The following is a 71,607-nucleotide window of genomic DNA, read 5'->3' on the forward strand; positions in this document are numbered from 1 at the left end:
TTTTTGTACACCTATGGTTTTAAGTCATCAACCTATTGATTTTCATTTCAAGTTCCTCAGCTTTAGTGCAACTAATTCAGCTCCCACGTTCCATTGGTAATTAATATTGTAAATTGATATGTTTCAATGTTACTCCTGTTATGTCATAGCTTTTCTTCAACATGTTTGACTATCTTTTAACTTAACGCTCCAATAAATTACTTGATATTCCCTTCGGATGACGTTTTCAATTCTTAGTGTGTTCACTTATATTGAATGCGCAAGCGCCTTTGATTATTTATATCAAATGTCAAACATTTTACAACTTTTTCTCATGAAAATTTCAAATGTTTTGATGCCCGCAAGTCAAGCCGTGGTTGAGGAGATAAAATTCTTAACTATTAATTTACATGGTTTACTCCCTGTAAGGCGAGCCGCTTGCAAGTTATCAAAGGAGAAGAGTATAAACGTTATATTTCTGTAAAACATACGAATCGCTTTATAAATACGTTCATTTGCGAGAGTTCGGAATTCGTAAATTTTTCGTTCCAGTTGTAAACATAGTTTATTTTGCTATAGTTTTTATACTCCCTTGTTTGCATATTTTCCCATTGTTTATATTTTCACTGCAATCTTTTATTTTAATTCGTTACTATCGTACTTTCCCTTCTCGCTAACTTTATGAGCACTTTTAATTCAAATTGTAAATAAGAGAGATACGATTTACGCGGATACTGTTCACTAATAAACTTGAATCCTTGTGAACTTTCTCTTCCCTCACCTCACGCTACTGGCGCTCGAGCGGAACGCAATAGAGTGATGAATGATATTGCTTGCATAGTGACTTTAGTGAGCGTTTTTAAAGCTTCAGGTATTTTTTAAGCGGTATTCATGTCGAGATTATTAATAGAAAAAGATTTCTTTATGAGCGTTCGTGAAGCTTCAAGCATTTTTTAAAGCGGTATTTCCGTCGAGATTATTAATAAAATGACTTCTTTATTATCTATTATATAACGTTATATAAAACTACTCTCGGACATTGTAACTCGATCAAGGAAGTTCGATCGGAAACGCGGCTAACACGTTGCGTGCATGTTTGATTCTCATCATTTTATTCACCTGAAGATGAATGGAATTCATAATTAACAATTAATTTGATCAATTTTAATTGCGTTAGTGTCCTTAGGAATCCTTCGGGATTTCGCGTTCCGCAGCATCCAACCACAGGCCGAGTTGTAGCCAAGTGCGGGTCTGTGTTAATTGGTTAAATCGTTCGTAAATCATTGGATCATCAAAATAAAATAATATAAGTCCAGTATTTAGATGTGTGAACAGGTCGCGAAAAGTGCAAGAATCGGCAGCAGGCCTAAACAAGCCTCTTTAGCGCATTTAATCATTTATGGAAAAAAGGCGCTAATGTGCTCGTCATGTCCGTCCGTGACTTCACGTTTTCGTCGACGAGAAAATGCGCTCTCTGTCACTCACTGCAGTGAGTACTGAGTTATATTTTTTTAATATAAATGAGTTTGACGATATATATGAACGAATAAATCATTAAAATTATAATGGTATAAAAATAAATTTTTGAAGATTGCGTACGCCTTTATTTTAGATTGGATCAAACACTCTCTGTACATAGTCACAATCGAGAATTTTCGCCGCTTAGGTCCTCCTTTTCGGGCAGGAAAATATGCTGGGGCCTTAATTTAGTCGCGAGTCGTTTAATTAGTTCTATTCCGCATTAGGGTATTGGCCGAGCCGTTGAGCCCTCAACATGAGGTATCAACAGAAAACAACGAGCATCATATCGTACCCGGTGGAAGTCTAGTAGCCATTTCAAACTATCGTCAGTCTTGAAAATATCCGGTCGAATGACATGCTTTCAGATTTTCCGTGAACAAGGCACGAAAAGTAAGATTTGGCGACAGGCCACATCAGGCCTACTTTTCAGCGCCGAGATCACTATGTTATGTTATGTTTTGTTATGTACTTATGTTAAGTTAGGCAATCGTCGGGGTCAGGGAGTGTCATCGCCTGTAGAGATAGCGCGGATACTGAAGTGACCTTGAACATCTGTGATTGTTTTATAAATAGAGTTGCGTGGCTGCTGTTGAAACGAGGTTTTCAGAACTCATGTAAAAAGTATTCACGCCAAGACAAAAATGGAGTGAAACATGAAAGCAAATTAATTGTATTTTATGGTGTGCGTGTTCTTCTCTTAGTTCAAAATTGGTAGGGGTCCGGTGACCCATTAAAAGTAACTGCACAAAATGTATTTACTCAAGAACTTTAATGGTGCGTCAAGGTCGTTTGTGATATTCTAATGCTTCTACCGGTCCGGTGACAACACCGTCTCTGACATAACCTGTGAAGGGCTCTTTGTTGATAGCTGACTTTATATTCATAGGCTTAAAATGACCTGTCGGACGTGATCGTAACTGAGTGATCGTACTGCTTCGTTATTGCACCATTCGCTATTTAAACAGACGATGTTGTAAGATTAGTTGGGAGTGGTTGAAACCTATCGATGTGGACAATTTTACCGATGATGCTTGCATTTCGTTGGCAGCTGCATTTTTTAACATTTTTATTATTCAAACCTGTTTCGACATTGAGTTCACATAAATCGCATTATATAGTTGACAATTTCTAAAGTTTTTGCCATGACGCCGCATTCTAAATAAAATATTTGTCCTTATTTTAATATTACATGTTTTGTGTATTTAGAAACGTCTTGCTTCTGAGCACGGAAAATTTGCGAAAATCATCGCTTTTGATGCATTCAATAAAAAATATGAAATATTCAAAGAACAATTGTTCGTTCTGTCAAAAAAGCTCTTGACGAATTTCATATATAAGTGATTGTGTTCTCACGTGACACGACGGCAGGTCTTCATATATGTTATTTCAAATCGGAGAAAAAGTGTAGAGGTTATAAATTTTTAACAAGCAGAATTTTTCAGTAATAAAACTACCTATAATTGTATATTTTATTGAGTTAAAAAATAAAAAACAACCACTAAGCTGCATCATTGGAACTTCTATTATTATTGTTATTGTGGCGGCCATATTGCGAGTTTCTTACATCAATATATCTGGCTATAAGCCCAAAATGTAAGTTGTTAACCTTTTAAAACTCTTTAAAATTTCTATATAAGTCATATTATGCTGTGAATTATTTTCTGCAGCTTCTATGTTCGTTTAGTTCATGTATTATCCCGCAAAAGTGATAACAGGCATATCAACGTGGCAGAACATTCTCCTTATGTGATGTTTGTAGGCGTAGGTATTCTTTCGTAAAAAAAACATATTTGAATTAAAGAGCTTCTTGTAGAGCTGGTTAATTTTAGTTTCCAGTAGCTGCATTTGTCAGTTTTTAATTATTATTTGCGTGCGGGTGCGAAGGCTTCCACAATTCCAATCAGCAGCCGACCTAACTAGGAAATTATTAAACTTCTTGTCTAGCCGCTGACCGCATTTGTATCGTAATATTGCGGTAATTCTCTTTAAAAACAAGAATAAACTAATGCAAATTGCAGTTAAAGTAAGAAAAGTGAATAATATTCCATAATTAAGTTTAATTCTTGACTCTTGTCAGTATGGAACTATATTTGACTTGTCAGTGTCACTCCAAATTGGGGCTTTCACCATTTCATTAACTAGAAGCTAGAACCACAGATTACTTACATTCAAATTTATTGCAGTTAAAATAATTTTTGTAACCACATACACCACTGTGTTAGACTGTTAGTGCCTGTGAATCTGGCCAAGTTTGTCCTTTCCTATCATCCTATGGCCTTTTCACAATTACTTCAGTTACAAAATAGGAAAAATGGCCTATGTTTGCTCACCACCACTACCAGTGAAATGATTGCTTTTAACCCACAATTTTTAGGAAATTTCTGTCCAACATTCCAAATAGGGCTCCCCGGCTCAGAAAGTATATAAATTCCATGCCTGCTTGAGAGTACTGAGTACATACCTAGGTACCAGTGTGGAAATCCAGAGGGGTAATATATTAACTGGTAAACATAGCAATTTGGAAAGCAGGACCCAAAAATCTGGAACGTCCAGCACACTTCCACTTTCACTCCATCATCATCACTGATGAGTCTCTGCAAGATGCCACAGCTGTTTCTTTAAAAAAAACTGCTTGCATCATCACAGTAACAAGAATCCAATCAACGCTCGAACGCGTCCAACGTAACAGTCACAAGAATCCAATCAATGCTTGAACGCGTCCAACGTCACAGTCAAATGAATCCAATCATTGCTAGAACGTGTGCAACGCCAGTCATAAGAATCCAATTACCATCAGAACGCGTGCAACGTCACTGCCATTGTAATCCAAACAGCGTTAGAAAGCTAGAATGGACCGCCCCTAATGCACACATTGTTAACGCACTAGTGCTAATTTAATAGGTAATGCTACATTTCTTATTTCAAGCGCCTAGAACAATAATGTAGTTATGTCAATATCTGTCTCTTATACACATCTAGATGTGTATAAGAGACAGATATTTGTGTGTCTAATTCAAGTTGTGTCGGAATTAGTTTTGATGGGTCTAAATCCATCACTCAACTTAATCATCTATTAATTTATTTACGACTTGAAATCAGCGAATACAAGTATACTTAAAGGATTCCTAATATATTCACAGACGTATTTAAAAGTCTCAAACCATAATATTCTTCCTATAAAAACAGTTATTCACTATTTGGTAGAGCAAGGTCAACTGTCAAATTTGACACATTTTTCGATGATCTCACCACGTGGCATGCATTGTCTCTCTTTGGATCTCAATATTTTCCCACTAGATGGCCAAGACCTAGTGTTTTTGCAGTATTTCGACACGCAAATGTATGACGTCACCATTTCAACCATCAATGAACGCATGGAACTAAAACAAAGCTTAATATAAAGGAAAAACTAGGGAAGTGACGGAATTACCTACGATGTCGGAATATACCGCGTTTACCCTAATCATTTATATATAGGGTTTTCATGAAATTAATGGTAAAAATTAGAATAAAAATTTCTCATGCTCTCACAGTCTAACTGTCTAAAAGCTTTCCTTTTTACCTTGGCTAAAAAACTTGAATGAGAGATCTCAATATTCACTGCTTGCACAAGTACATCAGTATTTTTGTTAAAATTGCCAATAGGAATTATTTACAAAAGTTAGGTATCTTATGACATGAGCTGATTTACTCATGTCAAATGATGTAATTTGATCAATTTTTACCATGTAACTGATTATTAGCTATTGTAGTCCACATTCTTCGTTGGTACGGGTAATGTGTCATTGAAGTTTACTTCCTACTAGTTTTTTTTTCAACAGGTAAAAAAGGTAGGATAGATAGCATAGATCAATAGATAGATAGCATAGATCAATATTTTTCTGTCAAAAGTTAGGTCATTGACCTACCTTTTGTTTCTAATTCTTGTGAGCCTTATTAACCCTTTACGCCCTGGCGTGACGAATTCGTCACACAGAAAAAAACTTTGGTTTTCCAACAATTTCACATTTTCTGTCATTTTTTCGAAAAATTCACAGGAATAAAAAAAGTCTTAGATTTATTTTTTACATATGTGTACCAAGTTTCAAAGTTATCTGTCGGTAAGTAACCGAAATAAAATTTCCAATTTCCAATGGCAATGTCCAATTTCTTATGGAAATTCTATTTCGGTTAATTACTGACAGATAACTTTGAAACTTGGTACACATATGTAAAAAATAAATCTAAGACTTTTTTGTTCGTGGGAATTTTTCCAAAAAAGTGAAAGAAAACGTGAAATTCTTAGAAAACTGACAAAAAGGGGGTACTGTAGAAATCTATCACCTCCTATGATTTTTGAGCTACAACATCGAGACGCATATCATTCGATGCGTAAGGACCATATCTATCGATTGGTCCTTGCTGTTTTTCAAAATTCTAATTTTTGTGGGTGGGGTGGGCATTTTTCGAAAAAAATTGGTTTCTCCCCCCCCCCTTTTGAATTTCCCCTCCCCTTTTTTCAAAATATTTTCAAAACTATAACGAAAATGAAAAAAAGCTTCGACCAATCTCTAGATCTTTTATTTGCGAATCGAACGGTATATTACTCATTGCTGTAGCTTAAAAACTCTGGGAGGAGATAGGTTTGCAGTGACAATAAGTGTGAATGTTCAGTAGGGCGCGACAAAGTCCCGAGCCCCTCAAAATAGGCATTCAAGGTGACATAGATGCAAGACTAGACATTACTGGAGCCGAAATTCAGTCAAGGATGGTGGGAACGACTGCATGAGCACCATCCCACACGACAGCAGCCGGGTAACTAAAGAGCAGCGTCTTCAGGTTGTCTATTTATGTGCCCGACCAGTAATTTTCGCCCATATTAAATGTTAAAGAACTCCCCCACCCCTAACCCTTTCACGAACTGTCGTCAAGGCATAAATCAACGTACAGAGACGATTTTGGTACCGTTGGATAGGTCAGAATGTCAGCTTTGAAGTGAGACTTAAAACCGAAAAAGTGAATTTTACGATTTTCATCCCAGAAATTCAGGGCGTAAAGGGTTAACAAAGTAATGATGTTTTTGTGCCATCAGTAAATATTAAGACATCTCATTCAAGGTTTTTTGGCTTTATACTTTAGGCAAAAAGGGAAACATTCAGAGAAGGTGAGAGCATGGGAAAATTTTATTTTAATTTTTACTATTAATTTCATGTGCACACGAATATATGTGCATCAGAATATACCTAAATAATTGAACACTTCTGAAAAGCTCAAGGCTCATTCAGTCAAGAAATTTTCCCCTGAGTCTTGACAGTCAATTTTCCCTGCTGAGAATAAGTCAAGTTTCATCCTATTCTATAATCCCTATCCTATGTACTATAAATTATGAAAATCTATGCTAGTATATATACAAATGTATTTATTGAGCTAAAGTTCCAGCCTTTTTCCCAGTCTTCAGGACTGGGAGCTGAGTTGATTGAAGTTGTCACACACATATGTACTTTTTGGCCATAGATATGCTGTTGAACATAACACTGGTTTGCGACACAAGTACCTATATATATTGTTATATACAGTGGGGGGAAATAAATATTCGTACACTTGAAAAATTGTATTATAATGTATGTAAGTACACAAACTTAACAGGAAAAGTGATTTAAATTATGTATAGAGACATAAAATAATGCGGATTTATTGTTTTGTACGAATACTTTTTTCACCCCGAAAATTGAACATGTTGCATTGTTTTTTGTTGCATTGAGATTTAATTTCTTTTGATATTATTTTTGAATACTATGCGTCTCTATACATAATTTAAATCACTTTTCCTGTTAAGTTTGTGTACTTACATACATTAAAATACGATTTTTTAAGTGTACGAATATTTATTTCCCCCCACTGTATATATATTGTTAGGAAACAGATGGTTCACTGACTATAATTATTTGTTCTGTTTACTTCTCCTGAGTTACGATTAATTTTTTCTGTTGTATAATTTTCCTCATGTGATAATTTTTCAGCTTTGGTGTTGCACTTAGTGCATCATCAAGTGAGCCATGCAACCTCGTGACACTGGAGGTGGAGCTGAAGAAGCTGCTGATGGAGCAGCTGTTGAAGCAGCTTTAGATAAGGTATTGTTGAAATCCGCATTCAGTTAGTACTGCGGTAATGTTTGTTGCATCATAATTGGTTTGTGTTCATGATTAAATGAATGTTTTCATTTTAATGTGACTATCCAATGTTAAATTTATAATATATATAATGATCCCTCTAACCAGGATCATGACTAGTTATCCCTCTGATAGAAAATAACAAATATTATACAGTATTATATCAAAACTTAGATATTTTTTAGTGTGTAATCATTTTAAGACTTCAAATTTATTTCTTGCAGGTGATTCAGCTTCGTGAGACTGAATGCCAGTTTGAGAATGGGGCCACACCACCTGTGCCCTTTGTAGAGATAGCTGGTGAGGAAGTACAATATGTCACGACCCTGCCTGAACGAGGTCTTCTCGCGCTGTCCAACTACCGAGCTGCCGTGCAGCAGCGCAGCAAACAGTTCCATGTACCTCTGGGCAACCTCGACTCCATTTCCACTGTGAATGACACATCTCTTGTGCTCATGTGCAAAGATGGCAAGAGCTATGGGTAAGAGAACTTGAAATGCATCAAATAAATGAACTATTTTCCTACTGCAGGAGTTGGTAGTCAAGAAATTCAGTGTTTGTTGTATAACTGTGTTAAAATTATTTGGAAGAAAAATTGTTCCAGAGAAATTTAGAACCTAAATCGTACCATCTTTAATTAATGTGGTGCTGTTTAACTAGGAAGTTATGGCATCTGTAAAATGAATTAACATATGTATTGTTTATGATCCTAGTTCAATAATTGTAATTAAAGTGGAGTAATTGTAATTTGAAATTCAAATGGTTTAATGCTAGATTCTTATGATAATAAGGGTAACTAATTTTTTACTTAACTTCTATGTTGGTTATTCGTTTCTTGCAGATATCTAGTTTAATAGCATGTAACCTAGTACATTATTCAACTTAGGACAACACACAAATTAACTAATTAAAATTTTATTCGTGTACAGGATCCGTTTCCTGTCGGCAGAACACAGCGCTGTGTGGCTAGAGCGTCTCCAAGAAGCCATAATTCCTCCAGCATCTTTAGATAAACATTTTGCCTTCAAGTTCTACTCTCACACTAAAGAGTTTCATCATGACTTGCACAGCATCTTTTCCAGCACCAATATCACTGGACTGCCATCATATGAAGACTCCTATGAAGAGCGTGTGGACAAACTTTTTGACATGGAGGTATTCTGTTTGATAGTTCAAATGATCTTATAAATATGCCTTCAGCTATTGAATGATAAAACGCAGTTATCAGTTGTCTATAAGTATGTGCATTTAACTTGCCTATTTTCACTATTTGTTTAATTTATTAAGGAGAGATCAACTCATATCCATGCAAAAATTCATGCATTTAATTTGAGCCTCAAGTCTAGGCTGTTCATCTACAATAATCCCTCAGCTGTCACGGCCTCACGGGTGTTACATTCTATAGGACAAAGAATGATATGCATGAGTACTACCACAGGTATGATAGGCAGAATCTGCGATGGGAAATGATTAACTGATAAAACACTCATTTCAGTGTTTGTTGCAATTGTTTGGCAAGTTTTAATTGTTTTAAGTGTTCACAAAACCCTTCCCACACTCTTACCGCCAATCGAGTTCTGGGGCTGTTTTAATTGGCCTATTGATTTCCTCAGAAATCAGCAAACTGGATTTCTGCTAATAGTTCTTCCATGCTATTGAGATAATCTGCGAATAATTCTTCTCATTGATACTTTTTGAAAACAGGATCAGTGTATTACTAAATTATTTATGTGGCTCCCATCTAAGACTGCTCCCTAAGACCAATATGAAAGCCAATTGTCAACTTTACTGAGTACGTCATATTGTTATTCGTGCAACTTGAAAAATACATTCATAATAACCCCCCTATGTATTGTATCTTTTTAATTTTCCTAATGCTTTCTCTCATTTTTCATCCCATGACAGAACTGAAATCATTACATTTTTTTCAATGTCACTTAATAATGATTCCTAGCATGACACAGAAATATTCTCAAATGATTACATTCGAAATATTTGTTCTGCCTGATGTTTCATTTGCAAAGCCGTTTTAACAATTGTAATTCAAAGAATCTTGATTTTTTTTTTTCAGTTGAGTCGTCAAAAGTTTGATGTGTCAGGAGCATGGCGCGTGACTGATGTTTCATTTGCCAAGCCATTGTAACAATCGTAATTCAAATAATCTTGATTTTTTTTTCAGTTGAGTCGTCAAAAGTTTGACGTGTCAGGAGCATGGCGCGTGACCAGCATCAACTCCGACTACAGTTTGTGTTCGTCATATCCCCGAAGGCTGATCATTCCTTCATGTATCAACGAGGCTAGCCTGCAGGCTGTCTCACAACACAGAACTTCAAAGCGCATCCCTGCTGTCGTCTACAGGTATATACTCCACTTTTGATCTATTTTTATTTTTGACTAGGTGTTAATATATATTTACTAGTGTTCACACACATCTGTTTAATTTGAGGCTTCTGTGGGACTTAACATAGATCATGTGTTTCTCAAAGTGGTATTTTAATGTAGAATAAGCTGTAGAATTTCATGCACTTTCTTACTTTTTGCACAAAATCTTAATTTATCTACTGATTATGTTCTTCAGGCACGCGAGCACAGGTGCGGTGCTTGTACGTTGCTCGCAACCTACGGTGGGCATCTGGTACTGGCGCAGTAGCCAAGATGAAGATTTCCTAAAGGCTATTGCTGAGGCTTGTGCGTACGACGTACCAATTAAAAATAACAAAAGCGGCGAGAAAACAAGGTTAGTTAAAAATTGATTTAGTAAAGTTTTTTTTGTGCTTGCTGAGTTTTATACCCATGACATTTTGGTCATGAACGGCAAAAAAGAAGCATAATTTAAGTTTGATACGTAGTAAATCTGCGCTAATATGGACAACTAGTTTCTACTCTAATGAAGGATGATGATTTATCTGCATTAGACACTGATAAAGTAATTTAAAATTAGCATGATTTATTATTAAATCCATTAAATATCATTAGGATGATAGTTTATCTGCATTTCAAATAATTAAAATGCTTGAATTAATTCAAAATTATTCTTTTGATCCCCAGGCTTGAAGTACCAACTGACTCTGAAACCATCGATCCTGGCATTAAGACTCAGGTGCAAGTTGAAGAACCGGAGGAAGTTCAGAAGATCCTTGAGGACTCAATACCTCATCCTCTGTACAATGGTAATCAAGAAGATGATGACATTGACGACAGCCAGCACTTTGAAGGAAAGCCGCCATATTCCATTAGTCGATCAATTGACATTGCTACAGGCGAAGGGTGCAAGATACCCTCAGCTCCCAACATTCGGCATGCATCAGACAGCTTCAGTAGCGATTCAACGTCTCTTGCTAGCCGTTCTTTTGATGTATCCGAGTTTGAAATTCATGCTGCGGGTTACAGTTCTGAAAGCAGTGGGCCATTGTCATCACGCTCAGGTGAACTCGGCTTTGACGCTCCTGACCCTGGTACTAGAACGCCTACATCTGATATCCAGTCACTCTACCATCTTCCAGACGCCAGGAAACAAACAGACATCAAGAAAGTGCTTGTTGTGGATGCACGGTCCTACACGAACGCTGTTGCCAACAGAGCACGTGGAGGAGGCTTCGAGTATCCCGAATATTACAGCAGATCTGATATTCAATTCATGAACTTGGACAACATCCATACTGTCCGAAAAATGCATCAGACTCTTTCAAACATCGTGGCTAATGTTCCTGACACCACAAGCTGGCTGTCAGCAGTTGAAGGATCACGCTGGCTCTGCTATTTGTCTCAGCTCCTCAAATCGGCTATAATTGTTAGTAATGCAATCGCTGTAGAAGGAAGACCAGTCGTTGTTCACTGTAGTGATGGCTGGGATAGGACTCCTCAAATCACTGCTTTGGCTCAAATTATATTGGATCCATATTACAGGACTCTTCAGGGCTTCGAGGTGTTGGTAGAGCGAGAGTGGGTCGAGTTTGGCCATAAGTTTACGGACAGATGCGGTTACAGTGGTGGAAGCAACGGCAGTGAACGTTGTCCTGTGTTTCTGCAGTGGCTTGACGCCGTACATCAGCTACTCCATCAATTCCCCCAAGCATTCCAATTTAACCAAGCATACCTTGTGAAACTTAGTCAACACATCTATAGTAACTTATTTGGAACTTTTCTCTGCAATACTTCTCAGGAACGTGTTGTGAATGAGCTGCAGCAACGCACATACCTTGTGTGGTCCATCTTCAACTTCAACACCGAACGATACATTAATTACTTCTATAACCCTACGAAGCAGGTGCTTTCTCCTGCCTATCACACCAAGGATTTGAGACTTTGGGCTGCCGTCTACAGATCCTCTCCTCTTGCACACGCTGACGACCTCAACACCTCTGCTTCTTTCGGCAACCAGCCATCCACTCTCGACCTGTGTCCGGAGCCTACCAGTGACCACGATACAACATTGCCTGGGGATCTTGTGAAGACCCGTTCATGTGATGACCTGACACAGCAGCCACAGCTGTCTCTCGTCCGTCACTCGTCAGATAGCAACCTCAAAGACAGCTCGACGAATCTTGCGATGCTCAGCTCAGCCATCGGCAATGAAATTTTCCATACAGATGAAAACGAAGAGACTATAGAAATGTCAAACCTTGACACTCGACTGCTTCGGATTGGTGATGGTGCCTCGATGCGGCCACGTCTGTACAGCAATCATTTTGATGTTGACACAGATGTTGACCAGCACGTGATGAACGGGAAAATGTGCGATGGAGAGGCTGATGTTACTCTTGAAAAGCTTATCCCCGTGTGCAGGTGTATTGAAAAAGAAGAACGAAAGCGAAACTTGTGTGACTGTGCGGACGATTGCAACGCGTCTCAGTGTAGCGTTAACATGTCCTTCAAAAACCTCATGATGCTTTCAAACCCATCTGACAACTTTTCAGCCTTGCCTAGGGAAGTTTATGGCATTCCGGAAGCCAGCAAGCGTTGTTCTGAAGTTGCTTCTGAAATTTCCAACGGAAGTATTGAGAAAGCCATTGAAGCTGACGAGAATGGAGTGGTCACTTCGGATGAGGAGCTAGACCAGAATCTGGCTGCCATCACCAATGGTTTTAGTAAGCTCAAGATAGACACAAGAATGCACAAGAGTGACTCAGACGTTGGAGATACGATGAAGTGTGAATTTTCAGTACAAGGCCGAGAGCCTGGCGCTAAAAGAGGAAGCACCGACACTCTGATCTGTGAAGGAAATATCTGTGATGACTGTAATGGCGTTGAGCTCAGCAACTGCAGCCTTCATCTTCACTGCTGTGGCTCCAGCAAATTTACACCAAAAAGCACTGGAAATTCCAACAGTGCTTATGGACTTGACGAGGAAATCGTTGAAAACCTCATGAGAAAAAAGCTCCAGCATACACAAGCGCTGTCCAATGGAGCATTCCAACACCAAGCAGGTTGCCGGCACCAAACTAGTGGTTGTCGTAAAGAACCTCAAGTTTATCACCATCACATTCACGGTGCTGATGAACAGAACTCAGGATCCAGTTGTTCGGTGTGCGTGAATAGTTCAAGGATATTAGCAGACGTGGAGCTTGTAATGCAAAGTGGCAGCTTACAAGCAACGCGACGTAACAGCGCCAGTGAAGCTTGCTCATCGTCTGCCATGGCAAGGTCCGGCACCGAGAATAGCAAGACTTACAACTTCGCTAACAACAATAACGTTGAGGGTGGCAGTGGTTGCCACAGTGTGCCGAGTGGCTCAATAAATGGTGGCAGTGCGAGTGGCAGCAGAGTTGCCTCGAGCAAATCCACTCCTGGACATTCTAGGAGTCCGTCTTCAGGCTGCCCCTCGCACGGAGTTCCTATCCAGCCTCCTGTGTTGCCTCCTGGCGAGGATGAGAGGCAAGTGTACTACTGAGGTGTCTCTCGTGTCTCCTCTGGTAGCTCATGTAATAATTTTAGTTGAAAAATTTATTACCTCAGTGGAATTATACATTGTAATGTCCTGTAAAGTATATGAAGTGATGATGATTGTTACTTTCTCGAGCTTCGTTGAGTGTTTTTTCAGGCATATATAGTAACTATTTTCCAAGTTATGAATCCTCACGATTGCCATAAAACTGCGTAATACAGATATGAATACATGAGTAGTAATTTGCTTGTATTTCATTGACTGTCGATGGCAATGATGTAAACAGGTTTGATATGAGCTTGTAATCATCAGATATTGCATGCTAGTGTTTACTCCTTATTTTCGAAACGCCCCACGTTCATTTTAAATGCAGATAACATCAGAATGCCCACCATGTATTCTACTTAATTACTTTCCTTTGAAAAGAGGGGCGTAGTTTATAGTTGATACTATCTTTCATGCTGGACATCCATTAGAATCGTGAAAATAATGTGTATAACTAGCGTAGGACTATTAACATTTAAATTTTACATTTTTAAACGTTTTATTAACATAGCGTAACATTTACAGAGGAGTATTCTCGCGCAGCAGTAGCAGCAGCAGTGGTGGAGGAGGAGGGGGGTGGGGAGGGGGTGTTGACGGGGTGGCGGAGGTACGAGATGACGTGCAAGCGATGGTGCATCAGCTCCTCACGAGGCATCAGGTATATTGATAAATACTCTTTTTTTTTTATATAGGCTAACATTGGACCAGATAACACCCACGTCCTACGATGACTCGGTTTTATAAATTTTATCGCATTTCGTGATATTCTCCGGCATCGACATCACCAATACAATGCGTAGGAACGTAGATGAAATAGAATTGTTTAAAACAATGCTATTATGTTTGACAAACGTTAATGGTTTCATTGTAGATTCAGTTGAGCTTACAACTCAGGGATGATGCATACGTTAGAACTAATGATCAAAAGTATTGATCAATTAATACAAATGTCTCTGAATATTGTGATTGTTTTATGCTCGGCAGGCTGAAGTATCGAATCTGCGCGACCAACTGGCGGTGACGCAGAGAGCACTGCAACAGCAGCTGCAGCACACGGCACATTGCAGCACCGCGCGCCAGCTCACTGCTGCCGCGCACGACCTCGACCTTGTGAGTCAAGCCTCACCAAATGGTTCAAGCGCCAGCCAATGACAACGCTTATAACTGAGTTAGCATTGAGTTGTATTGTATTCAAACATATTTATATCAAAATGATTGAATTGGAGTTTAAAGTTTGTAATAAATATCCCTAGAACGCCTCTGTAATCGATTTTTAAGCTGTGCGTTTGAAAAAATCGTTTCTTGAAATTACCTAACTAATGCCCAGCATATTAATCACTTTTAAAGGATATGAAAATAGATTGACTGGAAGCATAGAAGCATGATACCTACATTGGTAGCCCTAAGCCCAACCTAGGCTTGCCTAGAATACATTAATAAATTATTTTAAGGATGAAGTTTTATCAACGCTCCCCTTCCAGTTTCAAGGAAATTATAATTTTTAATCATTTCAATCATTGATTATCACTCTACCGCCTGACATTAGTAACCGGATCATTACGGCGGAGATTGACATACTGCGGTGGAGGGTTAGAGCGGTAATTTTCAATCGTCCATCCACAGTTTCGTAGTGGCTCATGATGCCAGAGTTAAGAACAAAATGGTAGAATCACTTTATGTCCGAAGCGATAGGTGGCGTAGAGCCATGTTAGATGATCCTTCTTGTGGCAGTCAACGACCGCACCTGTAAATAAACGTCAACAAATTATAGCTTTTGTTTCACACATTTTCGTTCACCATTTGCAATAGTAAAATATATGACCTATGTTAATCGTTAATTATACCAAATGCCTCGTCAATAGTCATAATCTAAACATATTCATGATTTTATCACGAATAGAATTCAGTGGGCGAATCTGCGAACTCGTTAAGTTCTTGCGGTGGTGGTAGCGTCGAATCTGGTGGCATATCGGACGCGTCGTGGGAGAACCTCGTTCCTGACGACCCCCCAACGACACACGGCTCTCGTGATTGTGAAAACAACGGCACCGTGCCCCCGGGGGTCACCATTATGGGCCGAGTGCCCACCCTCTGGGTCCCTGATCACACCGCTAACTTCTGTCATTCTTGTCACGCCAAGTTCTGGGTTGGACTTCGAAAGCATCATTGCAGGTTAATTGTCGCATCTGTGAAATTTGGTAATACGCGACTGAGTTAGAATAAATATGAGAAATCATGAAGATACAAGTAGTGGCATTGCAGTAGTCAGTGAGAGTACTAGTTAGGATTTCATTTCTTGGAATACCTGCATTTCCTTCACTTTTATTTCAGCTATTTATTAGCTTTGTACCAGGGCAACATGCAATTATTTATCGATAAGTTCTACACGTAATAACGCGTAATTATGTTGTGCAGGAGCTGTGGCGGGGTATTCTGTAGCAATTGTTCTGGCCAGTCAGCGGCGGTGCCCCGGGAACATTTCTACCAACCAGTGAGAGTGTGCCGCTCCTGCTACTCTACGCTGCATCAACATGTGGCTCCAGCACCGAGCACCATCTCTTGTATTGATGGCGGATCAACTACTGACGCGTTCGCGTCAGAATTATCTGGTGAAAATACAACTCGGAACTCCACATCTCAGTCAAGCTCTGCATCGGGATCAGCTACTATAACACCGGTGAATACTCCCAGAAACGGTTCTATTTGCAGTAGAAATGGTGACAACGCAGCCTTGAGCTTCACAGGTGCAAGTGTTTATATGAGAAGATCTGGTTTGACCGAGCAGTTCTCGCCATTGTCGAAGTGTAGTCGCGTCGCTGGCCCTGTGTCATCAAGCCCTAATGGAAGCACGGGCTGTAGAGGCAGCTGCAGTAGAGTTAACTGACAGAGGGTACTCCAGAAGACCAGGTCTTGTGACGATGCAAAACTTGCCATTTCTATTCATCATAAATCTGCAATGAAACATTTATGCGAGTTTGATTCCAACACGTGCTTGTGTAAAGTAGGAAGCAGGAAAGTCAGTACCAAAATGTGTTCAAATTTAAGTAAAATAAGCGTGAAACAACGTAACTTGTGTACGCCGAAGGTTTCGTTGTGTCCCGTAGTAACAGGAGAAAAGTTAAAGCATTGCATTTTTGCTGTACCTGATTCAAAGCATGGCTTTGGGCTTACAAGTTCGAGTTATAGAATATATCCATCACAACATCGAAAACAAAAGAAGCCATTAGAATTATCTGCTAAAATTACCGCACGATATCTACACGGGAAAGGCTGTAACAGTACCTTAAACCTGATTGAAGCTCCTCTCCGCTGTCCTATAGTCGGCTGTGATTCGCCAGGTGAATGTCATGTCATCGTTGACAAACCAAGCCATTCCAGAAAATATGACGGAAAATTTTTAGATGAAATTTATTGTAATTCACACCAAATTCGTTATTCGTTCTCTAATCAGAGGCCTGGGCTAGGTTCTTCATGTACTGTAAAGTCCATCCATCATGAAAACTTGAAGGGAACTGCAACTAAATGCATAGGTAAAGTGAGTTGCGTTCTGTGCGGACTCGCCGCAACTACCACGAATTCTAATCTCAATGAAGACTTTCGCTGGCAAGACAGGATTCAACCTCACCACTGCGACACGTCATCCATCATCCAGAGAAATGACGCGGAAGTATGTAGAAATTATGACGTAAATAACGAGAAACCTCAAATGAAGTTACCATCGTCCATTAATCCGACGCAACCGACAGCTACACTAAAACCAGTAGCTCTTCTAGCTAAGATAGTGCCGGTGATGTCCGATGAATTAAATTTATCCAATGCAAATGGCGAAAATGGTGACTCGTCTGCGGCCAGTGATGTGCCTGGTTATGACAGCACCGAGAGTGATCCGCAGTTGAGGCTTCATGATACGTCGTCCGACTGTGAGAAGCACGAGGCTAACAAAAAAATCACCACCAGTTGCACACTTCTCCCTATGATGGACAGTATATCTGACGAAATTGATCAAGCTAGTACGAAAGATAACACGAATGATGCACATATTGAAGTCAGTAATGTGAATGATCATGCATTGTTTGACGTTAACCCTGTGAACGCAAAGCCTCGTTCCGGGGAGTCCATCGTAATTGTATCAAGTAGTGAACCCATTTGTAGCATCAAGAGCCCCTCCAGCAGTGTAATTACCTCGTCAGCCACCACAATTTGCCCCAGCAGTGGCAAGTCGTTCCTCATGAGATTACTGAGTTCGAACAGATTTACAGCTTCAGTGGCCTCGCTGAACACAGAACCTGCTCCTGTTACTGCTGCAGATCCCTCGCCAGTCGCTGCACCTGCTCAATTAACGGGACACGACGTCGTTGAGAATACACAAAGGACAGACGAAGATGCGCATAAATATGAACAAGGATTTTCAGCAGTGGCTCAGGAAAATGATGAAAGTGAATCCAGGGAAGTTTATGTTAATGATTCAAAATGCAAACGCGTCTCTGCTTGTAGCGGTAACACTGTGCTGTGCAAGTACGCGGTCAGTCGCAAGTGCGGAATGGAAGAAACAAGGTTCAGTACCACCAAAGAGCACAAGAGTAATGCGCGTTTGAATATCAATGCCCCAGCTAACTAAACATCACTACAGGACAAACTCCAGACATTAGGCGGTATTTTCATCGTTTATCTCTGTATTTGAAAATTGTGTTATAGCTTTATAAAGAATTCAAGCGCTCTACGTTTAAATAATGGATTTACTCCCAAGCTTAAGCGTCCTAAAATTTTGTTCAGCAGGCAGATGCCTATTGCAGCTGATAATATTTGCTTCGTAATTTGTCATAAGCCTTAGCTCCATCAGAAGCACCAAAAATGATTCAGTTCATGCTTTATCAAAAAAAAAATAATTGAAAATGAATGTATTCCGCGAATGAGGAACTTCAATCTTTATTTTGCTCAGTAAATCCGTAGTTAATTTTAATGGTGCATGAGACTGGACTAGTTAATATTTTATTTATGTTCATTCGCTTTAAGCTCTATCTGCTAAGAAAATTAATTGTTAACTTAAGAACGTTTCTTTAATTATTTTAGTGACCTAATTCCATTATGCTTAACCATAACCAGCATGCCAATACCTTCACTAAACCCTACAACATACATCGGAACTCGCAGACATCAAGTGAATCACTATCACTGGACACTAGGATTTGATTAAGTGCTGTCGGGACAAGAGATCAAAAGAATAACCTTATTTTCTCGAGTTCTTTACTCAGAGGTAAATTTAAATGTCATATGATTTATGCATCATCTTTGGCATAGCAATTTCAGGCCTTTCAGTCATACCATTTTTATGAAAAAAAAAAACTCACTTATACGTACAGCAAATCAGAGATTACCTTTCTATGTCTAGTGTTGAGAACACGGCGTGTTAACTGTGATGAATAGTTTCTCGAGATGGCGAGCGTAGCCGCCATAACGGCAGTACCGCAGTGAGAGTGGTATGCTGGTGATATCTATACATAGACTTCTAACGGGCTGTGTTGTTTACCGACCGTCAGAGTAGAATTGTTGATAATCTTATTCGTGTAGCTGTAATTAATGATGAGATGTTAGCGTCGGGCTAGCGAAGAAATAGTTCTAGTTTGTTGGACGGTCAACCTGACAAAAAAGCCAAGATTTTTTTATTTCCTTTAGTGTACTTAATGAGACTTTTAATTCATCTCTCAATCATTCACTTGAATACATAAATCCGACTGATATTTCGAAATATTGTCTTCTGAATTGACCTTCCCTAATTATTTTATTCAGACTTTACGAAACGAAATTTTCCTCTGGAAAAGAACAACTGTTCATTTTTAGATCGAAGTGTAGCGCAAGATTTTGAGAAGCAAGGCCTTGTCACATCCTACTTGTGTATTCTAATCGTGTACAAACTCAAGTTTTTGTTGCGTGTGGGAATATCCCTGAGATTTCTATCATGACGTTTAAGCCTATTTGGTTTAAGTATTCAATGCATGTATTTACTGTCTGTCGCCTCTTGTTGAGTTAGAAGAATTATCTAGTTACATTAATATTACCTTTCTTCTGCAGATGTTTGTGTACACTAAACTAGGTTTGTGTGTGCGCGATTGATGCTTTTCATATTAATAGCTTTATACTGAGGGAGTTAGTACCGTAGTTATATATAATTATAATGTGGGAGACATTGTTAATTTTTTTAGAATATTTTTCTATGCTTGCTAATTTTCAACACTCCTCGACGTCGTAATAGATATTATTATTGAGGTTACATTGATGCTTGTTGCTTACGTATCCGCGTGCCCTGAATGAGGTGCTATTACCATGCGTGGGGTACCCGCATCGTCCTAACGCTGTCGTGTGCGCACACTAGTTTCATCATGGAAATTATGAAGTGTACGTACGTACAAGATTGTGGTCCGATAATTATCGGAAATTAAGATGATGCATGATGCAAAATCTGTGTGTCTATGTACCACCTCATTCTACCTCTCACCTGTGTTTACTCATACCCATGACTGGCAAATGTTGTGAATCTTAATTTCAGGTATTGGGTGGAGCCATTGCCATACCAGGTTATAGTTGATGCAATTGTCCTACGTAGCAAATTAAAACCCGTTCGTCTTGGAGTCGTCTGAGAAATTTTTTCGAAAAAGGTGCACCATGTGATTGTGACTGCATTCACTGAAATGACATTGCAATGGTAAAATTTGCCCTTTGCATGCTCCTAGGAATTTTTAGTCAACTTGCTCTTGGTGTTTGAATGTAGGTGGTGTTTCGGATTTTAAACTGTGGCCCATGCATGAAATTTCATTGGTTTGCGTTTGTTGTTTGATAAAGATTTCAACTTGATCTTCTTGAGAAAAAGCCTCAGACTTTCCTAGAGTAAATAGAAATTGGTGTCACTTGATAGAAGTGCGGACGTGAGTTCCTAGACGTGTATCATCTTGCTGATTTCATTTCAGTGACAGATTATAGTTTAAAATTTCCTCGTGATCATGATCATAGTTTTGTGCTCTAGAAAGTCTATTCAAATGGAGCCAGTCTGTCGTAATTACCCTATAGATCGGAGTTACTCAGGGATTACACCAGCGGGTTCTTACACAAGCACTTATTTTTTCCAAAGTTTCGTACCGCGAGTTTTTCCGCGGAATGGGAAATAGGATATATATTTTATATATCCTATACGGATATATTTTATAGTCAATCTTTCATTTGCAATGAAAATTCTGGAGTAACTCATAATGACTTAAAATGAAATGTATTCTAGTTGGTAATCAACAATGGTTTTCTAAACATTTAAAGGTGAGCGGTCTAAATTATTCTATACACGCTACGTTTATCGTCAGTATGGTTCTCATTGTAAGTGCGAAATATGTCCACAAAATCTGTTCGGCCTGCTTGTAAGCCTGTTCGTGACGTTTGTTGTAAAACAGAGTGAGTCTATTGTTACTCAATGATTTTGCACCAATTGGTACACCATAAAGCAATGAACGCAAATTAATCTTTTTGCCTGTATCTACAAACAAGATTAAAATAGTTCTCACATTATCCCGAAAAGCCTCTTACGTCAACCATAATGTAAACTGCCCGAATAAAACGAGGGACGGACGCTTTCCAGAAAAAAACCTTGCTTATTTACCGCACGTTTTCACATAACTAAATATAAGCTGAGCTTGGTTTTAGATATACTCTAGTCCGTAGACGCTGTACTCCTGATTAGTAAACTTGTGCTGAATGAACTCTGTTTAACCCTTCTACACAAGACCTTAATTGATTTGCGAAGATGACCTTCTAATACTCTAAGAAAACCAATTTCCCCAAAATGCGCAGTTATGACAAACCCGATGCCTTCCTTCGAAGAGTGTACGCTTGGTGTATTTCTCAGCTCCGCTTTGGACTGGAACATCGCATGCGTTTCCGAAGGTTACTGTTTCGCTAATGTCTTGGAAAATTTGTTTGTTTCTTTTTGTTGGGCAGCTTCATTAACATGAGAAACGCACACGACTCAACTGAACCACTCAATTCGTCAGGATACCCATCACTTTCTGACAGACATCGCATATCAACCATCTCGACTTCACCAATCTATCAGTAAACGCGAATATTCCTCGAAAAATACCTGCCTTTTTGAACTAACGCGCACATATACAGATAAATACGAAGAGCATCAAGCTTACCTCATTGATGGCAATGCCTGCAAATAGTCGAACTTGTTTCAGCGCCAGGGTGCCAAGGTTAGCCCGAAAGAAGCCACGAGTTGATCCCGACGGACCTGGTGAGAAAAAGAAAATATGGAGAAAATGGTGTAAAACGTGGCGCTTTCATGCTGTTTTGTGCAGTCTTACAAAATCAATAAGAACATAAATATATCCAATGTTGAAAATCTTTACTGGATTGTAAACGAAATGAGATTTCCAGGTTCATTCGATGAATAATGGATCAACTCGACTGAAAAAGCCGACAGCATATATTCTCACCGAGTAAATATTGAATGTTTGCCACAGCAACACAGTTTTAGAATAAACATCCTGCGCCTGGTTATGCATCAATTAAGAATAAATTAACAATTTTGATCATATCCGATAACGGTTGATTACTGCTAGACTTACCGGACAGTCCGTATTCCTCCTAATCAATAAATTTACGACCCGGATTTTTTTACAAGTTCACATCAAAGCCAGTAAAATGAAATTATAAATGGGCAAATTTAAGAACGATGCAAAATCGAGAATTGCATTAGAAATCCACTGAAAATCCCCGTACTTCTTACCGTAGTTCGTAAACACCGGAAAGAGTCCATGTGGCGATAAGGGTAATAGCAACAGCTGGTAAACATGCTACGATTCTGCTCAGGTCAACAGAAAATCATTTTACTGGTGGTGCCAACTAGGACAAGGAAAAGTAGGTAAACATGAAAAAAATAAGTCGAGAAATTATTGAAACCAACTAAAAATTAATATAAAATAGTTAAGCATAGAAGCCTCATGCTGTAAAATATAGGAAAGTATTAACGGCTGAAGGCAAAAAGCTAAGCTTACCGAAGACCGCCCTCGTCAGAAGCCATAAGCGTCGTAAAGAAGTGCGATCTTCATAATATCGTGTTGACTAAATATTTCAAGATTCAGATCACGTTGCACTAAGAAGGCCATATTTTAGATTTCTGAAAGCCGCTACTTCACTTTAAATATTGACACAAAATAGCAGTCACTGAATATTTGAATAGATGTTATTACTATTATTATATTATATTTGAAATTATTTTATTTGAGTAATATTTGAAAGATGCGAGATAAAGCTATCTCTATGCAGCAGAACTGTTAACAACTGCAATGGAAGAAAATTTCCCGTAAATAAATATTAGAACTTTTTACCGCAGCGCAGACGAAAACGATACAAAGAATTGCAAACTTTGCATCCCATGAAAATACTACTTTGATCGTTTTGTAGCCCTCTTTCAAATGAAAACTTTAGAGCAGACACTGCAGAATGTTTTCCGCATCAAATTCACATTGCTTATTAGAATGCGTCATTTAAAAGCTGATCAACACCAAACCAGAGGCCCAACGAACTTGCAGGCACCACCACAATTCAATCCAATCCAATGGGTTCAACCCCTGATGGGTTCAAGCTAGGCAAGCTTTCCATAAAATTGACAAATATTAATCTAATTTTCATTCAGAGGTGAAGCAGCAGGCGGATGCTTCTCTCTGGGCTCACCATAAAGACTACGGCCTGCCGCTGCCGCTCTCACAATAGCAGTTGGCGCACGCTTGTGTGGTTATAGTCATATGCGGTGGTAATTAATAAATAATTATATAGGTTAAAATTTGAATTTAAAAGGGGACAAACTGATGGGAGGAAATTATGCCATGTGTTCAAGAAAAAATATACCTTTTCAACCTACCATATAGCACGTTGATATACACTGCGAAGGAACTATTGATTAGAATGATAGAGTTATAGTTGAAGCAAGTCATCTCTAAAATATTTTTTATATTATATAATTTTAGATTGGTGAATTAAAATATTTGTATGCAAAATAATAATATTCGGTAGAATTAAAAATCGCACAATAGATAAGAAAGTGCTGCCATTGGATAAAATGATAAATATCTGAAAATAATGCCATGATAATCAATTTATTTTTCAGAAGGAAAAGACGACAATATGATGATAGTAAATTGTAGCTTGATTTTACTGATGGCAGTTCTGATACAAGGACAGTTCCAGTCCTCCATTCGACCTCGGCAGTGCGATGGGGTCGTCTACATGAAGGTAATATTCGTTTTCTTCCTCTTAATATTATGCTCAATGGAGTTCAATAAAATATAACTTTAATCCGTTATAAACGAAATCATTGTGTGATTTAGATTACCTATTAGACCAGTGTTTCCCAAACTTTTTCAGGCTGGCCCCCCTTTGGCTCCCTAGTGAATTTCTAGCGCCCCCCACAGACATACGCCTCTTTTTTGAAATTTAGTACGCTGCAATTTTAAAAGATAAAGTTTAAACACAAAGTGTATTTCACAAATATAACCCAATTTAGTGAACCAATATGTTTTTCAGCTGTTTTAATTGTTTCAGCACTAGAAACCTAGGACGTCGCGGGCGAATTTACGGCCGGACTCGTGGCCGGTCTCACGATCTCCAAATTCAATTAGCAAGTAATATCTCCCAAACTAATGAACGCAGCTCTATGAAATTTGGAACACGTATTCACCAAAACCTAACGGAGATGTTTAGCTCGTAAATTTTTTTCTAATTTCACCTTCATTGCTGAGTTACACGCGTATATTGCGAAACAGGCCGAAATTCGCAGTGATCAAAGAATTTCTTCCAAACTATTGGACAGATTTGAACGAAATTTTGAATATACATTCCTAACTACCGAACGGTGATTTTTTAGCTTTAATTTTTTTCGGTTTTACCTTCGTTTGCGAGTTTTTTTTCCATTTCACTGTCATTCTTGATTTCACACTTCCTTATATTCGGCCCGTATGGCCGGGTAATTTGTCACTCAAATTCGCGGCGATCAAGAAATTTCATCTAAACTACAAAACAGATTTCAACGAAACTTTGAATATAAATATGCAACCTCTTAACGGTGATGTTTAGCTCGTGACAATTTTTCTATTTTGCTTTCGTTCGCGAGCTATAAAGATTTAGGAGGAACGACCGGCTTTTCTGCCGGCCGGTTTAACCAAGAGCCTTATACGTATAGCCGTATAACTCGCATACGAAGGCAAAACGAAAAAATTGTAAACATAACCATTGCTGAGGTTAGGTATTTAAATACTCAATTTCGTTCAAACCTATTGAGTAGTTTGAAAAAATTTCTTGATTACTGCGAATTTAAGCACGTACTGCTGTTTAAATCACGAATGTAAGTGAAATAAAAAAAATCGCGAACGAAGGCACAATAGAAAAATTTTTCACGAGCTAAACATTAACGTTCGGTAGTAAGGACTGTAAATTCAAAATTTCGTTGGAATCTGTTCAGTAATTTGAAAGAAATTACTTGATCACTGTGAATTTTGGCCCGTATTGTCATATAACTATGGCAAAAACAAACGTACGATGGCAAAATTCAAACAAGTTTCACGAGCAAAACATTATAGTTAGGTCCTAATGAATACGTGTACTAAGTTTCAGCGAGTTAAGTTAATTAGTTTTGGAGATATTCCTTGATCATTGAATTTGGAAATTGGCCGCGAGTTAATTGGCCGTGAGACGAGCCGTTAATTTGTCCGAGACGTACACCCAAGAGAAGTTAAAAAGACAGATCTGGTGAAAAAACCATGGCTGGGAGTCGTGTGCTGCATGTGTTGTGTACAAATAATCGTCAAACAAACGTTCGAACTTCTGACATTGACTTCGGACTACCGCCCCCTACCACCCTCTTCTTCCTTACCGCCCCCCAAATTCTTTCCACTGCACCTAGGGGGGCGATATCGCCCACTTTGGGAACCGCTGTATTAGACCATGCATTTTATTACATATTACCAATGCTAAATACCTATTACCAATGAGATCATATTATTATTACATATTATATTAGATAATAGATTATTATTATAAAACCAACGATTGCGCATTAATAACTTGCTTGCTCCATACAGAATTAACAGAAATGTACCACTTTAGCGAGGTTTCTATTGATCTACTTTGAAAATTACACAGGAAAATGTTGCAAGAAAGTATATATAAAAAATTAGGAAAGCGCGCCATTTTTAGTATCTGAGGCGTAACTTTTATATATATATATATATATATATATATATATATATATATATATATATATATATATATATGCTCATGTTGTAATTCTTTGGAATGACCAGAGTCGGTGTTATTTTGGAACGGTTGGCTGATGATTGCTGATGGACAGTGAAAGAGTAATATATATCTCTTCTGGAAGAGATTTCAATTCACTAAATATCAGCTTTAGGGGCAGGGCAGCCCAGTGGTTACAGTTTAGAGTACCGTACTAAGATTGAAGCAGTGAGTTGTGGGTTCAATCCAAGCTACCTGCAACAGTTCTGGTCAGACGGCGAGGTGACCGGGCGGTTGAGCACAGCAAAATTTGACTAATGAGGTGCATGTTCCAGACCCGCAACAAGCTGTGCAAATTCTGCGATGTTAAGAATAGGCGGCAGGTCTGATAGCCTAACACTGACCCCGCTATTACCATTACGGTAAGGGTCCTGTTAACATACCTTGCTCTCCTAAACATTCTATGGTTGACTCGTACAAACATCTCTGCGCAGATGACCCCTCACCAGAGGATGTACGTACAGTACGAACAGTTCGCAACGAATGTTTCCCAGCTGGACGAGATCTCAACTTGCTTCTGGATGATGGTTGACAATCCTCTTAGGCCAGCTACCATGCTCAACTATGCCTGTGAGTTGTTTACCAGCTACCATGCACAACTATGCCTGTAAGTCGTTTACTAGCAACCATGCACAACTATGCTTGGGAGTCGATTACCTGGTGCTATGTTTATACCAAGTCATCTCCGCTGGTGCTATAGACTACTTTGCTCATGAGTAACTTTCTAGCTGAAAAGGCCATGTATGGATTCATTCTACTTAGGGGCATGAACTTTAAATATCCCAATTGTTTGAATAAGACTGTTCTAATGAAGTTTTGTAAAGGCAACAAGGTACACTAACTTTTTTCACAAAGGCTGCTAACAACCTAAGCTGCATTTCCACTTATTAATTGTCTAACATCAACTCGTGCAGTGGACGAAGAGGTCAACACCGACAACATTACGTTGCAGTATCGCGGCTCAGAGTCGCTTTGGACCCTGGACATTAACGGTCAAAATGTGTACAGAAGTAAAGCCCGTCGTCTCCAGGCTCGTATGTGGTCACATTTCTGCCACTCCTGGAGTGGAGAAACGGGCGAGTGGTCGGTATGGCAGAGTGGTCAGCTCGTCGAGTCTGGAATCAACAAGGCAGTGAGTTGGACTATCGAGGAGTAAACCATCTGTGAATTCTATGATTAGGACCTCGTCAAAAGAACTTAGTTTCGTGGTATACAGGTGCGTCGTGCATGGTGCAGCATTTGTTCGAATAATGTGGACTCGAGACTTGACGACTCGACTTTTGAACCTAATAGGGGGATGTTGTAATAGCTTTGGAGACTGGAGAGCTCAGTTCATTACTCGGTGTCGTTGTAGGGCGGCGCGTGGCAGGCATCGAAGGTGATAGCTTGGGCGGTGTCCAAAGAAAACTCCGGGTATGTGTTTCCTGGAGAGATGCTAGTAGAAAAGTGGCTAATAATTTGCATGTATGTAAAAACCCCTTATAAACAGCAACAATAAATGAACGATCCCACTTCACAAGAAAATTCACAAACTCAAAAAATACAAGTCAGGGTGAACTCGAGACAGCTTGACGGGACAATCATATGTTCAATAAAAGTGCACATAGAAGCTGAAATTGACTATCATTATTATTTCTCTTTATTATTGAGGTCACAGGAAGAAAATGGGACCAAATAGTTTAGAGACCCTTGGCAGGATTTTCACATCGGTAGAAGCTAGTAGTTTTCATCTGAAACCAAAATACTTTCACTCCTGAATGGATAGATTATCATGGAGACCCATGGTTTCCCTCATGCAAAATATGAATCTTTATTGGCTAGACACTCTGACAAATCTTTGGGTTTTGCCCTTCGTACGGATTATATTATGAACCAACCATTTTAGATGAGTTAATCTCACAGAATCGTAAAGTAAAATTTGGTTGCCAGAGCCGCGGTTGGAAGATACCTGCAGGCGGCGTGCTGGTAACAGGCCAGCACCAAAATACCATCGTGAACAACAGGGGCATGGACAACGGCGAAGGCTTGGAGGGCAGTCTTACTCTCATGAGCGTCTCAGACGAACATCTCTCCACTGACCCCAGTGAGTCGATACATAAATATTTATTTAATAAAGAACAGACTCAAAATTAAATTTCAGTTTAAGCTGATTTCTGAAGAAAATCATAATATCACCTAAAATAACCTCGCACACCCTCCCCTTCCATGGCACATCTTTAAACTCTCTATGAACCACCGTCTTCTTAACGTATCGAAAATGTTACTGTAACGGCTGATCGCACGCAATTATTCTTTTTGCAAAACGAGGTCTTATAGTTGCTAAACTGTGAGCATTGCGAAGCCACGGCGTAGCCGAGACGTGTCGTGCATCGTCGTGAGAGTAGTTCAGACTTCAGAGTCTTCTCCTCGTTCAAATTGCGGTACAACATCAAATTCTTATAAATTAAGCGATCTCAAACCTTTTTCAAATTTAAGCTTTGCTACTAATTATCGTCCATCCTGTTACATTACAAGAAAATTGTGGTTTGCTGCTACAATATTGGAATCCAATTCAGTGGATTCGGCACACGTCGTTCTCTACAATTCTGTTAAATAATAAGAAAAAGACAATTTGCTGATAGAATAATGGAATCCAATTCAGTGGGTTCGGCATGCGTCGTTCTCTACACTGATAATCAAATTCCTGCAGAATCAAGACGGTACGTGGATCAAGTTTCAAAAGATTGCTCGCCGCGCGCTCGTGGAGAGATCGCCGACTGGCTGAACACTCCCAGGCTGGGGTACGGCGGAGTGAGGTCCTCTCGCGCACAGCCAGTCTGTGGCAACTTCTGAGTTGACCGCGAATTTAAACATACGTCTAAACACTTCTGGAAATATTTTAATTTTGGAAATTTTAATATTTCTATGCAATAGAAATATTCAAATTTCATATATAAAAATATTCAAATTTCATATATAGAAATATTCAAATCAAATAGAAATATTCAAATATTTCTATGCAATTGAAATATTCAAGTTGTTTTCAGAGAACCAAAAATTTTATGATAGATTGGAAATACCTTTAGCGTTTTAACCTGTTCAAATATTATTGATTGTGCGAGTATGTAGGGAATAATACTTTCAAATGTAGCTCAATAAAATTATAACACGGAATAATTTTTTCATGAAATCCTGTGCATATCGCGCAATGTGAAGGCCTTGACAGTGTACATTACCTGGATGTTTCTACCGTTGTATGACTGGGTGGATAGCTAGAGGTCAGCATAGCCCAAGTCCACAGTGCGATTCATATACCTTCCCGAGCGTAACGCAGCCGAGCATCTTCACGGCTTTTGACACAAAGCGCCCACCACAACATCGCCGTTCAGTCACAGGCACTGGTTCACAGCGCCGGAGCACAACTGGCCGGAGCGCAACAGGCCCTACCGTAACATGCTACTCCTAACGTAACCTAACCTAACCTGCGCCTGTTGCGGTAGGGCCTGTTGCGCTCCGGCGCTTTGAAGCAGTGGCTGTGTTGTGCAAAGCGGATTTACTGTTAGCCGGAGTTACCCACAGCTCATTGATCTGAGGCTATGTGTAGATATTGCATGCTGATGGTTGGCGTTGGGCCCAGGGCCTGTTTACGAGTCAATTTTGTTACTCACGGCTACGCTCCCTGTATGACTTAGGGTACTAATTTTTTTTGTAGGATTCGCTCCTCATACAATTTATAGACCCTACAATAATTATAATTCATCATGCCACTAATTTTTTAATGCATGTATATTTTACCACAAAAAAAAGTTACGAAGCCCTAGTATATGACCAAATTTTTTTATCTGGGAAGGAACTCTATAAAAGAATGATAATTTTCGCAATTACGACCCGGCAGCATGAAATGAAACAATTACAGCGAGATACAGAAAATAATTAATTCTACGCAAATTAAAATTAGTAGCAGCGAAATCGAAAATATAAAGCTTGAAAACTCTGAAAATATTCATCGTATACCCCAATACATTCCAAGCCCTCAACTTCGTATCAAGTTTACCAAAGAATTGAGCAAGCTTACCTACGACAAAAGTGTGGAACTCCACACTCTTCCGAATCTAAATAGCCTCTATAGAGGATAAATCTGCCGACCACACTCTACCAATGGTTTCATAAACCTATCTTCTCAAACTCTAAGCAAGTAGCAAGCCGAACTCCTAAACCTTGACTGAATTGTCACAAGTGATCAAAATTCAGCATGACGAAGAATCGAATTGAACTCGTGTTATTGTAAGAATAGCTACTAAAACTTGAGAATGATAAAAATTGAAATCAGCCCAAACTCTAAAGATCAATTGCTAGCTGGAGCCAACAAAAAACTCGAGTGTTACTCAATGCACAGATCAAGCCTGAGTTTTACTGCAGATACGTAAATGACATTTTCGTTGCCATTCGAGACGAAGAGCACTTGAATGAACTGCGAAGAGCTTTGGAACATGTTTCAGATTTAAAGTTTACCCATGAAATTTGACAGAATCATAAACTGCCACTCCTGGATATATTAGTGCGAATTGAAGATGATTCATTTGTCTCTAATGTTTACCGAAAATCTAGCGTTGTCGGAAAAGTGCTAAATGAAGAAAATGAATGAATGCCCTCAACGCTATAAAACCAGCACTGTGCGAGCTCTCATACAGAGAGCATTCAAGACCTGCTCATCCTAAAGGAATTTAAAAACTGAACTCAAAACTTTTAAACTAATTTTAGTAAGTAATTAGTTTTCAAATAAAACTATTGACACTGAAATATCAAGTTTTCGATCGAAAGAAAACCTTACCAACAAAGAAGCAATATCTAAGGGAACCGTCATAACAATCTATCACCAAAAAAGATGAACATAGGCCACAAAGTAGATGAACGAGTGTTACAGTCAATCATCCATAATAATATCAAGAGAACAACGGATAACGAAAAAATAACACTTCTGATCTACTACAAAAATAAGAAAATTAAAAACCTTGTCATGCATGAATAATAATCAATTTTAAAATTTCTGGACTGCTTCAAGAAACTAATGTCGTTTGTAAATTTTCATGTTAATGCAGAAGGTTGTAGACTTCTTCAAAATATAAACGACATTGGTCTTATTATCAAGACCTTAAGCCTACGATTCACATGCCATCTACACTCTGAAGGACCTAAGAACCACATGCGGAAGGCTCATAATGAGGCCATGACCCTAGCGACAGTGGAGGCCGGCACCAGCATAGTTATGCGGTGCCCCGACCCATCGCGACTGGCGATAGCTGAGGCCCTCATTATCAAGAACGAGTCTCCAGCTATCAACCTCCAAACTACAGAACTCGTCCGGACGCTGAAATTATTATCAGAGTAATTTTAAGCTTAGACTTCAAACTATATCCACAATACCCTTGATTTGAACTACTGTCATTTCCAAAAGTTCAATTTCAAGAGTTGCAAAACCCTTCACCTGCTTGATAATGAATATTGTCTTTCGAAACGTCACATTCCATTAAAATGTCATTTGGAAACCTGCTTTTTGATCTCCCGGCGCCAGCAAGAAATTTTGTTCGACTCATTGAAAAAACAAATAAGATTGGTAATAACTGTTGTTGTAATTGTTTGATTGTGGGCAGGGTGACCCAGTGGTTACAGTTCAGAGTACCAGGAGTGGAACAGAGCTGCGCGGGTTCAATCCCAGCTCTGTGCGCGTGTTTCTGGTCAGAATCGGCGAGGAGGCCGGGCAGTTAAGCACAGCAGAATTGGAGCTGTGAGTTGCGTGTTCGAGACCGCAACAAGCTGTGAATATTCTACGCTGTTAAGAATCGGCGTCAGGTCTACGACCTAATGAACGCTTAAACTGCTGTTATTATTAATGTTAATATTATTATTAATAAAAAGCATGCTGCGGGTTCAATCAAACTTGCATAAAAGAAAGGTTTCTGTCGAATTACACCATATAAAGGCTATTTATTCCAATATCGGATAGTAATACATTTCTATTAGTCTCGAGTCGTCTTCCTCTTTTCTGGTTTGGCAGAACATCAATTAAATATATTTAAACTTTTCTGAAATTCTGATAATTATTACGAATGATAGAACAGAAACAACATTGCAACACAGTGTAAAGCTGTAATTAAGCTTTGCTATTGCTATTCAATATAAGAATATTGAATAGCAATTCCCCCAGAAAATTCCCGTATTTCCTTTAGTGGTTCATAAACACCGGAAAGTCCTCACGCGGTGATAAGAACAAGAACCTGTAAACATGCTACGAAAAATACATAGAATGTCTCGATAAGCAAACCTATTGTGCATTGTGGAACGTACTTCAATGAGGGAAAAATTAGGTTAAGGCATTTTCGAAAACAGTAACAACTTTGAACCAATGAGTGAAAACGAAAATGGCTGCATCTGAGATTGCCGACGGTTTTCTTCGTAACAGAGGCCGCACTATCAAATCGCGCTTATATGCTCAGAGTTGCCGCTATTGTTATCGGGCGGTTGTAAGTACACGTAGCGGCCGAGATCGTCTGTGATTGGCAGGCTTCGCTTGAAAATCCGTCTGTTATTCGTTGACCGAATAACGAACTCTTAACTACTTATGGAGAACGGCCCGCAGGTCAGTACCGTCTGAGGAAGATCGAGGATCAGAGAATGATGTAGAGGTTTATACTTCAAATTCTTCTCATGCAATCCGAAGGATTAATCATTAATAGATCTTTAAGAAACTTCAGAAAATGTTTCTAATATATTCCTATTATATGTAAAAAATAGTCAGTAATCCAAAAAATTTCCCAACGTTTGATCAAAATTGCCTTCAATTTTACGACAAAAAGCAATCTTCATGCAAGAGATCGAATTCTGATTAAAAGAAACTCCCCGTTTTACGAAAGGTCATGAAAAACCATAGAACTTTGAATGACGGTGCAAAGAAAATGATTTAAATATTTTTATCCTTCATTTATTTACTTTGATGATTTTCAAGTTCATAATACATTTTGAGCAACCATTACAGAAACATCGAGCAAACGTGGTACATGATAAAAACTATATACCAATAATAACTGGCAGCCATGTTCTACTAAACCTGCCTCTGCTGTACATTATCCATACTTCCATCAGAAAAATCGCCTTCATAAAGTTCTCAAACTAGATCATTTCTCAATGTGTCGTGTCGACATTTGAGTCAGTTGATAAAGCAATTTGTTAACTTTATTACAAGTTTTGATTTTTAGACGAAAACCTAGGCAAAAATAGTTCAAGGAATCATCCATTATTATACAAATACATATCCCATTCGAATTCAGATTGTAGCGTGTGCCGTTGAAAATATTTAAAATCATTAACACCGAACCATAAGCCTAGGGAACTTGTAGAAACCTTAACAAATTCATACAATCGGTTTCCAATCTATGACCGGGTCAAGCGAGGCAGACTTTCCATAAAATTGACAAATATTAATCTAATTTTCATTCAGAGGTGAAGCAGCAGGCGGATGCTTCTCTCTGGGCTCGCCATAAAGACTACGGCCTGCCGCTGCCGCTCTCACAATAGCAGTTGGCGCACGCTTGTGTGGTTATTGTCTTATGCGGTGCTAATTAACAGAATGTAAAGGGATTGGTCCAAACAGCCATTTTAATAGGCGAAGAACTATAGGTATTGCGACGAGGAAATGGCATTTACAGTTCAATTTTTGAACTAAATTCTGTAAGAAAGTGTTGAGAAAAATATATATATTTGGTACTACAAATAACAAAATAATTCTTACAAGCGTCAGTTGAGACACAATTGACCTGCATCACAATGTGAAATAACAATAAACAGTATTACCAACGATACATAATATGCTGAGCATTATCTTAATTACATAATAATGCATTATCTTACTAGAATAACTTAATGAAAGCTTTGGTGCGACTTGACGATTGTAATGTATTACGGCCTTTTATTGGGAACAAGACGAACTAAAAAAGTGAAATATTATCGGTATTTCGTTAAGAAATGATGGGAAAATTTCAATGATTCGTAAATACTTGCGCGCAAATCTAAAATGGATGAAAAAATTACAAAAACAGAAGCTAGGTCATTGAACACTTATATGTAAGTTTCTATGACTAACTCAATCCTTTCCCAGCATCAGAGTAGGAAAGAATGTTGCTTGTAAATTGTAGTTTGATTCTACTGGTGGCAGTTCTGGTACAAGGACAGATCCAGTTTCCTGACTATGGAGGCCAGGGCAACAGACAACGGCAGTGCGACGGGATCCCCTACATGAAGGTAAGATTCATTTTCCTACCGCAGATTGTTTTTGTTTTGTACGAGGTCAATACGATCGAATTTCAAACCAGTTGAAATAAAATTTAACGTTGACGACACTAAATGAGCGGCGATGAGAATGTGAATAACATTAATGAATAACATCTTCATTTAGCAGGCACTCTCTGAGTTGACTGATAAATAACGTGCGTTCCTTGCGTGAGGAGCGCAGTTTGAAGTAGCTTATGTACTGTAAGCGACAGCATGCAGTTTGCACGTACATCTGTTGCATGGATTTACTGTTATCCTTCACCTTTCGCGGGTGTTACGTCGCAGATCTAAATCGCGATAAGTGAAATCCTCGACAAGCAATTGATCGACTGATAGTACTTATTTAGGTATTTATATCGTTGTTGTTTGATAATCTTTCATTGCATCGAGTGTTTATACAAACCCTTCCACTAATACAAACCCTTCCACACTGCCGATTGAGTTCCGCGGACGGTTTTAATCAACCGATCTACTTCCCCAGAAACCAACGAACCAGCGATGATCCAGGAAGTTTTGTCTCACTAATATTTTTTGTGAACCCGCGATTCAGTGAAGCTGCGGCAGGTGAAGCGCAAGATAGCGAGGGATTACTGTATTAATAACTGGCTTTATACTGAGTGAAAGCGTGTGCTAATATAAGAAATCAGTTTTCGGTGATGGAGAATCCTGCATTTTTAGAAGTTAAAAGAGAACTTCGTGATGAGAAAAGTGGGTTATCTACGAATAAGAAGCTCGGGGCAGTAAAATGGTAAAAATCAGATTGAACTTGCGAGTTATATAGAAATTAAAATTCCAAAACTAGTTGTGAAGTTTCTGGTTGAAATCAGCAAGGTCGCCGAGTGCTCAAGCATAGGCGACAGACCACCACCGTCATTTCAGAGCTGACAATTATATTATATACTATATTATTACATTGAAGAGGCTCCAATGGAATTAGGCCTGTAGCTTTAGGCTTTTCGTTTTGAAGCATTCGTTTTTTTTTGTGGTAGGTCATTATTGCGAGTGAATTGGTGCGACGAGAAAATATTCACAACTTAAGTGGTTGCAAGTACTTATTTGGCGGTGGATCAAGTTTTTAGGAAGAGGGGTTTGTGTATAGGGTTGTGATACCAGTGATAAACGGTACAAGACTTAAATGAACAATTTACATGCAGATAACTCCACACCAGAGGACAAGCCCGTTCGTGCAGTACGAACAGTTCGCAACGAACGTTTCCCAACTGGACGAGATCTCAACTTGCTTCTGGATGATGGTTGACGATCCTCTTAGGCCAGCTACCATGCTCAACTATGCCAGTAAGTGATCGTTTTATGATAAACTATGCATGGTAGTAACCAACATGAAAATATGTTCATGTATGATAGTATTCTACAGATTAACGGAGCCTCAAATATCCAAACTGTTAGGATAACTCTTTTCGTTAGGATAACTAACGTGGCAACACAAAAGGTACAGTGGCAACACATTCCACTACCTTTTATCAAGGTCATGAAGATAGTTGTATTTCGGAGGTGTTCGAATTCGCAAGTCTTAATTTACCATTTTAATTAATCCCAAAATAGTCAATAGCGTCGAAAGTTTCGTGTACAAAATTATACATTTTTAGGATTGAAAAATAGAGAGCGTTGAATGACTGTGTTTATGTTTCCATGAGGATGTTGAATACTAATAGTTTCCATAAGAAGTTTGTAAGTTGGAGTACTAGCTATTATGGGGTCGCCTGCCGAAGACCACAACTGCCCTGGATGTAATGGACCATCATGATTCCTGCCTTCCGGAACGTAGCCTTCAACACTTCAAGCCGTCCGTATCTAGGCCGTGGGTCGAACCAGCCCTCGGTCGAACGGCCACTTGTCGAAGGACAATAAATTTTGGAACAGAACTATGCTATCTGAAACCTAACCCCAGATGCGGTGAACGGAAAATTACGTAATTTAACGATGCCCGGAAGTCAGATTCGATCTGCGACTTGGTGGTGCACGGCAGGCGGTGGTCAAGGCCGGAGGAGGACAAAGCCGAGTGGTGCACGGCTGATTGGTGGATATCCGGAGAGATCCAAGGCGTTCTATTCAGGGCTTATTGGTGCATAAAATTGGTGGTGCACGGCTGCGCTCCCGCTATTATGCAGGGGAGAATTAATGCGGTCAATTTACTTAATTTATAAGGCTAATTGGCAATCTTTGACTCGTGCAGTGGACGAAAGGGTCAACAACGACAACATTACGTTGCAGTATCGCGGGTCAGAGTCGCTTTGGACCCTGGTCATTAACGGTCAAAATGTGTACAGAAGTAAAGCTCGTCGTCTCCAGGCTCGTAAGTGGACACATTTTTGCCACTCATGGAGCGGAAAAACGGGCGAGTGGTCGGTGTGGCAAAATGGCAATCTCATCGAGTCTGACGTCAATCAACAAGTGAGTGGTCGAGAAATTACTCATTAAAATCAAGGAGTTCGAAGATCGAGACTTAGTTATATAGAAGCTAACGTATTTTCGCGGTACGGAGATGCTTAGTGCATCGTTTAGTGTTCGGGAAATAAATGGGAGAAGCCTTTAGACGATTGGACGTTCGCATTCAATATAATCTTAATGGTTATCACATAATTAAATATCGAGTTTTAGACTCATTTTGCACTATCTGCTCATGTGCACAAAAATCATTAGCTCGGAAACAATCGAAGAGCCACCAACCGATTGAACAATAGATTTCTGAAAAATAAAATTTTCTTATGATATATGAATTCATAAACTGAAAGAAAATGAGTCGGGAGTGATATCGAGAGTGATAGATGAAGAAATCATGAGGTCAATATTTAGCAAGAGATGCCGAAAATTCGCTGTCACATTATAATAAGCATTTTTTTGCATAACTGATTAAAATCTCTCCGAAAATGACAATGGAATCTAATTTAAACCCGGCAATCGATTGTCAGAGCCGCGGTTGGAAGATCCCGGCAGGCGGGGTGCTGGTAACATGCCAGCACCAGAATACCATCCAGAACAACGGCGGCAGGGACAACGGTGAGGGCTTAGAGGGCAGCCTCACCCTCATGAGCGTCTCGGACAAACATCTCTCCACTGACTCAAGTGAGTAAATCAAACCACTGATTCAGCTTATATACTTTAGAAGCAATCAGCTCTTTTTCTGTGATGTCAGAGTGAGTACACAATCTTCTGCTCAAACAATAACAGTCACCCATCTCCCAAGTGACATCAGTCTTAGTCATGTACCCTAAGTGGGAATGTCGTGACTTCACACGCGCATTTCTCTCTCAAAAAATTCGTTCTCAGTTCTCTCTGCAAAATATATTCTTATGCATAATAAAAACCTTAAATTCTCGTCAAATAAGTTATCCTTTACACGAAGGGGATTCGATCCAAAGCATATTTCGTTCTTAATATCGTGTTTTTGCAGTATCAAGACGGTACGTGGACCATGTTTCAAAGGATTGCTCGCCGCGCGCTCGTGGAGAGATCGCCGACTGGCTGAACACTCCCAGGCTGCGCTTTGGGGGAGTGCGGTCTTCTCGCGCGCAGGCTGTCTGTGGCAACTTTTAAGTCGACCGCAACACAAACTATTTAATTAAATAAGGAGATTTCAAGACCGAGAACTTCTAATTTCTTAAAAATATACTGCGAACTTCTCAATTTTTTCATATTGTAGAAATTTGTGTGTCCAAAATTTGTTTACAAGTTAACCGGAACAGTATCGAAAAATTTGTAAATACCTAAAATCTCGTTATGGATCAGGGAGTATCAATCGCCTTTAACTACGTCAAACATTGTTACGGCATGTGTGGAGTTCGAGTTCATTTTCTTGTTCAACAAAAATTTAGGGCAGAAGCATTTTGACCGATATTTATTTTGGTAACAAAAGAGTTCGGCAGAAGCTTTCATTTTATGCAAGTTTGATTGAAGACCAGAGCATGCTTTTTATTGTGAAATGTGTACACTTTCCATGTGCACGTCTACCCAAATTTGAGTTGATATATTTTTTCGTTTGATTCGTTCCTTTCACAATTTACTGTTAACCTATACTAATCAAAAATCGGTAGATAACAAACATTAATCGTACCACAAATGATTTTGACGAACTACATTAAAGTCAATCATGTTCAAGTGTAAATTGATTTCAACCAAATGAAAACCAGATATATTTTACCCAATTAATAAACAACAATATTAAAAAATAATCGAAAACACTAAAAAGCTTCCCAGAATGAGAATAAAACTGAAAAAATAATAATTGGAGAAAATTTAGCATCATTTATCAAGGTGCCTACACCGATAAACACGAAAAAGACTGAACATCAAGCATCAAGTTCGTAATTATCACGACTGCAGAAAACTCCAGTGGAAAAATTTATAAGTAAAATAACATTTGAAAATTTCTGTGAAAATAATAGTCACCTTCGGTAGCACGAGTTAAACCTAGCTTGAGTATTGTTCTGGAACAAATACAAAAAGAATAATGTTTTCAGTAGAATGCGTTTGTTCTGCTTAAGCCTTAAATTTGCTCAGGAAAGAATATTGCGAGTATACCATAGGCCTTAAAGGACAACTTGTGAACACGCAATATTTTTTCGACATACTTTTCAATATGGGCAGGGTGGCCCAGTGGTTAAAGTTCAGAGTACCATAATAGACGCAGAGAGGCGCGGGTTCGATCCCAGCTCTTAATATGATATATTATTAAGCGATGTTCAATGCATTGTTACTGACTACTTTTTCTCCTTGGAAAAATTTTTATAGGAATGGAATGACATGAAAATAAGAACATTTTTTAGCCGTTTTTAATAAATTGCTGACATGGAAAATTTCTACATCGACTGAAATACACCAATGATTACATAGAATCCTGCACGTATAGATTTTAATATGCTATATTCTAACTCATTTAATTCACAGATGTGCATTAAAATAATCGTTCATGTGGTAGCATATGGAAAACTTTATACAAAATTGTGTTGTTTTTTGCATTCATTCTCTTCATATTTAAAAACATAATTACGCTCATATATGTACGACCATGACGCTCATAGACCAGACTGCGAAGTGGGCTGTGAAAGAAGAGTGCATGTTTACCTTGAAGACAAAATTTATTGCCGGCGCCTGCAGGAGAGTATGACAACCAAAGGTCTGGTCGTGCTTTAATCTACGGAAGTTTCACCTACCCTTGGGCTTCAAGTGCTTATATATAATACTATAATAATAATTCAGAAATGTTTGAGGTAGCGATCAATGAAGAATAAATAGTTGAACCGACGTATATCGAGAAATTGCTAGAAAAGTCACACGCTTTACGATTATCGGGGTGCAAGATTTCATCCTCCCTGATAACAGTTGAAATAAAAAGTTTACATAATTTATCTTAATGTCTACACATTGAAAATAATTAGCCAGGATAGCATTCCAAATTTCAGACTTATATCTTATTTATGAGGGGAGTTATTGGACCTAGTAATAGTTATAAAATTACATTAGCGACTAACGCGGCTGAGCCGGCTGAACGGGCCTCTTAAGCAAAGCGGTAAATTGGAGCAGTGAGTTGCGCGTTCGAGACTGCAAAATGCTGTGAATGTTCTGCGATGTTAAGAATAGGCGACAGGCCTACGGCCTGCTAAACGCTGAAACTGCTATTATTATTATAATAACAATTGCGCGTCTTTAAGCCGTAAATAGCAATATTACAGTAATAAGGTTAGTATAAGTTGAAGCTTCCGGTTTAGGAACACGTGAATATAGACCAACAAAACCATTGCTCGTATTAAAGGACAACAGATTCAAAATATAACTTTAATTCCATTTCATATTTAGACAGTAATAGAACGATTGGCGACAACAACAACTGTTGTCAATGTCATTCAATTGTCCAATCGTAAAGTTTGAATTAATTGTTTTCAAGCTACAAAGTAGCGACTATTTCACTTTTTAGGTACGTGTGCCAAGATAAGGCGCGGGTCAAAATACGAATCCGAGTCATTCATGTTTTGAAACAAAATACTGGTAATAATAATAATAATAATAATAATAATAATAAATGAATAATGCATACAGTACCACGCCATCTTAATTGACGATTAGTTTCCTCACAAGTCTGCCGCAAAGTGAGTGAAAATAATATGCATTCAAAAATTACTTTTTAAAGACAACACTTCTAATGAGACCAGTGTCTTCGACGTTACACATGTACAATGAATTTCTAATTGTATTTTTAAATATTTTAAAAGAATTATTTTTTCGGTTTTCCTGTCATATTAAAAAAAATTAAATTATTTATTCTATCAATTGATTCAAGCATTGTCTCCGACTTTGTGTGCAAAAATTTCAGATCGATTGGACAGGTAGAACTTTAGAACCATGATTGAACTAGTATAGTTCAGCCATGGGCAGAAGTTTGTTATATAACAATTATAAGTTTTGTAGCAGACAAATTTAACAAACAAAAAGGGAAGTTAAAGAGAAGTGTTGTAAAATTGTAAATCATCGAAGATAATTAACTTAACATATATGACTACATGATGGTCATAATTTGTGTACATGCCTTTCAAATTTCATAGTTGGTGGAAAAAGCACAAAAATAAGTTTCTTCGAGTTCGAGGTGCAAATAAAGTGGCGTTTCATAATTCGTGCGCGAGCGTACAGCGTAGCTATGATCCAATTTGAATAAAATGCCACGCCAGTCTGCATGCTTACTGGAATAATTGTAAACGTTGAAATAATGACTTTTCACTAAACTGTTCTCCCATGATATACAAAGTTTTTTGGTTTTGAACTGGCTAACGCTTTTTTTTTTTTGACAAGGGAAATGTTATGTATCGATTTGCCACTTGAAAGGTAAAATCTTCGTAAATTTTGATTTTAGATAAACCTTGATAGAAACGAAAAGCGTAGCTATTTTAGCTTTCGTCTCATTCCATTGATAAATATTTTTTTCATACAGTAATAGTGGCAAATTTTATAATTCTTTGAAAAATAATAATTCCCATAGCAAGAGCATCGATTTCGCAGAACAAATGATGGAGGCCTCAAAGAACTAAGTCTTCAGAAGAAGAGATTATATTCTTAGTTTTCTTTCAAAAGTATAATTTACGTTTAATTGGGATTCAATAGTTTCTGTTTACCAGCATAAATCAGTATTTGAAGAAATTATGAACGGAGAACCTGCGGAAATATGAAGCTTGCTCAAATAAGGACGCAGGTTCACAGGTTGCCGTTATTTTTATGGTTAATTCCCGCCTTTCCTTCCGTTGTCCATAACACCGGAAAGAGAATGCACGTGGTGATAAGAGTAACATATGCAGCGGGAAAACATAACATCTATAGAAAATATCACCATTTACTGACCTTTTTGACGTGTACAAGAAGCCGGGAAAAGATAACGTTGTGAAACAAAGATTAATATGAAAGGACGTTAGCATCTAAATGCACATTGTCATCGTATCCCAGAAATACATATTTAACCAGTTCACAAGTAAATAAGAACACGGAACGTCAGCTAAAGCCTAAAAAATTTCATGCATTCGGTATCCAAAACGTCAGAGGTTAAGAGCAGCCATGCAAATGGCAGGATGTTTCGGATAGTGAAACAGATTTTAAAAAATATAACTCAGTACTCACTGCAGTGAGTGACAGAGAGCGCATTTTCTCGTCGACGAAAACGTGAAATCACGGACGGACAGACTGACAGACGGACGGACAGACTGACATGACCAGCAAAATAGCGCCGTTTTCCATAAATGTGAAAATGCGCTAAAAAGGGAGATTTTTCTTGCGCGTTTAGCGACAGTTCCGGTAGCAGGCGGACGCTTCTCTCTGGGCTCACCATAAAGACTACGGCCTGAGGCTGCCGCTCTCACAATAGCAGTAGACGCGTCCTTGAGTGGTTATGGTAAGATGCGGTGGTAATTATTTAAAGCCGCATTTTTATTTTTAATTTCCTTTATAAGAGGAAAGTGTTGAAGCCGTCACTACGATACGAGGGCAAATGGATTATTCAAGCGGGTTCGCCTTGTGACAGAATTTTTATCGCACTAAAAGCTTAATATTACTGGAATTATTTACGATGAACTTGCATCATAATGCTGAAATGGACGGATCTAAATAAAATTGGTTAAAGTAGTAGTGAGAATAAGTGAAAAAGAGTAAATCATTTGCCGATGTGGATTAAAGTTACAAAGAATGTAAGATCCCATCAACAGAGCACACAAATAACGAGAAACGAACCTGACACCGTCCAAATAAGAACAATTTTACCGTGATTTTTCAGACTCTTGTATGACATGTTTAACCATTTTTTCACCGACTGCAACTGTTACTACGTGGCACGTAGATAGGAAGAGTCCGGTAGAAAATTAGAATGTGATAGATGAGTAAAACTGAATTATTCTTCAGGCAAATAGTACCTACTTGGTATCAATTTTAGAAGAAATAAAAAACTGCTATGGCGGGATAAGATTGAGTCATAGTGATTATAAATTTCTTCAGAAATTCAACACACGGCTCGGCTAAATAAATATTTCTCCCTTCAGGAAGAGACAACAAAATGTTGTTCGTACACGTTACTTTGATTCTACTAGCATCAGGGCTGGTTAATGGACAGTATTTCGGCTCGAACGACGGGACCAGTGCAAATCAAGTCATTCATTTCCCTTCCATTGACCAGAGCCGCAGACCTGGGCAATGTGACGGGGTCGTTTACATGAAGGTAATATTTTATTTATCGCATACCATCTCTTTTTGCTTTTTACTGATTTCATTTTATTTCAACGTTTTAAATCACAGAAAAAAAAGGCTGGCAGATAAACATGCATTACTGTTAGATACCTTCGTTTCTCATATATTTGTGATAGTTCATATTATAACGTGTGACGATCAACTATCGAACATTAATTGCGACCTGAATTCAATGCATTAATTAAACCGTTTATTTCACACGAGTCAGATTTATAGAAGATTATTACTAACCGGAAAATGGAGGTAAGAAGATATACATTGATCTTAATTTTCGAAGGGTGACTCGAACAATCATCTCTGCGCAGATGACCCCTCACCAGAGGATGTACGTGCAGTACGAACAGTTCGCTACGAACGTTTCCCAGCTGAATGAGATCTCAACTTGCTTCTGGATGATGGTTGACAATCCTCTTAGGCCTGCGACCATGCTCAACTATGCCTGTGAGTTGTTTACCAGCTACCATGCACAACTATACCTGTTAGTTGTTTACCAGCTACCCTGATTAACGATGTCTGTGCGTTGTTTACCAGCTACCATGCACAACTATAATGCTTGGGGATCGATTACCTGTCGTTTACCTAGTGTCATGCTTAACGATGTCTGTGAGTCATATACCTGGTGCTAGGCTGTGCTAAACTTAATCGGATTATGTCGGGTTGTGCAGTGGACGAAGAGGTCAACACCGACAACATTACGTTGCAGTATCGCGGGTCAGAGTCTCTTTGGACCCTGGACATTAACGGTCAAAATGTGTACAGAAGTAAAGCTCGTCGTCTCCAGGCTCGTATGTGGTCACATTTCTGCCACTCCTGGAGTGGAGAAACGGGCGAGTGGTCGGTATGGCAGAGTGGTCAGCTCGTCGAGTCTGGCATTAATCAACAAGTGAGTGCTTGAAAGACAAACGGGGTCAATGATCTGAGAATTCAAACAATGAAGAATTGGTCATCAGGAAACTAAACGTGATCTCAAGATAGAAAGAAGGTTGGTCAGGACTTAGTGTCCGGTAAGCAAAAGTTGAAGACCATGGTGTCGAAGCAAATGTTTTGACTTTGCTGTCGGTTTGGTTCTTGGTGTCAATTTTGTCATAGGATTCGCCTGAAATCACTTGCTCGAACACCTTATGTGCTATTAAATTTCTATAGGCACATGCAGTATCTACTATCATCATTGCTTAAAAGGGTAACTACTGTTATCATTATTATTACTCTATACACAAGATTAATAAAGTTCGGTAGAGCTCACCGAATTTGAGAGTAAATATTGAACAATGCTTTTTAATCTGAACCATACGCTCATTACTCGTGCAGAATAGGTACGACGCAGATAGTTCATGGGAAGAAAACACACCTTGTAAAATACAGTTTTATAGCTGGCTTTCCGATTGTAGTGTACTTAAATCTAATATTCGACTTGAAATGTAATATTTTTCGATTCACTTTCCGTGTAGAATCGTAAAATAAAATTTGGTTGACAGAGCCGCGGATGGAAAATACCGGCCGGCGGGGTGCTGGTAACAGGCCAGCACCAAAATACCATCGTGAACAACATGGGCATGGACAACGGCGAAGGCTTGGAGGGCAGTGTTACTCTTATGAGCGTCTCAGACAAACATCTCTCCACTGACCCCAGTGAGTAATTTTACTCATAATTTAATATTAATTCGACATAAAGGAAACTAATCCTCTTCCATGAGCCCATAACCTCTGACTGTGAACAACATTCCTCCGATCAACACACAACTGTCGTCTCCAAACTTACTTCATTCATTAGTACGAGTCACCATAGTGAACATTACAACTAGGCGAATACATCAATTTTCTGCATACTTTAAGGCATAATCCCGTTTTAAAATCTATTCATGAATGGCAACATCATGAACAAAATTTACATTAGAAAACTACTCGGCAGGTCACACTCGTTTTGTAAAGCCCGAATATTTCCAAGTTTATGAAAGAAAGTTTAACCCTCTAGCTGTTGTTATCATTTCCAATTTAAGCCCTCTATGTATAGGGTCGTGTTGCGTGTAATTTTGACCCGAAGACAAAATGAGTGTTAAATCCAGTGCATAATGCTATTCTCATTTTTGTCAGCTTCGAGACGGTACGTGGATCAAGTTTCAAAAGATTGCTCGCCGCGCGCTCGTGGAGAGATCGCCGACTGGCTGAACACTCCCAGGCTGGGGTACGGCGGAGTGAGGTCCTCTCGCGCACAGCCAGTCTGTGGCAACTTCTGAGTCGCTTATGACGCATATACCTTGCCGTGACGCTTTTAAATCAATAACGGAAACTTTTGAGCTCATAATGAAAAGCGTCTTGAAATTTTCATTGAATTTCTGAGAATATGTACTCCACAGTAGTAAAACAAGCGTACGTCAGATAGGAAGTTTGGTAAGTCAATTCCATTAATGGTCGTGAGATGTTCTCAAAAAGAGAAATGAATTACAACTACATTGCATTTTGTCCTTACCAAATTGTGTTCGGACCGGTGTTGCTGAACTGATAATCAAGATGGTCTCAAAAAACGTTAAAATTAAATTGTATTTACATTTTATTTGCTACTGAATTCTGTAATAGTTTTAATTAGTGCGAAGTTTACACATTAAGACGCATGTGCTAAGCTAAGATTGAGTTTTTCACTCAGATTCATTTTGTTTTGCAGTGCAATTTTAGCGTCTCAATTTAGGATTTAGCCAAATACAATTTTTCGTCATACCATAAAACTTTTCAACAGCATTTTTGAAGCATGGAGTGCACTTTTAAAGCGCCTGTATGATCGTGTTATTTTGGGTATGGAGTAAATACCATCCTTTTTCAAATCACCGAGCACAAAATTTGCACACAGGACGAAACAGTAAAAAAAACTTTCAATACAAAAACAAATTGAAGACAAATAAAAAGTCGAGTTATAGGCAATAGCTCGCAATTTAAAAGAATCCATACTCAAAAAAGTATTAAAAAAATGAAATTTTGGAGAAACTTGAAGAAAGTAAACACAAAATCTGAAATACCATCTCTGAATCCAACAGGACTCAAGTTATAATAGGAAAACTATAGCAAAACGATTGTTGAATCTTCAGAAACTGGGGCCTCTGACCTATTTGTAATGCTAATTTACGATAGGAAATGAAAACTCAACAGCCAACAATATTATTGCTAAAACACATTAAATGCACTCCACATGACTGGTATGAATATAGAAATATATCAATATACACACGCTAATAAGAAACTCTATATGTATCAAGAAAAGAGTTTTTTAGACTCCAATAACAAATACAAACACAGCTTTTTGAGTAAATATTCACACATGCGAACAATCTAAGAATAATAGAATCTAGATGGCTAATCCTTTCCTGCTTTTGTCAATGCCTTCAAAATTACTTTGATGTTAATACATGTTATATCAAAGTTAACATATATCGATCAAAGAACAAGAATTTTGTTAATGCCATTAAGTGGAATGCTATGAAATAATACATTTTTGACATGCAAGCGTAACGACCCAAGATTGGCACTTGAAGTGAAGCTTCCAACGTGGAGTAGAAAACGGCTTATACAATATAAAAAAATTTTAAACAAATAAAGAATTTACTTAACCACAATTTTTTGGTATACAAATTGTACTCAATAAAATTACTTGCCTCACATTGATTATGCAAATATCATTACTTAAATACCATTACAACGAAGTCCAAATTACAGTTGCCAAAGTGTTAGAGAATCGTGCATGATGCTAAGTACCCAGACTGCTAATAAATTCCTCGCCTCCAACGGAAATTTCAGCCGTGAGCGACTGGTCTGGTGGCGGCGCATCTGAAGCCAAGATTGCTGGCGGTGCTGTCCGGTGTGTTCTGACTCCTGGCAGCACATCGGTATCTGAAAATATCATCAGCTTAAAAACAAAATGAACTAGCGCAAATAAATCACAAGGTGGAAATATCAAACCATTATATAATCACAGTTTATTGACCATTGTGTAAAACAACCAAATGAATGATTTCTAATATGGAAAGCGCGTATATGGTACCTAGCGATTCAAAATCGCACATCGGTATCTGAAAATATCATCAGCTTAAAAACAAACTGAACTAGCGCAGCTAAATCACAAGGTGGAAATGTGAAAGCATTACATAATCACAGTTTATTGATCATTGAGTAAAACAACCAAATGAATGACCCCTAATATGGAAAGCGCGTACATGGTACCTAGCGATTCGAAATCGAGTGTGTTATTTTCCAGCTATTGCCTGGATTCAAATTAGGAGAGGAATTTTCTTTAGGCTGATTGCATGAGTAATTTGCACAAATATCAAGCGCAACCAAGAGGAAGATTTTTATTGCAGAAAAGTGCGATCATGAGATCTGGCCCTCAGTAGTGCGGCATCAGCTGCAGTACACGTTAGTGGTCGAATTCATAGGCTGCGTTCGGAAAAGGGGAAGAATTTCTTCCGAAAATCTGTTTGCATAGGGAAGTGTTAGGACCAAGAAGCATTCAACACAGGAAGTAAAAATACAGTGATATTCTAGTTGTTCTCTGAGGTCTCTTTATTTTGTTATGTGAGCTCAGCTAGCGGCTTAGTCCAGACCAGAAAAAGTACTTCTCAGTGCATCTGAATAAACCCCCTTTAAGTTAAACAGAGCTCAGCTCACTGCTCAGACCACACATTTACCTGTAACAATACTGCGCGGTGCACCTGAATAATCCCCCTTTAAGTTAAACAGAGCTTATCTCACTTCTCAGACCAGACATTTACCTGTAACAGTACTGCTCGGTGCACATGAATGATCCGCCTTTCTTGACTTTATCAGTGCCAAAGCTTGGAGGAGACTGAAATGATTAAAACGTCACCTCAATTTTTGAGAAGTGGATAATTACAGATAAGAATCATCAATATAAGAGCTTCAGTTTAAATACCGAACATTTGAATTAACTTCTGTAAAGATCAGATAAAGGTATTCTAAGAAATGCCTTTAGCAAATACGGCAAAGCAGAAGAAATGACATAAGTAAATCTAAATGCAATATATAAAGGTAGGGCCAACTAGGGATGATGTATGAACAATTAATTTAAAAGACTAAGAAATGTACCTAGTGATGTAATTGATACCTCACTAATGATTCACGAATTTAAATAAGCCTTATAAAAATCATATGAAAATAATCAGTCTGAACAACAGAAAAAAAATTATACAACACATGGTCAAGATGAAACTGAAGGCCATCAGATTAATTAGCTAACAGGAAAATTTTATTCATTAAAAATTTTATTCATTAAAAATTTTAATCATTCTATGAACTCTAGAGTGAATATAATTTTCATAAATGGTATCCAACATCCTACTAAAATACTAATGTAGATTAATTAGACTTTGCTAATGCCAATTTATACCGTACACGCCAATAATATTCAGTGCAGTCAGATTCAAAGGATTGAATTACAAATATTACAAGGTACTGCAAAAAATAAAACAAATCATTCAGACCTTGCCATTGACGTGATCCACAGTCCACCAGTCTTCCACCCACTCCCAAACGTTGCCTATGATGTTGTGAAGACCATAAGCGTTGGGTGGGAAGCGGCTGACATCGCAGCGCCCTGCACACCCATCACTACCATTGTCAGCAGTTGGGAACTGGCCTTGCCACGTGTTGGCCCTGCCAGAAATGAATTTATGAATAAAAATTGTCTGAAACTGTACAACACAAGAATTGAATTACCCGAAGTAAAAGAAAAAATATCTTCTTGTCTTGTCCATATCCCATGTTCATCTACCAGAGTCACCACCAACTGAAATGAATCGTCAGGATCTTCTATCTTAAATGAGACCACAAGTTGTAACTAGATCACGGTAGAGAATTATAAATTACAAAGATCACAAACCTATGAACATTAGCAGGAGTAAAATTGTTGCCCCAAGGGAAAAGCCTGTTTTCTTTGCCTCCTCGGCATGCCCGTTCCCATTCTGCTTCCGTGGGAAGTCGCTTGTTAAGGTGCTTGCAATAAGCCACCGCATCATTCCACGATACATGAACCACTGGTTCATGCCATGCATCTGAAATTTTTGTAGTGATTTATTCTTATAAACGTACAGGAAAAAAGTTAAAAATCGATAAAACAGGTACATACTACCAGTCAAACAAGTTAGTCAATTACAGTAGTATTACATTACAAGTGTCAACATGATTCATGAGACTAGTTGGAAAGTTGTTGAAAAATTTAGTATCAGGTGAATAAATAAAACAGAAAGTTACTGGAAGCAAGATGTCTGAGGTGGATCAGACCAGTTATTTTGGTAAATAAGAAATATATATAACTTGTATAATCTCTGCTTCACATACCTTTTAGGCTAGAGTCAGGTCCTGTGGGATGCCTCCAGTCAGTCCCTTTAACAGGAAGCCACCAAGGAGCAGCAGCAACTGCTTGTGTTATGGTTGACTTGACTGCATGTGTCAGCTCTAGTTCCATGACAAATGAATCACCAAACTTCTCAGCCTGCAAATAAATTTAGCTAATCAACTAATTACACTCAACTAGTGCATGAAAAATTACTGAAACCCAATGTAAACAATGTATAGTCAGAATACCTGAAAATACTGAAAAAGTTTTGAAATTGTATTGTATTAAAAGGAACTAGTTGGAAGGCTTTCACAAATAATCAATGTAGAAATTACTTTTACTTTTTAAATTTGCAAAAAAATGACAATTTTGAATCTGGACAAGACATATTATATAGGTACTATAATTATTTAAACAACATGGCTGTCAGGCTCAGTAACAGTATTTCAGAAATAACCATGTATGCGCAAGTCTGAAATGAAAATCTCACCTCAGTCACATAATTTGTTTCCTTAACAAACTTGGCAAATTTAGCATTGCTCACTTCATATTTATCAAGATAGAAAGGTTTCACCTCAATTAATCTGGCAGGACCTTCACCATCAGCAATAAATATTGGTGAATCAGTTCCCATTGTGAATTTTCCACCAGGAATGAGTACCATATCTTCAACAAGGTCTTCAGAAAAACAATTGTGTTCACACTTGGGTGTCTTTCCATTATCCATTGAATAATTCTCATCAGAGTTAGATTTTTCTTGATAATTTTGTAGTGATGGCACACCAGCTTCAACAACCAAGTCATTAAGATGCGATGCATAAGCCTTTGTGTTGACATTTGCTTTGTCAGCATCAAACTCATCAACATTCACTCTTGATTCAGGTGACAGAGAAGCATGCTGTCTGTTAGTCTGGCATCCACAAGTTTGTGTATCTTCTTTAGAAAGTGCTGAGCAGGATTGGTCATCAGATGTAGCAAGCAGGACAAAACTGGCAATGATGATTGATGTAACAAGATAATATTCTTTAGAATCCATAATTAAAACAAGGGTATGCAGCAGTCTCAGATGAATCTATGAGCTCTTCAATAAAGAAGATACTTAGCATAGCTCAGAATTTTCTAGCTTTTAAGCTGAAATTATCTATTAACAACAAAAATTTTATACAAAATATTATTTTAAATATAATAGAAATAACCTTCATTAGATCATTAGCATTGAAAAGATCTTGAAATGAAATAAACAACAATGCAATATGATAAGTAGTTGGAACAGGTTTCAAGTTTTTTCAGTAGCAGCAGTGTTTTCACTGGACCCAACCCAAATGTCCACCAGATTGCAAACACCAGACCGATGCGCACACCATGCATGTGCATAATTATACATAGCTTCTTCATGCCTGGGCATGTGCCAGTGCTTAGAGCCTCATGTGCACTGAATTAATCCATAGAAAAAAGCACCATCCAAACTGTGGCCATCATCTTTAAATAAAAAATTACAGTGAGATTTGTTTTTTTCATGTCTATTGATACTTTTATGTTGATACTAAATTTCAACATTTTTGTGCCTGCTAAGTAGGTACCATAGTATAGATTTATTAGTTATCTTGAAAAATGGATAATTTTTGCGCATGCTTAAACAGAATGGTTCCCATTTATATATATATATTAGTAGTATTGTGATTTTGCAAGAACAACATTATTCACAATTTATTGAAAAGATGTCACTTTGCAGCTGCAAGATTTTTATTAATAGGTAAGTAGGAATATTTCAATCATGTCATTAGATTAATTATTTTCCATCTAATTGTTAACAATAGTTAACTAACTATAAACCTTAGTCACATTATTCAAAAATCATGGGAAAATACCTATGTAACTTGAGGAGTTGGGAGCCATGAAATTTTAGTAATAAGTACCTATCAATACCTCTAAATGCTATTATGAATTTCTACTGCTGAATAAAATTTAAATTTGTAAACTCAATGATGTCTAATGCTCATAAAAATCTCACAGTTGAGTGAAAATATAAATTTATATACTTACACCAAAAGTCAAAATATGCAATTTTGAACTTCAAAGTCACACACTTTTAAAATCTCTTTCACCCAATCTACCATTCCACAAATCAAGCACCATAGTGTCCAACCAGAGATTTATTAGAATCAATTATTTTTAACACATTTTCTCATTCATGGAAAAAAGGTGCTGCTATTATTATACTTGTCATGTCTGTCCATCTGTCTGTGACTTCTTCTTTTTGTAAATTTTGAGAAAATTTGCTTTCTGGCTCTGCCACTCACTGCAGTGAGTACTGAGTTAGAGTGAGCTACATTTTCTAATTTCCACTTCTACTCAAAATTCAAGGCAGTATCTTATAGATGACAATGCTGGTATCCACAATGCTTTACTGGTCCTACTTATTGTAGGCAAGTGGACAAAAATATTTTTTTTTTCCTCTGATCTTTATGAAAATCTTAGAGCTGAAAAGAGAATTTTTTTAGAAAAATAACATATAAATATATGTGGAATACAAATAAAAGTGAAAAAGCTACATTTTTTTCCTTTCTTTATCAAAAAAGGTCTCAAAAATGGACCAATTTCTGGCATTTTTATTGGAAAAAACTATCATTTCTAGTTTTCCCATTAGCCAATTTCAAAGATTTTAGTACTATTTGAAAGCTCTTGTTGTAGGCTATCCATTCTAACTAAAATAAAACATCTTGGTTGAGACTTTGACTGCAGGTAGCCTGAGGTGGGTAGGAGAAATGGCTGTGACTGATATATTTGACTGGAATAAATTAACCAAAAGGATGAATTACACAGAATAAACTCCAGTTCGATAAGTACCATCAACCGGGGCTACTCAGGACAGTTTTGAGCATTTTTTCGTTAATAACTGTTAATAACTTCTTACGATGAAACATTTCATAAACAAGTTTAGGCTCATTTTATAGCTCTTTGCGAGGGCTATCAAATGGCATTGTAAAAAAAATTCCATATGCTATTCCAAAGGTGCCAGAAGCAAAAAAAAAGAGTGTCCCGAGTAGCCCCATCGAATGGGGCTACTCAGGACACTTGCAATAAAACTTCATTTTAAAATATTTGAAGCATGTAGAGTGTACTCATCCATTACTAACAGTACTCTGAAGTCCTCCTCTTTCATTGTAGATGGTGTAGAGGTAGAATAAATGACATTTTCAGTGCTTTTTACTTGTTTTTCCTTTATTGATGATATTACCATAAACATTAATTACCCTCAACTGGGGTGACTGCAAACAAAAAACAAAAACGGGGTCGTAAACGCCAGGGTCGTAAACGCCAGGGTCGTAAACAAGGTCATAAACGCCAGAGTGACTTTGGCCATCGTTTATGACCCTGCTTTTGTTTGCAAAACAAAATCAAAAACATGGCCCAAGTCACCCCAGTTAAGTTGACAGTAGGTACCTTATTATTGATGTGATATTACTGTATTATTGATGTGATATTACCATATCCATGAACATGCCATTAAGCATTTACAACAACCTTGTCCACTGCAAGCTTCATATCAGCAGCCTTATAGCATTTTAACATGTTTTTCTTAGCTTAGCTTCCCGTTTGTTTGTTTGTTTGTCTGTTGTTAACATTGACAACGAAAATTAGCCCACTTCTGATTGTTCTAGAGATCTGAAATTCGGCATGCAGGCTATTTTCGCCTAACAATTTCAGATACAATCATAAAAACTAGTAATTAGAGACCTAAATTAGTTTAATTGAGTAAAGTATATATATAGTATATATATAATATGACGTGCGGGCGCTCACGTTATAGACGAGCAGGCGCTGACGCTGTGTATCATCGATACGTACGTCAAGTCATACTTAATCAAGTCTTAATCGTTTTTCTTGTGGACTAAAAAGTAGAAAATAAAATACTTAAAAAAACTTTTTAAAAAACCACGTTTTTCTTGTGGACTAAAAAGTAGAAAATAAATTATGGTTCGCCCCAAAAAAACGTGGGTCGGGCTGTACGTTTACCATCAAATTTCCAAAATTTAAGTGTTGTATGCTTTTTGCTTTACTCATAAATCTGCCCCACACACGTTTTTTTGGGGCGAACCATAATTTATTTTCTACTTTTTAGTCCACAAGAAAAACGTGGTTTTTTACAAAGTTTTTTTAAGTATTTTATTTTCTGTATCTGTAAGCTCACAGGATGACTTGTAATTTCCAGGGTTGGTGATTTTTTTGATTTTTAAAAAAAAATAAAAAAAATTAAAAATCAATGATTTTTTTTTACTTTTTCATGATTTTTTTTATTTTTTTTGATTTTTTTTAATTTTTTCAGCTTTTTTGTATTTTTGAGGTGTTATTTTTTATGTTGCAATTAGCCTACTAACAATAACAGTATATGGATCATAATGGATGGCTAAAAAGGGCACTTATTGCCTTCAATAATGGCCAACAGGCCAAGGTAGTGTTCACTACTTAGGGATTTTTGGGTGAACAATTATTGATAAGTCTATTCATTAGCTTTGTAAAGTTTGTATGGAGCAAGGTAATGAGCTAAATATAGACCATTTAACTAGCTTCAATATACAAAAACACTTCAGGAATGCAGATCTCCTAAACATTGAAGAGTAACATAACAGATAGGTAGCTGATAGCACAGTGCACAGCACTATCAATAGATCTACTAGTTTTATGTCCTATAAATCTACCAGACTCTATCCTCTATACACACCGACTAGTAGTGACCGAGTGACTGACTGCGCTGTTCCCATTTAATTCAGACCAATAAACCAATACTAAACATAAACTGAACGATAACCAAACAAACCTCATACGACTTGAAATGAGACTTAAGTTATGAGAAAAGCTAACACTATTTGAAATAAACATGTGCACAATTCAAATATTTTGTATCCATTTGCTGCATTTAATTATTTTATATATAGTCTTATAATTGTAATTGTTTTGTTTCTAGTTTCAAATTCACATATTTAAAGATTGAAATTAAATATTTTAATCAGAATACTCGTATTAGGGTGGAAAATCTTTCTAATTGCCTAAAAGGTCAATACAATGTCAACCTCTCAATATACAGGGTGGAGCAGAACCAATTGAGCAGTTTTGAGGTTAAATAATAGAGTAATAGAGGTACATAAAGAAGAAAGTTTATTTTCCTAGAGGTTAGCATAACATACCATTTTGAATACTTATGTTTTGAAAACAATATCTGGAAGATGGGGGCTGTTAGCTGCAACATACTGTTGGAGTCGTTCTCAGAGGAGGGAGTAACCGTAACAGTTAATTCCGATCACTATGCTGCAATGTTGCAAAATTTCTTGCAGCCCAGGATGGAAAACATTGTTGAAAATGAAGCATTGAGAGACATGTGGTTCCAGCAGGATGGGGCTACAGCTCACACAGCCCGAATGTCACTCAATGTTTTGAAATGCATGTTTATTCTTTGGGGACATCTAAAAGAAAGGGGTTCAGAAGTCACCCTCACACCCTACCACAGCTAAGGGAACAGATTATTGCAGCAGAGGTTATGGCCATACCTCGCCATATGTGTGAACATGCTGTAGGAAACTTCTGAGAACAACTCCAACAGTGTGATGCAGCTAACAAACCCCATCTTCCTGATATTGTTTTCAAAACATAAGTATTTTAAATGCTATGTTATGCTAATCATGAGGAATATAAACTTCCTTCTTTATGTACCTCCATTACTCTTTTATTTTGCCTTAAAACTGTTCAATCAGTTTTGCCCCACCCTGTATAAGCTAGCTAACATATTTAAATTGTATATTGTAATCAATATATAACAAATAGTCAAATAGTTAGACTACTTATAGCCTTATAAGAATTAGCTAAGCTGCTAGCTACGTACAATTTATTGCACTCTTGATGCCTCTGTACCAAAAACATTCCATTTATTGGAACCTAATACACACTAAAGGCAACAAGTTTATACCAATTTGTCATTCATAGTACATTTATACTAAAGCATGAATAACAATACCTCAATATAAATTAAAGACTGTCACTCAATATTTTTATATATATGAAAAAATCAAAAAATCGAAAAAATAAAAAAAATCATGATTTTTTTAGAAAAAAATCAAGTGATTTAATCACATGATTTAATCATTGCCACCCTGGTAATTTCACACCATTTTAATTGGGTTGAGTGAATTTATTATAAATAAAATACTTAAAAAAAACTTAAAAAAAAAACACGTTTTTCTTGTGGACTAAAAAGTAGAAAATAAATTATGGCTTGCCCCAAAAAACGTGTGTCGGGCAGATTTATGATTAAAGCGAAAAGCACACAACACACGAATTTTGGAAATTTGATTTTGAACATACAGCCCAACCCACGTTTTTTGGGGCAAGCCATAATTTATTTTCTACTTTTTAGTCCACAAGAAAAACGTGTTTTTTTTAAAGTTTTTTCAGGTATTTTATTTTCTCCATTTTAGTCTGTTGCTACACATGAAAAACGTTGTTGCGAGCCAATTTACTTGCCTTGACGTACGTATCGATGATACGCAGCGTCAACGCCTGCTCGTCTATAACGTCAGCGCCCGCACGTCATAATAGATATATATATATATATATATACTTTACTCAATTACGCTAATTCAGATCTTTAATTGCTAGTTTTTATGATTGTATATGTAAATGTTAGGCGAAAATAGCCTGCATGCCGAATTTTAGATCTCTAGAGCAATTAGAAGTGGGCTAATTTTTGTTGTCAATGTTAACAACAAACAAACAAACAAACGCGAAGCTGAGTTAAGAAAAACGTGTTAAAAAATATAACTCAGTACTCACTGCAGTGAGTGACAGAGAGCTCATTTTCTCATCGACAAAAACTTGAGGTCACAGACAAACGGACAGACGGACGGCGAGACAGACAAACGGACAGACGGACGGCGAGACAGACACACGGACATGGCAAGCACAATAGTGCTCGTTTATGCGCCATGCGCTTGTTTATGCGCCATTTTAATTGGGTTAAGTGAATTTACTATAAAAAAAAAGATTGTGAAAAACATACCTGAAACAGAAATGAATGTTTTAGTGACAACCATCATATATTTTGGAGAAATAAATCATAGTTTAGGTCAATTACTTTTCATTCTATGATGCCCGGTGCACAATTGTATATATAGCATTCTATGTACAATTTTGTGGCGACTGATGATGCACTAATTTTTCGATAAGTGAAATTTTTTTTGCCAAGCGAGGTACCGGTAAATGTAATCAATATTTTTTGTTTTTAATCCATTTTTTTCTTAACTAGACCCTTTGCTTACTGAGGTTCTACTGTAAATGCGTTTTTTGGGGTGTCCCGAATAGCCCCGGACGGGTGTCCCGGGTAGCCCCGCCGTGCGGAAATGGCCGCCATTTTTTTTAATGAGATAGGACAATTCCGTCAATTACGTTTTCAAGCCAACACCTGGGTGCATCTTTTATGTAAGTAAAATTTTTTATTACGGCAAATATTTTTTTTTTTTGCTACAGACCTTAGCAGAAGTAACTTTTTAAAATGTTTTTCACCATTTTTTTCTGGAATTTATCAAAGCTAGTAAATGTAGTATTTTTCGACTTCCTTTATACTACATAGATAGGAAAAATGTTGACGTTTATGCCACTATATTTAGTTTTGTAATATTCTAATTAGTTTTGCTCCTATAACAGTTTTACGCCGCATCAGAGGACTGTCCCGAGTAGCCCCGCCAGTCCCGAGTAGCCCCGGTTGACAGTAAGTGATAAATGAATTATATAAAAATGATAAGGAAATGATAAACAAATGATAAATAAATGTTAAATACATGATGTATGAATGATGAATAAATGATAAATGAATGAGCAGATGGGTTTGTTGAAGCATTTGTATGCATTCATTAAATGATAGGTAAATGATAGATAATAGAAAAATTATAAGTAAATGATAGGCAAATGTGAAATGATAGATAAATGATAGATAAGTGATAGGTAAATGATAAGTAAATGATACTGCATCACCAAACCTACCACATCACCAAACCAACTGCATCACTGAATGCCTTTACCGCTGATATGCATCTGCCATTGCTAGCCTAGGCTGACTAGCACTTAGGATTTGAGAAGTTGAGGAGTTTCCCTAGTAAGTAGACCAGGAGCCAGGAGGTAGGACATAGGCATAGTGGCAGAGCAGAGAGTTTTTTAGTCTCTCCCTCAAGTTCATTTTTGAGTCCTATAAGTAGACCAGTAAAGTAAAGTATCCTGGATACCAGCATCATCATACATAAAAAATTAGTTTAAATCTTGGGTAAATGAGGAAATTAAAACTGAACTGATTCTAAAAAATCTCTGGTTTGTCACTATGGACATAGGAGCAAGTAAACAACTTCATGTAATGATGTCTTTGTAACAGTAAAATTGTCTTGGTCAGTCACTTATATGCAATAAACTCCAAAACGTAGAAATATGAACCAAACGGAAAGGCACTGTCACATCACATTCACACATGATCACTGAAGCACTACCAGCTTCCAGCTACCGCAATAACTGAACTTAAACTATGGTACCGCCATTGCAATAAACTACAATTCATTTATTCATGCCAATTAATTGACTACATGATAGTGACTGACAATACAATAGCATGGTAAATACCAAGGTTTATTTTTAGCTGTCAAATGGTATTTGGTACTGTCCAATGGTTTAATAAGCCACTGTGCAGACTGCAGAGAGTGAACGAAGATTTAAAGACCTACGGCGACGCATTATCGGCAAAATTTTTGCCTTCAGAAGATCTTGCCGACACATTTAGATTGAAATTCTTGCATTTAATATATTTCTCAGTCTTCAGCCAACTATTTAGAAAAAAAAGTAAGGTTTCCGGTACGTTGGATGGATTACGATCAAGCGAANGGGGCAATTCGGGACACTCTTTTTTTGCTTCTGGCACCTTAGGAATAGCATATGGAATTTTTTTGACAATGCCATTCGATAGCCCTCGCAAAGAGCTATAAAATGAGCCTAAACTTGTTTATGAAATGTTTCATCGTAAGAAGTTATTAACAAAAAACGCTCAAAATCGTCCCGAATTACCCCGGTTGATGGTAGTTCGTCATTACTCAGCGTAAATGGCTTTTCATTAAAAATTACCCGGCGACGCATCTTTAAAATGGCCGGCGACGCTTTGGGCTTAAAAATCCATATATTGGCGATGCTGCATCCACCCTCTGCATAGTGGTTAATAAGGGACAAATTTGAGCATTTTTCATTAATAACTTCTTTACATGAAACATTTCGTAAATGAGTTGGGGGCTCATTTTGAAGGTCATTGTCAAACAGGGTAATAAGGGACAGCCAGGGTAATAAGGGACAGCCTGGGTAATAAGGGACAGTTTTAAGCTTTTTTTGTTATATACATATAAAGAGTCTAAAAAAGTCTTTGCTTTGACACAATCATCCTGCAGCCCTAAGTGGAAAAAATGCGACATCAGAGGGATTAGTCCACCTGTTAATGAATTCCGCAGGGGGCTTTGGCTACAAAAAATTGGCAGTAATTCTGCAGGATGCACAAAATTAATAATGAATTCAAGTCGAATTCCGCAGCACAATCAGAAAAGTGGATCCGCGCGAAGTTCGAAGCCAAGAAGAAAATACGGAAGCCAGACGCGCGATCGAACAGAAGCTACTGGACCAGGAGCAACGTTCAAGTTCATCGAACCACTCAACCGTCGTATTGCTCGAGAAGCAAATATGATGTGAACGCAATGTACGAATACCTCCCTTTGGCTCACCAACACCAAGTACGAGAGTAATGAGACAACTAAGCAAGTCAGCAACCTTGCAGTTAACATCCTTCTGCCAATGTGCGGGTTGGCAGTGTACTCTAATACTGTTGTGGGGTTGCCTTCATGATGTAACACATCTCTGAATTGTTCGAGCACCGTAACCAATGGTGAGTTGAACTGGTTTTCATTCCTTTGCAACTAAGTAATGTATGTTTGATATAATGTATTTTTCTATAGTAAATAGGAGTGGGAACTTTGGTGAGGCTCTCAATTCAAGACATGGAACGTTACTCATTACTGCGCTGTCACGTGTCGGCTGTCGGTGTCTTCCAAAGCTCATTTAAATTTTCGAACATTGCTTCATAAAAAACCAAGGACTAATCCATCTTCTTCATTATAAATTTCTTAGTTTTTAAGTATTCTGCGCAGTGTAATATATCTCAATTTTCTTGCATTTACCACGAGAAACGCGAATGTTTGCTAGCCCTTTACGCCCTGGCGTGACGAATTCGTCACACAGAAAAAAACATCGGGTTTCCAACAATTTCATGTTTTCTGTAATTTTTTTTGAAAAATTCACAAGAATAAAAAAAGGCTTAGATTTATTTTTTACATATGTGTACCAAGTTTCAAAAGTTATCTGTCGGTAAGTAACCAAAATAAAATTTCCAATTTCCAATGGCAATGTCCAATTTCTTATGGAAATTCTATTTCGGTTAATTACTGACAGATAACTTTGAAACTTGGTACACATATGTAAAAGATAAGTGTAATCATATTAATTTGTGGAAATTGCATTTGTGCATATTTTACATAATAAATCCTTTAAAAAATGCATATAATATTTGAATAGCTATAATCAACAATAACAGTAGGAAGTTTCTCTATCCAAAACTCAGTATGGACTATGGACGTACATTTAAACCTTAAAACGCGAGTTTTTGTTTGCGTGATCCGTGGGTGATGTTTTAGACAATTTGAATGCTGAAATTATATAGCTTTTAAATGTTGTTCACATTATGTGGATCGGACACTTTAATCAGCCTGTCTTTATCTCATGATTTTTTATTAGAGCCTTTATTATCGAATGAAAAAACATCAATAGATGCCTGAACAATTTTAAAATCCGACTGCCAATAAATATTGTTTGCACGCATTTCATTAGTATTTATATCTTTTGAACAAAACTATATTATAGTATATAGTATACTGGTTTTGGCGTTCGTTAGACTATTACACTTGTCCCCAAATCTTAATTTTGCAGATTTTTTTCAGCTAATTGCAGTTTCAAACATGCAAATCACTCAGCACGCTCCAGTTTTGATGTGCTTAACCGTTTGGTCACCTCGCCTATTTGACCAGATCTGTTGCAGGTAACTGGGATCGAACCCACAACTCACTGCTCGAATCATGGTACTCTGAAACGTACTCACAGAGGCACCCTGCCACTAGCATGCCATCATCCATTGGTACGAAAAAATTATTTTCAAATGTGTGCAAAATCAATGGCATCGCTTGTTGACTTAAAGTGATAAATTTACGTAATATGTTAGAGAATAAAATATTCATGCACATCGAAATTTGCAAGCATCAGGAATGGCATGATCCAGTATATATGACAGCATAGCTGTTTACGTAATATTGTACCATTTATAAACGAAGTTTATGAAACATATCAATGATGAGAACAACATGTTGTATATATGTGCCGGTTTTCTGGAAAAAATGTTTAAATTAATGTTCTGATTGAATATTTATGAGGAAATTATGCTAATAAAGTGCTATTTTATGCTATTAGAAAACACAATATCATTAGAAAAGATTTTTGAAATCTTATCAGTTATTTGATTTATTAGAATGATGTAATTGAATAATGAAAATGAACTGCAAATAAGTTCAACTGTATGCCGAGTAAATAAGAAAAATCAAGTTTTAATATGAACTAATAACGTGCTGAAAATCATTGATTCCAGAAGCACAGAAACTGTAGTAATTATCTCAGGATTCAGGGCTTTCAAAATGCTTGGCTCTGCAAATCTCTTCCACAGGTAATGAGACGCCGGGCGCAAGTCCGGACGTAGATTTGTCCGAGAGGATAATGAGCACTTGCTGTGGCCCACTATGCAGATGGTGGATGCAGCGTCGCCAATATATGGATTTTTAAGCCCAAAGCGTCGTCGGCCATTTTAAAGATGCGTGGCCGGGTAATTTTTAATGAAAAGCCATTTACGCTGAGTAATGACGAACTATTTACAAGCCACGAACTTATTTAGAAGGTTGCATACACGTGTTGCCCCAAATAACTAATTTTACCCTAAAAACAGTCTGATTGTACAGCAAGTGTCAACTGAACATGTAATAAAGCAGTCTGACCGCTCTAATCAGTCTAATGTGACCGAAACTACGCAATCGAAAAAACGTTGTTTACATTTTTTGCGGGAACTCATCGCAACTGATTTCAGGACAAGCTTCGCTGCATCGTAATCCATCCAATGTACCGGAAACTTTACTTTTTTTCTAAATAGTTGGCCGAAGACTGAGAAATATATTAAATGCAAGAATTTCAATCTAAATGTGTCGGCAAGATCTTCTGAAGGCAAAAATTTGGCTACTGAAGCGTCGCCAAAGATCTTGCAATATTCATCCACTCTCTGCACAGTGGGCTGCTAGTCTGGAAAAGTCCTATTTTTGTCTGAAATATCACGGCTCTAATATCATATAATTTCAGTAGGTATGAAATCTCGCGGCTTGAATGTCATAAATTTCATAAATTTTTGTTTGATTAAAAAATCGCGGTTTGCACTTCGCAAACATGTCATTTCATAAAATTTTCAACTTCCGCAATCCGCATTGCTTTACCGTTTCCATTCAATGGAGGCTGGTAGCAGAGCTGCAATCTTGATACTCTATTGTGATTCGTGCTATGATAACCTACGTAACAATTTTCATATGATAGTTATAATTTTTGCACATTCAAAGTACACATGACATAACATAACGCACCCAGATTTAGAAACCATTATTGCTCAAATGAAGCAAAAATAAACGACAGACCATTGACATTGGCATTGACTTATCTTGCAAATATATATATTCATATTTTGTATCACATAGTTTAATTACGCTCTGTAGTCTGTAATTATGCCGTATTGACCTAATTTGTATAGTCCATTTATGCGCATTGTTATTAGGTATTGATCGTGTCAATTTGCCGGCCGGGAGGATTTCGGGACTCGGGAATGTAGGTTCGTACTGTTGACATACAGGTTCATACCTTACTTGCCGCAACCACTCCAGCCATTCATTAGAAGGCACCGATGGGCGATGGCACATCTAAAGCCATGTTGCCTTCTTTAGTTTTGCAATTCATGTCTGATTGAATTGTGATCTATGAATGAATATTCATAACTGTGCTGACACTTAGAAACTGAGTTGCAACCCAAGCAATCTACTTAACTCATATCCAACCACAACACAATGCGGATACACATTTGTGTGTACAGTGTACGGTCAGTGTGATTGCGTCGCGCGTCCATATTTAATCTATTTTAGCTTTCTAAAAGTACGGCGCACGGCGCATTTTTTTACCGGCATAGTACGGCGCACCGCGCAGGTCGTTAAAATGACAATATAAATTCCCACGCACCTGGCACATCTTCCTGACCATGGGCTGCCGCCTGCCGGCACACCTGACACCTGGCGCTGCTCCCTTCCCTTATAATATATAGCTTCCGTCTGCCTCGTACAGTGTGAACCGACTTGCTTGGCAGTTGGCTTCAACATAGCATCGTTGATTCATCAGTCATCACTCCCAAATCCCAATTAATGAATTGTGCGACTCATCAGTTCCGATTGCATACGACGAATTGGGCAGCCCAGTAGGGAGGTTGCCGCTGGCAACCTAGGAAGACCTGTTGAATCCGCACACACAGAAATTAAAATCTTCTACTCACACTCCATTATGTTGCAAACAAGTAAATCCCCACCGAAACTAGGCTTTCTACGCCTTTCCATCTATTGTCAGGTTATCACTATTTGAAACGGTTTACTATTACTTATCAATGTAAATATCTCAAACTACGTTCTCATTTGTAATATTTTGTGTTACATTATCTCTTTACATGTAATCAATGCAGGCTTACCACCTGCCACTGGTTTTCTACGGAATCATACGCAAAGTACTTAGCAATAAAATTTGTCAATGAAAAAACTGGCTAATTCGCAAAATTTGCATAGCTCTGCTCATTTCGCTCTTCCAGACATAACCTGGTGGCGGATGATGGCGGCAGGCCACATCACTCATCAGGCCTACTCTTCAGCGTCGACATCATTATGTTAAGAATCCAAAATCTACTAATTGCTCTTTAGCATTTATTAAAAAAAAGCTGTTGACAAGTTTGCCCACCCTTCGCTCGAGGCTGGACCTCACACAGATGCCCTTTACCGTCCTGTTGACATTAGATAGCTCGTCTCACAATAATTCCGTAGCATTTGTATAAAGAGCATGGAGTGTGAAACCAAAAAACTTGCGTCTCTCCGGCCGATTTTGGGCCCACTAGCTCATCATTCTCCATTTCGTCCTCACCAAGACACACTAGGATTATGTCTCACATCACCTCAAGCTTTCTCCATTCCTGTGCTTAACATGTCCATGCCGGCTCACGCATGATCCTCTCTTCATCTTCTACTCTTCGCTGTCCTCTCACCGCAACCAGCAACATTTGAGTGCAACGGCCTCTCAAGCTCACTCTGTTTGTCTACACGCACAGCCCTCGAATTACCTGCATACCTCCAGGCCAGGAGCATGATAAACAACATATAACGCGTCCTGAAGATGGCTGAATGGAGGGGGACATATATATACTTACTTTACTGAACTTACTTTAGCAAAGTAAAACTAGTCACAACATTTGTGCCGTAAAAATGCTACATTGCAAAATTCAGTTCAAACTGTAAATTACCGTGACTTATAGTTTTCATTGCAATGAAAGCTGATATATTTTCTGAAGAATTTCACTTGTAATTGCAAGTTAGTATCTTATGTTGATTTCATGAATTGACCCTAAATCCAGTGTAGTGAAGGTAGAAAATACAACAAGCATAAGAATTAACTTCATTCATAATCTACAAAACGTACAACATAGCCAATTCTAGTTCAAAATCGGTAAATAATCTACTTCTTGAAGAAGTCTTGTGACCTGTGGAAGTTAAGCCGCCTGTACAATAACTTGATCCTCTTGTCGATCTGGTCAAATCGAGTTGGATTCCATTCCTGTGAACAACACAGAATAAAAAAAACTATGTTAGCTTAGCGTAGATCTACTGGCAATCCCATTCAACAAGAAGTGAAATGAATCTAGTGTTTTTGTCTGAACGTTACACAACATAATAAGTTATTTGAGTCCGTTAAAAATTGCTCATCAAATTACAATGATCAAAGCAACTTAGAATCTAGTTTACATGGGTCGTTGATAAAAAAAATTATACTCAACCGACTTTTGAAAATAACATTAGCACGTGCCCATGACTCTTGAGAATGAAGTGATTGGAATGTGATGAATGAGAGGATTATGATGTTTAATTGTTGACAAAGTTTGATTGCGGATTTTGGTAGCATTAAGGCTAAGGAGGATTAAGGCATTAAGGAGTTTTGTTAATCTCTACTTTTAAATCCAAATGAGTTTGCCCTCCAAATTAAAAATACATCATGATTAGAGAGGCACTGCATTTTAATTCAGATTTAAGGTGCCGCCATTACACTTGTAATATATGAATCGCAACACACCTGCATACTATGCCCAAACAGTCTTTTCTGTCGGAGCAAGACTTGGAATTCATTGCCTTTGAAGCCTCGCAGCCAAAGAGGAACGTCATACAAAGTGTCCGTGGGATGAAGGGATCCATCACCGAGAATATCTGTGAATAAAAATTTACAGTCATCTGCACTTAGTCCGACATCAGGAATCCTTCTCTTTAGTATTCTTAGTATATGTTTTGGACGTAGCATTCCCAGCCCACGATGGATTGTAGCCTCTGGTCACGAGGGATCGATTGTACCGCAACCAGTCACAAAACACAAATTCAAGACTGCACATCGTATTGTCGTTGATTTTAAAACTTGTTCGTGACATCTCCGCGCATACTCCCGAATTCACTGCAAATATTACATTAAGATAATAGGCTAAATAGACCAAAGATATATTTAGGGGAATGACTCTGTCATTGAATATTATTGCTTAGTTGGAGTCAAATGAGCAGTCTACTCAAGAACCAAATGTCGTGCAATTGGACAATGGGGAGCCATTGATATCAATTTAGGGAAGCCATTGTGGTCCTGGAGAGGATATACACAGAAGACAAATGAATATTAATTTGTAAGGCTTATTCCAGGATTTTAATGTATTTGTAGGAAATATTTCTACATACCAAAAATTTTCTGCTTAATTCAACGCCTAAAATGCCTTAAAAACTTAATCATTCATACCAAGAATTGACAAGTAAGAATTTACAAGCAAAGAAATTGAATTCACCATAAGTACCTTCATTGCAGATATGAAGGAGATTCATACAACGTTCAAGAGACAAGCTCAATAATCAGTCAGGAACTTGAAGAATACAAGTACTAAGAATAGAAAATAGCTAAACTTGACTGCACTGGAACGTTTCCAATGGAGGTAGGTCTCTGAACTGTTTTTTTTATTAAGTGAATACGTAGTAAATTTACAGGTGTACTAAAGATCTATGAATCTTCATCTATAACATACTCAAGGTGTATAAAATAATTGAAGAAGGTATATGCCCATCTTCAGGTTTACATCTGTATTTACAGCAAACATTTGCAGTTTCAACTAACATCAGCAGAACATCTAGAGATTGCTGCTGCTCATCCATTATAAATTGCATAAATAATAGCTAAACACATGCAAAGCGGAGATGCAGTCCCAACAAGAAATGTCTCAAATTTAAAGATTATATGAGCAGCAATGCCTTACCAATGTAGTCATTTTGACCAAAGAGAGCTCGCTTCTGACACCAAGCATTTTTTGGTCGGTATTCAGGCATGGGCAGAGGGGACTTAGCCTCAGGGTCATGTGGTAAAGGACCTGTGACAACACAATTAGGTAAATAAAGTGTTCTAGCTATTTATATACACTTTTAAAAAATTCTCACTTCTTCAAAAATTAATTTCTAAATTCAAGGGGCAAGCATTTTTTTGCAGATTTTTTATAACTGACTAAACTAGTGGCCTGAAAAACCATCCCAGCTTCATTTGTATTATTTCTGTTAGTAGCCATTCATCTTAGCAATGTTTAGTTATTAATTGATACAAGTTATAATTAATCATATTAATCAATTATCAACAAATAAATTGCAAAAGTGATGACTAAATTACAATAATAAAGTAGCAACTCAAGTAGGTAGGCAATGCCATTAGCCAGGGTACAAACATACATTTTCTTCCATCTTAATGATTAAAATACCGTATCCTTGTTGTTACTGATATGGTGATTAAAGTGAGATAACATAAATCAATGTCTCTTCTCACAAAAGTGTGCAATAAGCTTTTCTATATTTGAGATGGATAAAGGGAGAATAAGAATACACTATTTCAAACCCAAAGATGACAAATTTCATACCTCTGTTATGCAGTTTTTCAATCTGGTTGCGGCCATAATGCCTCTTCAGAGGTCCACGTGCAATTTTTTCTGCATAATACCTGCAAGGTACAATTCAAGTAGTAAAGCCATCTTGCTCAAACAATATACCTAAATCAAAATTCAATGCATAACATGGAACATTATTACATTCTACAATTAGTTACCCAAATTCCAACAAATAAATGCAAACAACTGAAGACTTACCTTGAACAAGGAGCATCTACATGGAATTGTGCAATATTATAACACTGCTTATTGAAAGCACCATAAGCAGGAGCTATCTGTCCTGGAATTCTCTTCAAAATGGCCAACATATTGTCTCATCTGTGGAGAATATAAAAACTATTTAGCAACATACATTTGAGCTAATGAGTAGAGTTTGTCAGTTTTATATATATAGGAAAATTACAAAGATCTTATGACATACGGTACATCCCATAAAAACAATTATCTTTCTTTTTGTCAAGTTGTTGGGGGTCAGCCTCATCTAAAACCAGGGTGCAGAAAGTGGGTGAATACCTAACTGAAGATCTTTGGTGACACATCAGTGGTAAAATTCACCAAACTCTGCAACCTGGATCTTAAACTTGTGGCCTCTAACAAGGTTGCAACAAGTTTTAGCGCATGAGGTTCTTTAGATTTCTTCACGAGTCAATTAAATTTGACAAGTTAAGAAATTTAGAAGGAAGATATGCCTAGAAAATTTAACAGTTTACAATTGAGAAGAAACTTAAAACCATATCTGTGCTCCCAAATACCTAGATCTCTAAGCCAGCCCACCTTATTATTTGACCACCTACACAAACCTCATAACTGTAAGTTCTATCCATTCTTCATCCCTCCATGCAAAATTTTCATGGTCAATATACATATCATAGGTATGTCTTATAATTTAGAATCAATCAAGTTCTAAGAGGATGACTAAAAACTTGCAATAAGCACATTTTTTTCTATTGAGACTGTCATTGAGACAGAACCATTTATGATTTAGCAATGCAAATTCACCTTCAGAACCAATTTACACATACATAAACTGTGATCAACACCCAGGGAAGACACTTATGAAAAAAGCTTTCAACCCAAGGTGGAAAGCTTTCCTTAGATACAGTGCTCTACCAGGTGATGGATTATAAAGGAAAAGGAGGATCAAATGTGGACATACTGTTTCAATTGTTTAGTACCTCAGATTTGTTATGCAATTGTTTAGTTATCTCTTGTTCGATTTATATTTTTTTTGCTTTTAATTTGTGAATTTTTTTAAGGCCCTTTGTTTGTTATGAATGATGATTAAGTTCAAGTTAAGTAACTATTAAGTTAACCAGTACTGTAGTACATATACCATATTTGAGGGTGGGGCCTTTGGGCACAACCAATTACAGCTGGAAAGGATGACATCACAATCTCAGCAACTGATCACAGCTAGAAAGGGGATGACATAACAATTTCGTCAACCAATCACAGCTGGAAAGGGGATACCGTCAACTGGGGCTACTCGGGACGGTTTTGAGCGCTTTTTGTTAATAACTTCTTACCATGAAACATTTCATAAACAAGTTTAGGCTCATTTTATAGCTTTTTGCGAGGGCTATCAAATGGCATCTTCAAAAAAATTCCATATGCTATTCAATAGCACTTGGAATAAAACTTCATTTTAAAATATTTGAAGCATGCAGAGTGTACTCATCCATTACTAACAGTACTCTGAAGTCCTCCTCTTTCATTGTAGATGATGTAGAGGTAGAATAAATGACATTTTCTGTGATTTTTACTTGTTTTTCCTTTATTGATATGATATTACCATATACCTACATTGATTACCGTATTATTGATGCGATATTACCGTATTATTGATGTGATATTACCATATCCATGAACATGCCATTGAGCATTTACAACAACCTTGTCCACTGCAAGCTTCATATCAGCAGCCTTATAGCATTTTTTCTGTATCTGTAAGCTTACAGGACGGCTTGTAATTTCACACCATTTTAATTGGGTTAAGTAAATTTACTATAAAAAAGATTGTGAAAAACATACCTGAAACAGAAAGGAATGCTTTAGTGACAACCATCATATGTTTTGCAGAAATAAATCATAGTTTAGGTCAAGTACTTTTCATTCTATGATGCCTGGTGCACAATTCTATATATGACATTCTATGCACAATTTTGTGATGACCAATGATGCACTAATTTTCCGATAAGTGAAATTTTTTTCGCCAAGCAAGGTAAATGTAATCAATATTCTTTGTTTTTAATCAATTTTTTCTCAACTGGAGCCTTTGCTTACTGAGGTTTTACTGTAAATGCATTTTTGGGGGTGTCTTTCTCTCTTAGCAGCAAATTTCGCTACATTTTTTTGGTGATTTATCAGTTTACCACTGTGCAGAGAGCGGATGAATAATGCAAGATTTTTGGCGACGCTTCAGTAGCAAAATTTACGCCTTCAGAAGATCTTGCTGACACATTTAGATTGAAATTCTTGCATTTAATATATTTGTCAGTCTTCAGTCAACTATTTAAAAAAAAGTAAGGTTTCCGGTATGTTGGATGGATCAGGATGCAGTGAGTGAAGCTTGTCCGGAAATCAGTTGCGATGAGTTCCCGCCAAAAAATGTAAACATCAAGTTTACGATTACGTAGTTGCGGTCACATTAGAGCGGTCAGACCGCATTATCACATCTTCAGTTGACACTTGCTGTACAATCAGACTGTTTTTATGGTAAAATTAGTTATTTGGGGTAACACGTGCATGCAACCTTGTAAATAAGTTTGTGGCTTGTAAATAGTTTTTCAATACTCAGCGTAAATGGCTTTTCAATAAAAATAAACCCGGCGACGCATCTTAAAATCACCCGGCAATGCTTAGAGCTTAAAAACCCATGTATTGGCAACGCTGCATCCACCCTCTGCACCCTGGTCAGTTTAGTGTTATTGAAGCTTAGTTTTTCAGTTAGCACATTAGCAGTTATTGAACCTAACCTTTAGGTTAGCTGTGCCACCACTGATATATATATATATATATACATAACTTAGGGTGTAGCGCTACGAATTAAGGGTGATTTTTTGGAGGCCAGTCGCGGTAAGTTTTTTGCTTATTTTTGAGCATACTTTCGGCGATAGTGCGACATTTTTGGCATATTGCGCGACACTTCGTCGCGGTAAAAATGTCTCGATATTGACCAACGTCGCGGTATATGTGTATGATTAGTTTTAGCCATTATCGCGACGAAAAAAAAGATGAACCATATTACGAGACATGGTAATTAACACAAATCTCGTTAGGTTAGGGTTAGAATTAGGGTAAGAAGTGTAAAAAATGTTTCTTTAGACACTATTCTAAAATTTTACTATGGTTAGGTCCAGTTAGGAAAGGTTCTTTTACCTTAAATAACTAATTGAAAAACGTCAACTAATCATAGTCGCGGTATTTCCGAGTTATAGATAATATATATATATATATATGCAAGTTTGATTGAAGACCAGAGCATTCTTTTTATTAACAATCTTCTTGTTCGTATTGTATCCACTTTACCTTTGATATGTACTTCTGTCATTTCAAATTCAATTTCAGATGTTGTAAAACCTTCACCAGCTTGATAATGAAAATTGTATTTTCGAAACGTTGCAAACTATTAAAATGTCATTCGGAAACCTGCTTTTCGATCTCCCGACGCCAGCAAGAAATTTTGTTCGACTCATTGAAAAAACAAACAAGAAGATTGTTAATAAAAAGCATGCTCTGGTCTTCAATCAAACTTGCATAAAAGAAAAGCTTCTGCCTAACTACACCAATATATATATATATATATATATATATATATATATACACATATATACATTACCTATCTTCTTTGTCAAATATCCACTTAACAAACTACGCCACTGAAATATTCACTTTGAAACTAACCAGGGTAAACGCGGTATATTCCGACACATTAAGGACGCATCGAGAAATGAAAAACTATAAAAAAAACGTATGCGTTACTCGAGTTCTGTTTGCTTTATGTGACTCAAAACACCGCATGACACACCAGCAACGATGAAACGTCACAAAATGTTGCCATATTTATTTAAAAGCCTTTAGAATGCAAACCTACCAAATCCCTATATTCCGACACTGTGTGTGACTATATTCGGCACGTGGCGAGACACATTCCGACCGTGCTTCAAATTGTACTAATACATAATTCCAACATCCACGTGTTCAAATTTGGATCGCTGTGTGAGCTGTATTGGAATACGACATGGCTTTGAATTAGAACACTATTGAATATTGAGCACTACTTAATTAGGCTTTTAATTAACAGTTATTAAGCTTTTAATTTGGAAAATTTTAATTTTTGCACACAGCTTGGAACGAGCTGTGTGTCCAATTCATTGAATTCAAGTTGTGTTGGAATTAGTTTCTATGTGTCTAAATCCATTTCTCAACTTAATCATCTATTAATTTATTTACCACTTGAAATCAGCAAATACAAGTATACTTAAAAAATTCCTAATATATTCACAGACGTATTTAAAAGTCTCAAACCATAATATTCTTTCTACATAAACAGTTTATCACTATTTGGTAGAGCAAGGTCAACTGTCAACTTTGATACATTTTTCAATAATCTCATTGGGTGGCATGCACCATCTCTCTTTGGATCTCAACATTTTCCCGCTAGATGGCCCAGACCTAGTGTTTTGGCAGTAGTTTGACGCGCAAATGTATGACGTCACTATTTCAACCATCAACAAACGAATGGAACTAAAACAAAGCTTAATATAAAGGAAAAACTAGAGAGGTGTCGGAATTACCCACGATGTCGGAATATACCGCATTTACCCCCACTTTAATAAATGACTGTATTAGTATAATCACAAAATTTTTGCTT

At 37.6% G+C, this 71,607-nt stretch overlaps 7 protein-coding genes across 7 annotated transcripts in view; 5 read left to right on the forward strand and 2 right to left on the reverse strand.

The window, feature by feature from the left end:
• Positions 1-744, forward strand: part of LOC108665417 (F-box-like/WD repeat-containing protein ebi) — a 25,487-nt gene extending 24,743 nt beyond the window's left edge. Inside the window, exon 7 of the mRNA XM_047884545.1 lies at positions 1-744. This exon is cut by the window's left edge and continues 3,507 nt beyond it. The gene's annotated coding sequence lies outside the window, so the exon portion shown is untranslated.
• Positions 745-3,037: 2,293 nt separating this feature from the next.
• LOC108665405 lies at positions 3,038-21,317 on the forward strand. Its single transcript, XM_018152154.2, has 11 exons — positions 3,038-3,093; positions 7,500-7,610; positions 7,874-8,130; positions 8,579-8,804; positions 9,829-10,007; positions 10,228-10,386; positions 10,698-13,523; positions 14,104-14,236; positions 14,563-14,688; positions 15,479-15,750; positions 15,994-21,317. Exons 2-11 carry the CDS (start codon positions 7,536-7,538, stop codon positions 16,460-16,462), a joined length of 4,722 nt encoding a protein of 1,573 aa, XP_018007643.1. The 5' UTR covers positions 3,038-3,093; positions 7,500-7,535; the 3' UTR covers positions 16,463-21,317.
• A 2,372-nt stretch (positions 21,318-23,689) lies between these two features.
• LOC108665421 (pentraxin-related protein PTX3-like) lies at positions 23,690-46,593 on the forward strand. The gene is made up of 6 exons (XM_018152169.2): positions 23,690-23,853; positions 26,346-26,481; positions 26,826-27,043; positions 27,841-27,994; positions 28,601-28,744; positions 45,184-46,593. The coding sequence occupies exons 1-5, from the start codon at positions 23,746-23,748 to the stop codon at positions 28,741-28,743; spliced, it is 759 nt and encodes a 252-aa protein (XP_018007658.1). The 5' UTR covers positions 23,690-23,745; the 3' UTR covers position 28,744; positions 45,184-46,593.
• LOC108665420 (pentraxin-related protein PTX3-like) lies at positions 33,531-37,795 on the forward strand. Its single transcript, XM_018152168.2, has 5 exons — positions 33,531-34,185; positions 35,370-35,511; positions 36,410-36,627; positions 37,146-37,299; positions 37,628-37,795. The coding sequence occupies exons 1-5, from the start codon at positions 34,060-34,062 to the stop codon at positions 37,768-37,770; spliced, it is 783 nt and encodes a 260-aa protein (XP_018007657.1). The 5' UTR covers positions 33,531-34,059; the 3' UTR covers positions 37,771-37,795.
• LOC108665419 (pentraxin-related protein PTX3) lies at positions 42,102-46,593 on the forward strand. Its single transcript, XM_018152167.2, has 5 exons — positions 42,102-42,919; positions 43,254-43,389; positions 43,614-43,831; positions 44,424-44,577; positions 45,040-46,593. Exons 1-5 carry the CDS (start codon positions 42,758-42,760, stop codon positions 45,180-45,182), a joined length of 813 nt encoding a protein of 270 aa, XP_018007656.1. The 5' UTR covers positions 42,102-42,757; the 3' UTR covers positions 45,183-46,593.
• Positions 46,086-50,465, reverse strand: LOC108665418 (formylglycine-generating enzyme). The gene is made up of 6 exons (XM_018152166.2): positions 49,776-50,465; positions 49,288-49,441; positions 48,830-49,001; positions 48,432-48,603; positions 47,703-47,776; positions 46,086-46,824 (listed from the first exon to the last, which is right to left on the reverse strand). Exons 1-6 carry the CDS (start codon positions 50,319-50,321, stop codon positions 46,728-46,730), a joined length of 1,215 nt encoding a protein of 404 aa, XP_018007655.1. The 5' UTR covers positions 50,322-50,465; the 3' UTR covers positions 46,086-46,727.
• Positions 50,466-64,168: 13,703 nt separating this feature from the next.
• LOC108665412 (39S ribosomal protein L51, mitochondrial-like) overlaps positions 64,169-71,607 on the reverse strand; it is an 8,432-nt gene continuing 993 nt past the window's right edge. Inside the window, exons 2-6 of the mRNA XM_018152161.2 lie at positions 66,933-67,052; positions 66,708-66,787; positions 66,063-66,173; positions 64,856-64,986; positions 64,169-64,342 (exon numbers count right to left, since the gene is read on the reverse strand). Coding sequence (XP_018007650.1) covers positions 64,244-64,342; positions 64,856-64,986; positions 66,063-66,173; positions 66,708-66,787; positions 66,933-67,042 — 531 coding nt within the window. The 5' untranslated portion in view covers positions 67,043-67,052 and the 3' untranslated portion in view covers positions 64,169-64,243. The remainder of the gene's footprint in view (positions 64,343-64,855; positions 64,987-66,062; positions 66,174-66,707; positions 66,788-66,932; positions 67,053-71,607) is intronic.

This window comes from Hyalella azteca, unplaced genomic scaffold (assembly GCF_000764305.2).
Source record: "Hyalella azteca isolate HAZT.00-mixed unplaced genomic scaffold, Hazt_2.0.2 contig15535, whole genome shotgun sequence".
Lineage (NCBI taxonomy): Eukaryota > Metazoa > Arthropoda > Malacostraca > Amphipoda > Hyalellidae > Hyalella > Hyalella azteca.

Excerpts from the sequence above, each read along its gene's own strand:
- LOC108665405 (XM_018152154.2), top strand. The coding sequence starts at position 7,536 with ATGCAACCTCGTGACACTGGAGGTGGAGCTGAAGAAGCTGCTGATGGA. Across the intron at positions 14,237-14,562 it reads AGCTCCTCACGAGGCATCAG|GCTGAAGTATCGAATCTGCG; the intron begins GTATATTGATAA and ends TATGCTCGGCAG. Across the intron at positions 14,689-15,478 it reads CCGCGCACGACCTCGACCTT|AATTCAGTGGGCGAATCTGC; the intron begins GTGAGTCAAGCC and ends TATCACGAATAG.
- LOC108665421 (XM_018152169.2), top strand. The coding sequence starts at position 23,746 with ATGATGATAGTAAATTGTAGCTTGATTTTACTGATGGCAGTTCTGATA. Across the intron at positions 27,044-27,840 it reads AGTCTGGAATCAACAAGGCA|AGCCGCGGTTGGAAGATACC; the intron begins GTGAGTTGGACT and ends TTTGGTTGCCAG. Across the intron at positions 27,995-28,600 it reads ACATCTCTCCACTGACCCCA|AATCAAGACGGTACGTGGAT; the intron begins GTGAGTCGATAC and ends AAATTCCTGCAG.
- LOC108665420 (XM_018152168.2), top strand. The coding sequence starts at position 34,060 with ATGTTGCTTGTAAATTGTAGTTTGATTCTACTGGTGGCAGTTCTGGTA. Across the intron at positions 34,186-35,369 it reads ACGGGATCCCCTACATGAAG|ATAACTCCACACCAGAGGAC; the intron begins GTAAGATTCATT and ends ATTTACATGCAG. Across the intron at positions 36,628-37,145 it reads AGTCTGACGTCAATCAACAA|AGCCGCGGTTGGAAGATCCC; the intron begins GTGAGTGGTCGA and ends ATCGATTGTCAG.
- LOC108665419 (XM_018152167.2), top strand. The coding sequence starts at position 42,758 with ATGTTGTTCGTACACGTTACTTTGATTCTACTAGCATCAGGGCTGGTT. Across the intron at positions 42,920-43,253 it reads ACGGGGTCGTTTACATGAAG|ATGACCCCTCACCAGAGGAT; the intron begins GTAATATTTTAT and ends ATCTCTGCGCAG. Across the intron at positions 43,390-43,613 it reads GACCATGCTCAACTATGCCT|TGGACGAAGAGGTCAACACC; the intron begins GTGAGTTGTTTA and ends CGGGTTGTGCAG.
- LOC108665418 (XM_018152166.2), bottom strand. The coding sequence starts at position 50,321 with ATGGATTCTAAAGAATATTATCTTGTTACATCAATCATCATTGCCAGT. Across the intron at positions 49,002-49,287 it reads ACCTGACTCTAGCCTAAAAG|ATGCATGGCATGAACCAGTG; the intron begins GTATGTGAAGCA and ends CAAAAATTTCAG. Across the intron at positions 46,825-47,702 it reads ACCGAGCAGTACTGTTACAG|ATACCGATGTGCTGCCAGGA; the intron begins GTAAATGTCTGG and ends TGATATTTTCAG.